General features: G+C 53.8%; 2 protein-coding genes across 5 annotated transcripts in view; one reads left to right on the top strand and one right to left on the bottom strand.

Annotated features, from left to right (window-relative positions):
* Nucleotides 1–15,287: 15,287 nt before the first annotated feature.
* CHRM1 (cholinergic receptor muscarinic 1) lies at nt 15,288–27,442 on the top strand. Of its 3 annotated transcripts, none has more exons than XM_032414699.1 (3): nt 15,288–15,885; nt 16,374–16,430; nt 24,984–27,442. In XM_032414699.1, the coding sequence occupies exon 3, from the start codon at nt 25,066–25,068 to the stop codon at nt 26,446–26,448; it is 1,383 nt and encodes a 460-aa protein (XP_032270590.1). In that variant the 5' UTR covers nt 15,288–15,885; nt 16,374–16,430; nt 24,984–25,065; the 3' UTR covers nt 26,449–27,442. The 3 variants fall into 3 exon arrangements, with proteins under 3 accessions (XP_032270590.1, XP_032270588.1, XP_032270589.1); XM_032414697.1 differs by having other exon boundaries at nt 16,338–16,430; XM_032414698.1 differs by lacking the exon at nt 16,374–16,430.
* A 14,422-nt stretch (nt 27,443–41,864) lies between these two features.
* Nucleotides 41,865–55,523, bottom strand: part of SLC3A2 (solute carrier family 3 member 2) — a 19,603-nt gene continuing 5,944 nt past the window's right edge. For both annotated transcript variants that reach the window (XM_032414690.1, XM_032414689.1), the window contains exons 2-10: nt 47,845–48,282; nt 47,296–47,469; nt 46,530–46,624; nt 44,520–44,588; nt 44,355–44,413; nt 43,584–43,764; nt 43,345–43,488; nt 42,504–42,587; nt 41,865–42,392 (exon numbers count right to left, since the gene is read on the bottom strand). In XM_032414690.1, coding sequence (XP_032270581.1) covers nt 42,030–42,392; nt 42,504–42,587; nt 43,345–43,488; nt 43,584–43,764; nt 44,355–44,413; nt 44,520–44,588; nt 46,530–46,624; nt 47,296–47,469; nt 47,845–48,277 — 1,602 coding nt within the window. In that variant the 5' untranslated portion in view covers nt 48,278–48,282 and the 3' untranslated portion in view covers nt 41,865–42,029. The remainder of the gene's footprint in view (nt 42,393–42,503; nt 42,588–43,344; nt 43,489–43,583; nt 43,765–44,354; nt 44,414–44,519; nt 44,589–46,529; nt 46,625–47,295; nt 47,470–47,844; nt 48,283–55,523) is intronic.

Genomic DNA, 55,523 nt, shown 5'->3' with positions numbered 1-55,523 from the left:
GAACTAAGAGGGGATGACGGAGGGCACTTGTTGTGATGAGCACCGGGCAATGTATGGAAGCGTTCAGTCACTATATTGTATACCCGAAACTAACAGAACACTGTGTGCTGACTGGAATTAAAAATATTTTTAAATAGTTTTAAAAATTAAAGATCACTTTGGCTTCCTCGTGGAGAACAGGCCGGGGACAGAGGGCCAGGGCCAAGAGCACAAATGGGAAGACTAGGCTAGAAGCTACTGCAATGATACCAGCAAAGATGGAAAGAGCCTGGAGTGGTTGTGGAGATGCAGAGAGAGCCTGACTCTGGATGCGTTTCAAAGAGCATCCAAATTCATATTCTGGATGTAGGGAAATAAGGTAACAGGAGGCATTCAGACACTTGAACTGGAGCAACTGGGTAGTTCCAAGCGCCATGTGCCAGGATGGAGAAATCCGGGAGAGGAGCAGACTTGGAGACAGAAATGAAGAGTTCCTTGACCATCTAACATTTGAAGGGCCTTGGGCACCTGGGTGGCTCAGTCGTTAAGCGTCTGCCTTCGGCTCAGGTCATGATCTCAGGGTCCTGGGATCGAGCCCCAGCTCCCAGGCTCCCATTTTGCTCCATGAGCCAAATGATCATATTCTCTCCCTCTGCTGCTTCCCTTACTTGTGCTCTCTCTCTCTGTGTCAAATAAATAAGTAAAATCTAAAAAATAAATAAATAAATGAAATCTGAAGGGCCTTTTAGACAGCCAGATGAAGATTTTGAATAGGAAGCTGGACATGTAGTCTGGTACTCAGGAGAAAGATGGGCTGGGAAGTCGTACAGTCACACAGCAGATGCAAATTGGGACCAGAACCCAGGCTCCCTGGTTCCAAAACCATTTGCTTCCCACTTTCCTTTCAGCCAAGGTCGGAGCAAGCATCTGGCCCTGTAGGGAATGAGAAAAGAGGGAGCACCGCTAGCAGGCAGAGTTAGGGCACCCGAAAGCCCCAGTGGCCCCACCAAGGTGCTCCTTCTCCCCACAGGCAGAGCGGTCTGAGCAGGACATAGGCAGGATCCCGAGCCCGCCGGTGAGCCTGGCTGCTGACTTCTACCCCTCCTTGCCTCTCCTTGTCTACGGAGTGGTCCCTGTGGCTGCCTGCCCCACCACTGTCCTCCTGCCAGAGACTCTGGGCCAGCCACTGCCCTACACAGTACAGGACCTGGGGAGAAGGTGGCTGTACCCTCCCCTAGCCTCCCCACCCTCAGACCCACAGGAGACTCATAGCTCCTTGATCCAGCCCTGTTTGGCCACAAAAAGTCCAGACTCCAGGGTGAGATCACCTGGGATCATTCAACTGGGCTCTTGCCTGTGGAGCCTCCTGGGTCCTGTTCTCACAGACAGAGTCCCCTGGAATCCTTCCTGGGACTCTCGGGTCTTGGAAACAGTGGGTGGTTTGGACATAAGGTGGGATAGCTGAGCACAAACACCTAAAAAGAATCCCCCGGTGCTACTCCTGAACGCTGCTTCTCCTTTCCCCATAGGTAAAAAGGGAAATTGGGGTAGAAGCAGCAGGAGAGGCAAATAGTCTCACTCCAGGCCTCCGGAGGACTGAGAAGGGGCAGAAAGCAGAAGAAGGAGCCCCTGAATCTCATGGATATGGACACCAAGAGGAGGGCTGGAGAAATGACAGCCAGGGGAGGACAGGAGGGACCTCTCCTGGACTTGTGGTTCCAGAGAAACACCTCCCCTGGGATCCGTGCTCCTAACCAGACCCACCTAAGCCCATTTCATTAAAAAGTAACTATGCCCAGGGGTACCTTGGCGGCTCAGTCAGCTAAGCAGTCAACTCTTGGTTTCGGCTCAGGTCATGATCTCAGGGACCTGGGATCCAGCCCTGCAATGGACTCCACGCTCAACAGGGGAGTCTGCTTCTCTCCTTCTCCCTCTCCCTCTGCCTGTCCCCCTGCTCTCATGGACATACAAGCCCTTGCGCATGCTCTCTCTGTCTCTATCGATTAAATAAATAATTTTTTTTTAAGAAACTATGCCCAACTTCTCCCACTGTCCCTCTCTGGTCCACCCACAGTGGCCACTCCACATCAGCCAAACATCGTCGGTTCCAAACAATCATGCAGTGATCATCTATGCAGGAAATCCAATAGAATCTACACAAATGCTACAACTAAAACATGAGCTTAGCAAGGCTGAGGGGTATAAATCAATACAGTTAAAGAATCGCACTTCTGGGGGCGCCTGGGTGGCTCAGTCGTTAAGCGTCTGCCTTCAGCTCAGGTCATGATCCCAGGGTCCTAGGATCAAGCCCAGAGTAGGGCTCCCTGCTCCCACCCGCCTCCCCCCCACCCCACTCATGCTCTCTCTCGCTCTCTCGCTCTCTCTCTCAAATAAATAAAATCTTTAAAAAAAAAAGAAGAAAGAATTACACTTCTATACACTAGCAATAAACAACTGGAAATTGAGATTTAAAAAACAGTATCATTTACAGTGGCATCAAAAAACATGAAATACATGGAGAAAGTTAAAAGATCAGTGGTTGCCAGAGGTTTGGAGGGAGCAAGGAGGGTTGACTAGGTAGAACCCAGGGGATGTGTAGGGCAGGAAAACTATTCTGTATGATACTATAATGTATCAAAATGATCAGTAATCCATAAGGTAAGTATTATTATTATCCTTAGGAAGGATTATTATGATCCTTGAGGAAGGTAAGACACAGCTGAGAAGTAATAGAGCCTACACTTGAACCCAGATAGTTGACTTGTCCCAAGAATTCATGCATGTACACACACACACACACCATGTGCCCACCTTCCTCTCCACTTCTCTCTGCTCCCTGCGAGGCTGTTCTTAGAGTTACAGTGAAAAACCATATGCATCTGGCTCACCCCCCACACACACACACACTTGCACCCCTCCATCAGTCTTCCCTGGAAGTCGAGAAGGGACTACAGTGACGGGAGCCAATCAGGAGGCTCTGAAACTCTTTCCCTCTGAGACAGGTGCAAACATCTGGAAACAAAGGAGAAAAGAGGAAGCGGGAGATGAATGCGGAGGCAAGTCTCTGCTCTCCCGGCCAGGCCCCCGCTGCAGGAGCAGTGCACCACGTCGTACCTGGGCTCTTGTTCAGGAAGTCCAGCTAACCTAAGCTTCACCGCCAGACTCCTCAGCTCTTCTGTGATCTGCCTCCGGCGAGCCCTGAGCTGGCAGGGAGGAGGCCTGGCAAGGCAAAATAGCGCAAGGGGTCACTGAGATCTGGTCTCGTCCTTCCCACCCTGGGGCCCTCTCTCCCGCTCAGCCCCTGCCTGCCTCTCCTGGGCTGGCCAGAACCCCAGCACTGATGGCACTGGGGGACCCGGGGAAAGAGGGAAGGAGGCTGGCCTGATCTGCGGTCCAGACCAGCACTGAGGATTCCCAGTCCTGGTACCAGTTCTGAGCCTGGGGGTTGCGGGCCATGAGGAGCTCTGGCAGCGGCTGCAGAGAGGCGGGAGCAGGTGCATACGAGCTGTAGCAGCCCGGCCCGGAAAGAGCATCTGTCATCCCAAGGCCTGCTCTGGCCCCTTCCTGGGCTAATGGGGCTCTACCCTGGCCCAAGGAGCCCAGCTCCAGGTGCCTCCGAAAACAAGCACACATTGTCCCAGCCCCGAGAAAGGGAGGGAGGAGGGCATGATCCGCACCCAGCTCTGCAGGGGCCCGGAAGATACGCAGGACTCTTAATCCCACTGAGCCAAAGGTCTGTTTCTAGATCCGCCCTATTGCCGGGCCGCGACTTGCCCCTTAGCCTTCGTCCTGCCTTCCGACTTCTGACCCCGCCCCCTGATCCTACCAGCCTCGCCTTCCGAGCCCAGGGCTTCTCCGACCCTGGCTCCGCCTCTCCGCCCTGTACCAGGTTTGAACCTAAGGCCCCATCACCTGGTCCCACCTCTGCTGGGATCGCCCGTACCTACCCGGCCATGTCCTTCAGATTCTCCACTTGCTTCACCCTCCCCTGTTGGTCGGACGACTGGTTCGGGACCATCCTCACCTGGGGGAGCCACGTGAGTGCCCCCTGCCCCAGGCAGTCGGGCCCCCATGCCCCATGCCCCGCCCCTCTCCCGGCTTTCCCGCCTCCCAGCCCAGCCCGCACCACCACCAAGACAGGGTTTCTGTCCATTGTCTCACTAATCTTCCCGAGTTCCTCTAAGACAAGACCCACGACCCCCATTTTACAGGCCGGCAGTGTCCTGTCCAGCCTGCTGCCACTCCCCTGGGGTGGGCTCTGCGCCTGTTGCTCTCCCTGGACCATCCAAGTGGGTCTGTCCCGCCCCACCTCCCACCGCCCAGAAAGATTTTGAGTGGCAGTCCAGGTCTGGGACTAGGGTGAAGGGCAGTTGGACTTGCCTCTCTTGCCTCACCCTAATCCCAGCCCTGTCTGATCCTGTCTTGACTTAAAAGTTTGATATTTTGGGGGTGGCTGGGTGGCTCAGTTGTTAAATGTCTGCCTTTGACTCAGGTCATGATCCCAGGGTCATGGGATCGAGCCCCGCGCCAGGCTCCCTCCTCCGCGGGAAGCCTGCTTCTTCCTCTCCCACTCCCCCTGCTTATGTTCCCTCTCTGTGTCAAATAAATAAAATCTTTTTTAAAAAGTTTGATATTTTGTTCATTGTGGGGTTGGTTGGTTTGTTTTTGCATTATTTTTTATTTTTTTAAATACTGCATTAAAATATGACATATGGTGGGCACCTGGCTGATTCAGTCCATGGAGTGTGCAACTCAGGGTTGATATTGGGGTTGTGAGTTTGAGCCCCATGTTGGGTGCAGAGATTACTCAAAAATAAAATCTTTAATAAAAAATTTAAAAAAATGGCGAAGACTGGGTGGCTCAGTCGGTTAAGCATCTGCTTTTGGCTCAGGTCATGATCTCAGGTTCCTGGGATCCAGCCTCTTGTTGGGCTCCCTGCTAAGTGGGGAGTCTGATTCTCCTTCTCCCTCTGCTGCTCCCCCTGCTTGTGCTCTCTTGCTCTCTCTCTCTCTCTGTCTCTCTCTCACAAATAAATAAATAAAATCTTTTTTAAAAAATAAAATAAAAATAAAAAAATAGGGGCCCCTGGGTGGCTCAGTCAGTTAAAGCATCTGCCTTTGGCTCAGGTCATGATCCCGGGGTCCTGAGATCAAGCCCCACATCGTCGGGCTCCCTGCTCAGCCGGGAGAGTCTGCTTCTCCCTCTCCCCTCTGCTCTTGCTCTCTCTCCCTATGTCTGTCTCTATCTCTCTCTCAAACAAATAAATAAAATATTTAAAAATAATAATAATAAATAAAAATATTACATATTTTTTTAATTTTTTGCCCACTGCCCCAAGCCCCAGGCCTCTGTACAATCATCATCTTTATCTTGTAGAAACCTGATGGTGTGTTTATCATTACCTAGGCCAAGGTAACAGTGGTGCCAAGTCCTTGAGGCAGGAAAGTGCTTGGCATGTTCCAGAGAGAGCAAGGCCAGCGTGGCTGGAGCCGAGGAGCAGGAGGCCGTGGTAGAAAGTGAGGTGGAGCGGGAAGCAGAGGCTGACCAGTGTGGAGGCAGTAATCCAGGTAAGAGATGGCACTGGCCAAGACCACAGTGGCCGCACCCTGGATATAGGTAAGGAAGAGACAACGGGATTGTCTAATAAATTTGGTTGGGATGTGAGAGAAAGAATGGAATCAAGGATGACTACAGGATTTGGGGCCTGAGCTACTCAAAGGACAGAGTTGCCATCAACTGAGATGGGCAAGGCTCCAGAGAGATCAGGTTTGGGGTTTGAGATGAGTCATGTCTGAGATGATTCTAGATTTCCAATGGAGCAATAGTCATAGCTCCAGCCATCACGTTGAAGCTGAGCCCGGCGCCTTCCCGACAGTTCATATAGCTGAACTCATTTAATCTGCATGAGAGCCCGACGAGGTCGAGCTATTGTCATCCCCACTTTACAGATGAGAAAATATTGGGTTTTCAGAAGAGAGGCTGGGCTGGAGACATAAATTTGGGACTCATCAGTGCGTGGGTAGCATCAGTTCACCTGGGAGTGGGTGTGAAGGTCCAAGGACTGAGCCCAGACACTCCAAAGTTTGGAGAGTGGGAAGATGAGGAACATCAGCAAAGGCAATTGAGGAACAACAACCAGGGAGAGAAGAGGAGAACCGGGAGGGGGTGTCCCCAGAGACTAAGCACAGAAAGTATTTCTAGGGAGGCCTGGGTGGTTCAGTTGGTTGAGCATCTGCCTTCAGCTCATGTCATGATCCCAGGGTCCTGGGATCGAGCCTGTATCCAGCTCCCCGCTCAGCAGGGAGTCTGCTTCTCCCTCTCCCTCTGCCCCTCCCCTCCCCCATCTCTCTCTCTCTCAAAAAAAATAAATAAATAAATCTTAAAAAAAAAAGAGTATTTCTAGAAGGAGGGAGTAATGAAGAGAAAGCACTTTGAAAACTGTCAACTGAGATCATAATACAAGGAGACAGTTTGGGTGTCCGTGTAGCCCTCGGCAAGTCACAGAGCCTCAGCTTCTACAACTGTAAAATGGCTCCTTTCACCCTGTGACTGGCCCTTGTCCCCAGCCTCATCCCAGGACCACCTGCTGAGTCAGGTTTATGACTCTACCCACCCCCCACCTTCTCCTGGCCTCTGCCCTTGCCTCTACTTCCCACCTCCAACCACTTACCTGACTAGAATGTTCTAGTTCATAATCTATATTTTTGCCTCCAAAGGGTTCCCTCACCTTGGACCAGGCTTGTGTTGCGGGAGGGCGATTTTAATGTAAACACTGTGCAGTGCACCCCTCATGCTGCCAATATGTGTAATCACTCTCCCACCACCCTGGCTCTCCTTTGACTCTGGCTCAGGCCCAAAGACCAAGTGGGTTGCAGATGCAGCTGGGGACAGGGAAGGTGTGACCTGTTAACCAAATTTCAGAAACAGCTTTGGAGAGGAAGGCTGAGAGCCATGAGTAGGAAGTGGGACCATGGCTTGGAGATGAGGTTCAAGGTGCAGGGTCTGGAGCTGGGAGCCAGGAGACTTGGGGCGAGAGGTCTCCTAGTAGGCTAGGGAATGAGGTCTATTGACTGAGGACTGGAGGCTGGAGGCTGGGCCAGAGAAGCTTGGGGCTTGGGGCTGGGACCTGGGATTAGGAACCAGGAAACCACATCCATCACACTGACCCCTGCCAGAAGAGCCCAGATGGCACCCTTCAGATCCTCTGATCAGAAAGGATCTGGGAAGGGGCAGGCAATGGACTGAGTTTGAGCCCTCTAGGGCTGAGTCAGGGAAATTCACGGGAAGCCAGACACAAAGACACACTAAGGAAAGTAGAGCAAGGGGGCCTGGGGTGAGGAGTGTCCAAAAAAGATTGGAGCCAGGGAAAGGAGCCCTTGATGGAGACAGGGGTCCAGGCCTGAAGGGTGGAGGGAAGGCCTAGAATTATCACATGTGGGAGCTGGAGGGTTTCTACATAAACTAGTGCACTGTGACTCAAGAATCTTCCTCAGATGCCAGTCCTAAGGGAAGCTCATGTAAAAACTAATTTCTGTCAGGGCACCTGGGTGGCTCAGTCGGTTAAGCGTCTGACTTTTGGTTTCAGCTCAGGTCACGATCTCGCGGTCATGGGATTGAGCCCCGCATTCGGCTCTGCGCTCAGTGTGGAGTCTGCTTCAGATTCTTTCTCTTTGCCCCTCTCCACTTGTGCACTCGCTCTCTCTCTCTCAAATAAATAAATAAAATCTTTTAAAAAAAATCTGTAGTGAAATAAGTTTGGGAATCTGCATGTTTTCTCTGCCTCTCAGAGAATCTTAGTGCATATTTGTCATTTAAAGGTTCTAATAGGTTCTTACAGTAAAGAAAGCCTAATTAATTTCCCGTTTTCTCATGGAGGCCTTTTTTCTTATCATTTACACCTACTAATGTCTTGCAAAATAGACTTTGAGGAATACTAGGCTAGCCTAAACTCCTGTTTCACTTCTGGGAAACCAAAGCTCAGAGAAGGGGAGTGATCTGCTGAAGGTCTCAGGGCCAGGAGAGACAGAACTGAGTCAAACCCCAGGTGTCCCATCTGCAAAGAACATCAGAGCTGGGAGAGTCCTTTGGGACCATCTAGTCCATCTTCACCTCTATCCCAATCCCATTTATAGATGGGTAAACTGAGGCTGGGAGAGAGGCCATGACTCCTTCCCTCCCACAAGATTCTAGACTGGGCCCCCAACCTGACTCCAACAGTCCGGTGCCCTGACATCCTACAGAAGCTTGGGAACCAGATCATCCTCCCCAGACTCCCCTATACTGTCCCTGATGGAGCCAGCTCCCACTGACCATTCCTGTACTTTTCTTCACCTTTCTTCCTATTCCCAGGAAGTTCGTGGGCTCTGGTCTGCCCTGGTACCTTCCCCAAGATCATCTTATCTCCTCAGATAGCTCATCAACCCCATGGCTTCTGGGCTTTGATTTCTCCTGTTCACTTCCTCATGTTCAGCACAGTGCTGGGCATAGACTCCAGACTGTTGCCTTAGGATGGGGTTGCATTACCAACCTGGAGAAAGTAGGACATACTATAGGCTGCACTACGTCATTTTTAAACAGTGACTACTGGCTTAAAACTCTGGAAGCCAGGGACGCCTGGGTGGCTCAGTCGGTTAAGCATCTGCCTTAGGCTCAGGTCATGATCCCAGAATCCGGGGAATGAGTCCCGAGTCCCACATGGGGCTCCCTGCTCAGCAGGGAGCCTGCTTCTCTCCCTCTGCCGGCCACTCCCCCCTGCTTGTGCTCTCTCTCTCTCTCTCTCTGACAAATAAATAAATAAAATCTTAAATAAATAACCAAACAAAAAACTCTGGAAGCCTACCCCTGGAATGTAGGGCAAGGGAGCAAAGGATCCCCATGAGAATGGCTGCCCTGGGCCTGGGTTTTTATCCCTGTCTTCCCACACCCCAGGTGGCTTGCAGACTCACCCCCTTGGTGCGTGATGACAGGAAAGTTAGAGCAGGCTAGACCTATGCTCAAGGAAGAGGACCACAGGCCTAGGAGGACAACATACCCACCCCAGAACTAAGCAACTTGAGGCCCGGGCAGGGCTGCTTCCCACGTTCCACAACGCAGAGCCAGCCTGGCTCCCTCCATCCCTCCCTCCCAGTATTGCCGCCATTTTGCTAGAAAGGTTTTCCTTCCTCTAGTAGGCACCCAGCCCCTCCCTTTCCGAGCGTCCCGCCCTCAGTGGATAGGGCAAGAAGGACAAGAAAGGCAGTGAAGGTTTGTCCCCAGCCCCTGAGGGCCACATGCTCCCGGCCTTCTCGGGGCTCCAGCTTCACGCAAACCCCTAATGCGCCCCAAGGAGGGACGGCTCTAGCCGGGAGGCCCCTCCCCCTCCCCAAGCCTCAGCCGCGGAGCTCCGGCCCTAACTCGATTGTGCACTGTTAATCACAGCGTGTGCCGAGCAGCGGAGTAAACAGGCGGCCTCCGAGGTCGCCCAAAGTCATCAATCCCTGCCCTGGTCAGGCCTTCAGCGGCTGAGGCTGGCAGGAGGCGCCGAGGGCCGGCGGGGGGGGGGGGGGGGGGGGGGGGGGGAATAGGCCCCGGGGGGAAAAGGGGGGGGGGCCCCGGTAGGGGGGGGGGGGGGGAGAAGGGGAAGGCGATTCTAGACTGGGCCTAGATGCATTGACATTGACATTTGGGGGACCTTTAGGATAGAGGCAAAGGCAATGATCGGGATGGTCTGCTGGCCTAGCTCTGGCACCTACTAGCCAAGCGACCTTAAACAGGTTACTGAACCTCTCAGTACCTCAGATTCCTTATCTGTGAAATGGGTATAATAATTCTACCTACTTCGTTGGGTTATTTACAAAAATTAAATTGGTTAAAACATGTAAAACATTGGGGGGCGCCTGGGTGACTCAGTCGGTTAAGGGTCAACCTTCGGCTCAGGTCATGATCTCAGGGTCCTGGGATTGAGCCCTACATAGGGCTTCCTGCTCAGCAGGGAGCCTACTTCTCCCTCTGCCTCTCCCCCCTGCTCATGCACTCTCTCGCTCTTGCTCTCTCTCACAAATAAATAAATAAAATCTTTTAAAAAAACATATAGGGGAGCCTGGGTGGCTCAGTCGTTAAGCGTCTGCCTTCGGCTCAGGTCATGATCCCAGGGTCCTGGGATCGAGCCCCACATCGGGCTCCTTGCTCAGCGGGAAGCTTGTTTCTCCCTTTCCCACTCCCCCCGCTTGTGTTCCCTCTTTCCCTATCTCTCTCTGTCAAATAAATAAATAAAATCTTAAAAAAAATAAAAAATAAAAAATAAAAAAACATGTAAAACATTGAGAACAAAGCTATATGTTTGTTAAATAAATGGGGCAGCAGAATGAAGAGCTGGGAGAGGCACCGGCTTAGCAAATTCCTGGGATACCCCTCCTTCTTATAAATGGCCCAGAAGAGTTCTCAACTAGTGAGAAGCTGGGCCCAAGATCTACAAACTGTGAGGGAGTCCAGAGGGCCGACTAAATTAACCTAACCTAACCTCAGTTTTCTATCTGTAAAATGGAAATCATCACAGCACCTACACCACGGGGATGTTATGAGGTTTACATAAGACAAGTGCACGTAAAGCGCTCATGAATGCGTTAGCCAGGGATAAGTGCTGCAGTGAAGGGAACTTCTGAGAGTTGGATCTGCACCATCCCTTACCCACCCCTGCCAACGAAGGGCCTGCGCTATGGGGCAAGAAAGAGGCCTTTGTGCTGTTACTCCTCTCCCCGCGCAGGCACAACCCCGCCCCGCCGGGCCGGGAGCCCGGCCGCTAGAGGGCGCCGCAGAGGTGCGGAGGGCGGTGGGTACCTCCCGAGCGCGCCGGGCAGAGGGCGCCGAGGCGGGGGCTCCAGGGTCACCACGCCGCAGGCCGGGAGAGTGGGCAGCCCCCTGCCCACCGACGTACTTCCTGCGCCCGCGCCCGGGGCGAGGGTCTCGCGGAGAGGTGGGCAGGAGAGAGCGCGGGCTTAGGCTCCACTCGCCCTGCTCCCACTCCTCGCTACCGTGGGCTTCGAGCTTTGGTCTCCGTCTGGGTGGGGTCTCGAGGACAAGGCGTACACGCTCACGGGGGTCGGGGGGAGGGTGCTACGAGGCAAGGAAGCGAACTTAGCCCGGCTGGGGATAGGGGACCCTGAAATCGGTCCTGCCTCACCCGGGTCACTCGCCGGGCGCGTGGACTCAGCTATGGAGGCTGGAGAGAAGCCTTGGGGATCCGGCCCGAAGCGCCCGCCCAAAGTTCTGCACCACTTCTCTCCAAACGTCTCACATCTGGTCAAGTCCAGGGCCAGGGCGCATATACCAGGTGGCGGAAAACTTGGGGACCCGGTGTCCACTGACCAGGCGAAGCAAAATTGACGCCGTTAATCAGATTTCTCAAGCCATTTTTTACCATACAGATTTGAGTGGGAAGCACGGGCCTCCATAGCGCTGGGGAAAGCGCCCCTTCCCTCCGTCTGGGCCACACGTCCACCGTGCGTCCAACTCCTAGGCGGCAGCAAGTGACCTGGGCTCCGAGGTCCTGTCCACATAGGCGGGACAGAGAGCGTTTAGGGACGCCCAACGGGAACCCTGCTCCTCCCCGGAGCCCCGTGCAACCCCGTGCAACCGAGATTCACAGACTCGTCCAAAATGCGTCACCTCTGCTCCCAGCATTCAACGCCCCCGCGCGACCCCTGTCGCTCCAGCCACCGGAAGGACCAGGGGGCGCTCTGCCCAGGTCCAGGCTGTGCAAGGAACCTAGGGTCTGGGCCGCCCGGAACCCATCCATTCTCCGGAAGCCGACCTCGAGGCTTCGGGACAGGTAGAGCTGAGCTGCCCGGGACCCTGCCCCTGCCCCGAGAGTACCTGCACAGAGCCCTGTCCCGGAGGTGAAGCGCCCGGTACGTGGAGGGAGATTGTTTCTCAGAGGCCTTAACTGCGGAACGGGATCGGAAAACCTAGATTTCCTGTCTAGGAAAGACAAGAAGCAAGATAATGCTTTTTGTTGTGGCCACTTTCTACCCGGCCGCCATTGTCAGGGACTCTGGGGGCCCGTTACTAGCCCTGATTTATCTTCGGCCCCGCCCTGGATATTAGTTTCTTCTTTTATCTGGGAATTAGTCTCTCCCGAAGTCCCCGCCGTTGGGGAGGGGAGCGAAGGGGTGTAAAGAGGCTGAGGGCCTAAAGCAGCGGTGGGGGTGGGCAAGGAGGGATGCCGGCAGGACGACCAGCTGCCTTCCCCCCCATCCACCCCCCAGCCCCCAACCCCCCGGCTCAGAATCGAGGTCACCTCCCACAGCGGGTGAGACCTCCAACCCACGCCCATTCCTCAGGGCACTGAGGCCCAACCAGTCCGACTTCATAGGTCCGGTGGGAACGAAAAGGATCGCCCACCCCGGCCTCTTCCCAGGACAGAGAAAGAAGCAACACTGACAAGTGGCAAATGTATCTGGGTTTGAGCTTCTGACGTGGGTCCAAGCCGAGGGGGAGGGTTTAAACGAAGGGGCTAGCAGCTCAGAGCACCAGCACACTCCCAGCGCACGCTCACTTCCTGTCCCCACCCCCTGGCAGCCCTCAGCCAGAACCCCTGCCTTTAAAACATGCGGTCGCACAACAGGTCTCTGTCATTCCTGGAGCTGCAGCCGGCACACCCCCACCCCGACCCCAGCCCCAGGATGGCCCCAGACACGCTGACCGCACCTGCCATGGAGCCCTGGGCTTGCGCGCAGCTTGAAAACCTACTCATCTGTAAAATGGGAATAATAATAGAAACTCCCTCGGGGAGCTGTTGTGAGCAACAAACCAGTTAATGAATGTAGAGCGTTTAGCAGCGCCGGGCACGTAGTAAGTGCTCAATACGGTTATAAATAACGACGATAATGGCTTTCACCGGTAGCGAACTGCAGTGCCACGTTTAACCAGCAACTCAAGGTCAAACTGGCCTGTTGGGGAGGTATCTCTAACCCCACGACGGCGATAAAGAAACAGACCTAGGGAGGGGCACTAACTTGCTCAGAGCGGTTCAGCTGGGAAGAGGCAGAGTTGGATTCGCACCCAGGGCCGCTTCTCTCCTCCTCCCCGTGCGGAGGCTGAGAGAGGGGCCGGGCCCCGCGCGGACAGCCCCGCGTTCCCTCGGTGGCCCGGAGGAGTGACTCTTCAGCCGAGGGACCAAAAATAGCAACCCGCAGGAGCCGAGACCCAGGTGTCCTGCGCCAGCGGTCGACCCAACCGGCCAGAGAGAAGCGAGAAGTGGCTGAGGTCAGGCCGGCGGCTCCCGGGCGGCTGGGAGGGGTCGAGCGGGGGTGGGGCTGGACCCCCACGTGCGCCGCCTGCCGCTGCTTAGCCAAGCCCTTTGTCGCGAGCAGCAGCGTTCGTGCCTCACTCGGCGGCTTAAAATAAAGACAATGTTCCCAGCCTCCCTGCGGCTAAATCCGGCGCGGGTGCGGGGGCGGTGAGAGAGCCGGGTGGGAGAGCTTCTCCTGGTCCTCCCTCCCTGCCTGCCTCAGTTTCCCCATCTGGTAAGGGGAGCTAGCCAAGTCCGGGTGGAGAAGAGTCATACGGGCCGGGGGGTCGGGGGGGGGGGCATCATCCCCCTGCCTCCGCGGCTTCGCGGACTTAAGGAGGAAACCGCCTGGGACGGAGAGGGGCACTCAAGAAGAGGCAAGGGAAAGCTGGACACCCTCCCCTCCCGCCTACAAAATAAGTGTTTTTATTTCTAAAGGGACGTGTGCAGAGGCGGTGGGAGAAGAGAAAAGGGAGACCAAGGAGATTGGGGGGAGGGGGCAAGGAGAGAGCCTGATTCAGACTCGGAAATGGATGTTGAGCGTGGAGGCCTAACACCCCCACACTCAGCCACGTGTACGCGCACAAGTACACGCAGCCCCACCGCGCGCACCAGCCGCAGCCGCAACTCGAGGACCGCCCAGCAGGGGGCAGCCCGAGTCTGAGCCCACGGACAGGGACTGGTGGCGTTCTGACCCCACCCCGGACCCGCTGGTCGGGTCCGGGGTGGGAGGGGGCTGCTCAGATTCCTCTCCAAGCTGCAGTGTCTCCTCGACTTCAGAAGGGAGGTGGCCTGGATGCTTGCTCTACCCTCAGCTGGCTTTGAGAAGCAGAGATCCCCCACATGTACCTGCCACGTGTGCCCACCCCTGGCATCCCATGGCTGCTGGCCAAGCCCCAGGGACACCAGTTTCTGTGCCACCTGGCTCCAGTGGCAACTGGGCTCCAGCCTGAGGAAGCCCTGGGTTACCCTCAGGCGATTGAGAGGGGGTGCTTGGTGGGGAAATGGGCGGGGGGAAAGTGGTGGGGCAGGTCCCGATCCCCTGCCTTAGAGCCAAGGGACCTGAGTCCAAACACTTGTGCCCCACGTATTAATCACGCCTCTGCTCTTCAGTTTTCTCATCTGCATAATGGGACTAATAGATGATCCCTGTCCTTCCTATCTTCCACCCCAGAGCTTCAGCATGGCCCCGTGGGGCAGAGGACACAGCAGCCCAGCAGCCAGCTCCCCAGCTCCCCTCCGTGGTCAGCTCCCTGGGAGGTCTCTAGGGCCAGATGAGGGTGATGCAGAACCCCGGTCTCTATGGCAAAGGGCCCCCAGGGGTTCTATCTCTGAGGAAACTCAACACAGAAATCCAAAAGGGGGGGAGGGAGGGTACTGACCAAGCAGTCGGGCTAAGGGAGGTGGGGAGGAAGGGCAAGGTTGTCACTTCCCAGGTACACACCTGTGAGCCCTGAGTGGGAGTCAGGGGAGACAGAGTTTGACAAGCTGGGAGGAGAGCTGTCTGTCTGCCTGTCTGTCTGTCTTCCAAGTGGAAGCTGGGGGTGGAGCAGGCAGGGAGGTAGAGGCTGCCTCACTTGTCAGAATTAGCAAGTTCCACAGTTGGGCAACACTCAGACACACACCGAATACAGATACACGTGTACACACACGTCCTGGTTCCAGACCAACAGGGTGACACCTGCATTTACACAGGTTGCATGGTATTCGGGGACATTCACGTGGGGGGGGGCACTCAGCAGCACGTGTAGTGGGCACACGCCCCCTCCACTCCTCCCTTCCAACCAGACCCCCATATAGCCTCACACCCGGGCTCTGCAGCATGGACGGACGCAAGAGCACGCAGCCCAGCACGCGGGCACGTCTGCCCAGCCCCTGGGGCGGGTGCGCCAGCCCTCTGGGTCTGTTCCAAGTTGGCGCCTCTCACGTGAGGCCCAATGTGTCATTTCCAAACAGAAGGAATCTAGCTCCTTCGCAGCAGGGAGGAAGAGCAGGGTGTGGGGCTGGGTGGGTGGGTGGGCGCGTGGGCGTGTGCAGGGGGCAGGGCGTGTATGAGGGAAACAGGCATGTGAACGCCGGGGTGCGTGTGTTGGGGCATGGTGCACACAGATTGGGGGCTCTAAGGTTGGGTGGGGGAAGGAGCCCTGGGAAACAGTGTGCCTTTGTGAGGGGGTGTGTGTGTGTGTGTGTGTGTGCCGCTGAGTCTGTGTGCAGTGGGTGTGAGTGTTTGTCTCCCTGTATCCGCCTTCTCTCCCGTTCCGGACTTTTAGCCTTCCTGGGCTCGTTTTCCCCGTGTCCTACCTCCTCCCTCTCGGGGCTCGAATTAGGTGCCCTAGTGGAGGAGGGGGGCACGCTCCAGGACCTAGTCCGACCCCAGCCGCTGCCTGAGGCTTCCCTCCAGCTCCCCCTCCCTTCCTTTTCTCCCTTTCCTCCCTCCCTCTCTTTCCTCTCCTCCCTCCCCCCCCCCAGGCTGGCGTGCCAGGGGGTGGGACATGCCAATCAGTGGTTGTGCCTCTCCGGCTGCCAGCACAGGGCGCAGCTCCCCCCGGGAGCCAGGTGTTTGGGTCCCTGGAGACGGCGCCGGCCCCCGGGGAGGCAGTGGGGCTGAGGACCCTACAGACCCTTCTCCAGTCCCATGGTGAGTACATTTGGGTGGGCTTGGGAGGGGCTCCATCAAGGTGGGGGCGGGAAAAGCAGGGTCCTGGGAGCAAAGCAGAGACCAGGACTAGCAGGAAATGGGGACGAACTCCAGAGAGAGGAGGGGGCCAAGGAGGGGTCTGGAGGCCAGGGGGGCTCTGTAGCATTGGACAGTGGCTGCTCCAAACGCCCAGTCTCGTGGCTTTGAGCAGATACACCTGATGTTTTTCTGGGGTTCAGCTGGCAGAGGAGATGGAGACCCCCCCTCATGAAACTGGACCTGGAGCCCAGAGGGATTAAGCCGCCACGTAGCAGGCAGAGGACCCAGAATCCCAGGGACAGAGTGCAAAGGGTAGGGGGCCAGAGGGCAGCCTTGGCCACCAGCATCCCGTGGGAGGTTGCCCCCCCGACATTGGGGTGCCAGTCCCAGAACTTCCTCCTCTTCTCCCTCAGGGAACCCTGACTCCCACCACCCCCATCCACCTTCAGGCCCCCCAAGATGGACTGAACCAGGTTGCTGGCCAGACGGACAAGCTGGATGCCAAGGTGGGTGTTAGACCAGAAGCCAGCAGGAGACCAGGCCAAGAGCCCCAGGGCTCTCCGGGAACAAATGGGCACATGGGAGGCCACACCAGCCAGGGAATGTGGCCCTGATGTGTGCAAGGGCCCAGAGGGCCCTCCCTATGTCCACAGTGTCTTGGGCTCCCACAGAGCAGGTCTCAGTCCTGTGTCCTGGTAATGCATGGGTACTAATGGGCACCCATGCGGGTACCCATCCCAGTAACCCCCAGACTCCACAATGTAGGTAGGGATGGGCTGGAGGCCACCAGCTCTGATTCCTGCAGACTCGCCAGCTGGGAAGGGGGTGGTCAGCTCTCACTGGGTCATTCAGACAAGTGCTGTTTAGGGGTTATCGGTGCTAGCGAGAGGGGTTCACTGCTTGCCACAAAACATACCTACACAGCTCCATCCAGGCTGGCCCAACCACCACCACCCACCCACCGCCCCTCCCAAGTGGCCGGAAGGAGTCAGACTGTCTCCTACAGCTGGACAGTCTCCTATCCCTGAGTAATCAGCTGCTCACTGAGCTGTCAGATAAGAGTTAGTTCTCTGCCCCCTGACCTCAGCCACTGGGCAAGCCATGATTGCTCCTGTGATACAGAAGGCAGGGGAGGGGATGGCGAAACGGGGCTGCGGAAGATGCGACTCTTGTCTCCCAGGCTGAGGCCTAGAGGTCTGAGAACTGATCCCCAAGTGCAAAGAGGAGTCCAGAGTGCCAAGAAGGGGTTAGGCTGAGGTCACGTCAGCCCATTGACCAGTTGGAGAGACGGAGGCTGAGAAAGGTGAAGGGATGTGCTCGTGGTCCCAGAAGGGACATGGAGGGGTCCTCCTGGGCTGGGACCCCATTCCCCTCAGCCTCAGGGCAGCATTGCACTCCCACCTCCTTGAGCAAGATGTCGGGGTGGGGGAGCAGCAGGGAGCTTGGGCTCTGGAGGGGAGGGGGAGGGCGGGCGGGGAGAGGTGGGTGAATATCTCGCTGGGTTTCTGCTCCGCTGTGATGCCATGGTGATGCCTAGAAGGATGGGGGAGGGAGGGAGGGAGAAGAAAGGAAATGGGGAGGAGAACTCAAGGATGGAAGAACAGGGGGCAAGTGGAGAGGTGGATGAGGGGCAGAGCACTGCTGATACCACCTGGCCGAGTGAGGTCTAGGGCCCAGCCTGCTGACCTCCTGGCTCTGGCATGGTTCGGCTGAACTCGGGCAACTGGTTAAAGTCCATCAGCCGTGAGTGCATTTGGCAGTGGTTCTAGGGCTGACGCTCCTCTTCCGGCTCGGCAGCACATTTATGAGCATTTAACTGAAGGCTGCTGCTCTCCCCAGGGCCACTCGGCTCTCCCCATCGTGACTGTAGGGCCTGAAAATATGATAAATTGCACGTGTTTACCCCCTCATTCCCAAGGCCAGGCATCGGAGGTAGGAGTTTTGTGCACCTTTAATGGGTCAAGAGCTACTTTTAGAGAAAAGTTAACCCGGGGGAGAGAGCCGCCTCTGACAGGCTGGCTTCTGGATTAAGGCTCCAGCAGAAGGGACCAGACAGAAGACCGGGCCAGAGGAACGCCCTCCTCTCTGCACATATGAAGTCCCGGAAGCCCAGCCCCACAGACCCTACCTCGTATCTCCCTCTCCCCAGTATTGCTCCTTCTTTCCAGTCGGGGCTCTGCCAGCTTCCAGGCCCAGAATCACAAGATGGCTTCGCTCCTCCCTCCTGAATCTCTTCCCCTGCACCTCCTCATTCTCTGTCTCCCCTTCTCCACAACTTGGCCAGTGGTAAGATTCAGGAAGCCCAAGTGTTCAGGAATCCCTCTCCCCAGCAATCGCTCCTAGTCTCCCCCTTCCTCTTGCCGGCCAGATCCCCAGCCCCTGGGGATTGGTCCAAGGCTCTGGCGGTCAATAGTCTGGCTTGCTGTTCTAGAGGCTCTGACCTCATCCCTTAACTCTTTAAGCCCAGGCTGACTTTTTCCTCCCCCAGCACTGACAGGCCCCATCCCACACCCGTGCCTGTCCTATCACCTCATTCAGCTTCCCTGAGGCAGGTGAGTCAGGGGCTCCTTGGCCCATTTAACAGGTGAGGATGCCTTGGCCATTTTTCTCCTGTGCTCTCAAGTCAGACAGGGCCTCACCCAGGAGACAGGGACCTGGCAAGTGAGGGGATGCAAGAACTGGAAGGAGTCAGGGCGGGGTGGGGGGGGGGACACATGCTCTGGAGCCTGACCCCTGTGGATCCATCCTCATGCCCCTGAGCCTGAAGTCAAACAGGAGGACCCCATGTACATATTCACGTATTTCTTCCACAAATATTTATTGAGCAACTACGTGTGCCAAGCACTGGGATAAAGCAGCGAATGAGGCAGACACAGCCCCTACCCTGCTTCTCAGAGAGCTGCGGCTAGACCTCCCCCTTCCACAGTGCTGTCATCATACATCACACAGATCAACAGCAGACCCTGTCACACACACATACACACACACACACACACACACACACACACAGGCCAGATTCTAAAGGAAGGACTGATTCCTCACTGACTCAAACCTCAAACTATGGGTTGGCCAAGTCAGTCAAGGTGGGCGAGGAGCCTGTGGGGCCCACCATTCCCACAAGAGGAGTTTAGAGTAGACAGGGGTCCAAGAGGTCTAAATCCTGGCTGCATTAAGGATTTAAGGTCCTTAAGGTCTCAAAACCTCAGTTGCCCCTTTTGCAGATTGAGGATAATAAAACCTGCTTCACAAGGAGTTGTAACAGGTCAATTAAATCATGAATAGAATGCTTAGAGCCGCGTCTGGTATATGGTAAGCAGTCAGTAAATGCCAGTTGCTATGATAATTTTAATAATATTACTAAAAGCTCCCAACAACCTTCATCAGGAGGCCACAGTCCTGAGCAGAAAAGCACCTCCCTGATTCCTTGCCTCCTTCCGGTACCCCAGACATGACGCCCTCAGAGGATGCATCCCACCCCATCTCCACAAAGCTACCGACTCACCCCCACCATTTCTTATTCTCACTCAGCAATGCACATACCCTCACACACAATCATCCTACAGGATTACCAGGTTGGGACAGTGACTTGCCCAAGGTCACACGGCAGGGACCAGCGCAGGCCCCCAGGAACGTTCTCCTGAGCAAATCACTGTCTGAAAGAGGTTTGGGGGAAGACCCCTCCTTCTGATTGGGGAGGAAAGGCAGAGTTATTGACGGCTCTGTTCTTGGACTGCATCCCAAGAGCTCAGATGATCCAGGGAGTGGCAAGAATCGGGGACCAGTTCCCCAGAACCACTACCCTTCTCTTTCCCCCCCCCATTGTCCCAGATAGGAGGCCTTAGCCCCTACAGCTCCTAGGTGGGGTATAGAGGAGTCTGCCAAGTGGAAAGAACACAGGCCTCGGAGCTCGAAGGCCCAGGGCAGAATCCCAGCCCCACCACTTCCCATGATACCATCAGCAAGTTGAACTTCAGTTCAACAGTCTTCATCTGTGAAATAGAGATAAGAACCCCCATTGGGGTGCCCTATGGATTAAAGGAAATGATATCATACATCAAGAGTCTGGCATGCAGGAGGTGATTAATTATGGTGGCTATCAGTGTGGCTATTAAAACGAGTGAGTGGGAGGGATTTCCAGCCATTAAGACTGCCAGCCTCCTCACCTCCAAGGATCACTTCTCATAGGCCCCCCCCATTCTGAAAGCCTTTTTAAAACTCATCAAAGCTGGGGCACCTGGGTGGCTCAGTTGGTTGGTTAAGCGTCTGTATTCGGCTCAGGTCATGATCTTGGGGTCCTGGGATCGAGCCCCACATCAGGCTCCCTGCTCAGTGGGGAGCCTGCTTCTCCCTCTCCCTCTGCTCCTCCCCCCACTTGTTCTCTCTCTCTCTCTCAGGTAAATAAATAATCTTTAAATATATATAATAATAATAATAAATAAAAACACAATTTTTTAAAAGAAAAGAAAAAGAAAGGCACCTGGGTGGCTCAGTTGGTTAAGCGACTGCCTTCGGCTCAGGTCATGATCCCAGGGCGCTGGGATGGAGCCCCGCATCGGACTCCCTGCTTGGCGGGAAGCGTGCTTCTCCCTCTCCCGCCCCCCCTGCTTGTGTTCCCTCTCTCGCTGTCTCTCTCTCTCTCTCTGTCAATTAAATAAATAAATAAAATCTTAAAAAAAAAGAAAAAAACAAATGAGGAATCTGGAACCCAGAGAGGGGCTGTGCTGGGGTCTGGACAGCAAGAGGGGGCTGGGCTATGGATGGGACTGAGGACCCAGAAATAAGTCCAGAGAGGCTCTTTGGATGCTGTGAGCCCCATCAGCTGGCGGATACAGGGTGCCTAGGGAAGGACAAGTTAAATGATTGCTGATGATCACACCGCTAGAAAGAGACAGTTTTGAGGGAGGACACACAAAAAACTCAAGATAAATAATATTGTAAAAAATAATAATAATAATAATAATATTGTAATGTAACATTTTAAAAAATCAACTAGCCAAAAAAAAAAAAAATCAAACAGCAAACTAGACAGCCCACAGGCGGGCCGTCTGTTTTTGTAAATAAAGTTTCATTGGAACCAGGGCCAGGATCAGGGTGAGTCATGGGTGATAGGATTGTTTGTGCAAGTGCAGAGTTGGACCCTGCCTTTGTTTAAAATTTTGTTCATGATGGATGGTTGTGCATCGATTTCCTTTCTTTTTTTTTTAAGTAATCTCTACACCCAACGTGGGGCTCGAACTCATGACCCCAAGATCAAGAGTCATGTGTCCTTCGACTGAGCCAGCCAGGCGCCCCATCAATTTCCACTTTTTAAATATTGCATTAAAATATCCATTTTCTTGAACCCTGAGTTTGGGGGCACCTCCGATTTTACACCCAAGGCAAAACTGTCTCCCTCACCCCGCCCAGCCCCCCTGCCCAGGCCTAGTCCAGCTGTGATGTGGGACCAGATCCGACAGTGGGGACCTTGGCCCAGCGTTGACCGCTGCACCACGCCCAGGCGGACAGGACGCCCCAGCAGCTGCCGAGGGTGCGGCCTCTGAAGTCAGCAAGCTCATCTTGTCTGTCTCTGACTCAGTCTTTTCCCATCTTGGCCCAGGGAACCACTGGGGGCTACAGAGCTGCCCCAAAGCACCAGAAGTTGAGGGGTTGGCAAAGGGAGCCAGCAGCCGAGCGAGGAGCCAGGAGACTTTGGGGGTACACCATGCCTTCTTCCCCCCCTTTTCTCTGGGCCTCAGTTGTTCTGTCTGTGCAATGGGCACTAAACAGCACTGAGCTCAGATCAGAGGGACGGGAGTTGTGCAGGGCAACCCTGTCACGGGAGGCGGCACCCACCAGTGCCTCCCCAGGGAAAGCCCCAGCGGGCCCAGTCCGATGCCAGCCTCCAGCCCAGCACCTGACTTTGGCTATGGGAAGAGGACGCAACAAAACTCAGTAGGCAAGACAAATAATGTTTTAGCATGGTATTTTTAAAATTCAAATTGGCAGGGTGCTGGGCTGGCTTAGTCAGAAGAGCATGCGACTCTTGATCTCGGGGTCGTGAGTTCAAGCCCCACGTTGGGTGTAGAGATTACTAAAAAAATAAATAAAAATAAACAAATACAATTTAAGAAATAAAATTCAAATTGGCCAACTATGGCCTCCAGGCCAGCCATCAGTTTTTATAAATAAAGTTTCATTGGAACAAACTGCTTGTGCTCAGATCTTGGTTCCTACCTTAACCTGGGTGATCTTGTGCCAATTCTCTTGCTCTTCTCAACCTCAGTTTTTCACCTGTGAAATGGAGAGAAGAGCGAACGGGTTTCCCTGTTAAGATTAAATGCAATAGGTGCGCATGAGCACTTTGAGCAGCGACTGTCACTCAGGGAGCCCTGAATAACAATGATCATTATCATCAGTAGTTGCTATTGTCCTAGTATTCGAAATTTCTTTTAAGTATTTATTTAAGTAATCTCTACACCCAACGACTTGAACGCATGACCCCAAGATCAAGAGTCACATGCTCCACCAACTGAGCCAGCCAGGTGCCCCAAGAAATTTTTTTAATCAAAGGAGCAGACACTTGGGGCGCCTGCGTGGCTCAGTCGGTTAAGCGTCCGACTCTTGATTTCAGCTCAGGTCATGACCTCAGGGTCCTGGGATCGAGCCCTGCATTGGGCTCTGCACTTACGGGGGGGGGGGGTCTGCTTGGGATTCTCTCTCTCTCCCTCTGCCCCTTCTCCCCCTCCTCCGCTCTCTCTCTCTCTGTCTCAAATAAACAAATCTTAAAAAAAAAAAAAGAGGGACACCTGGGTGGCTCAGTCAGTTAAGCGTCTGCCTTCAGCTCAGGTCATGATCCCAGGATCTTGGGATCGAGCCCCTCATTGGGCTCCTTGCTCAGCAGGGAGTCTGCTTCTCCCTCTGCCTACCGATCCCCCTGCTTGTGCTCTCTCTCTTGCTCTCTCTCTGGCAAGTAAATAAATAAAATCTTTTAAAAAAAAAGAAGAAAGGAAGGAAGAAAAAGGAGCAGACCCTTGTAGGAGGCAGCCCTCACTGGTACATATGCCAAGAATCAACGGGAACGTAGCGCTCACCGTGTGGTGCCAGGCCTGTCCCAGGCACTCTATATCCATGGACCCATGGATATAGACACAACAATTCCTTGATTTATTCACCAGGGACTAGTGTCATTCCCGTTTTTCAGCTGAGGAAACTGAGGCACATGGCAATTACGCCACCAGCAGGGATCACATAGCCAGTAAAGGGTACAGCCTGGATTCAGATGGAGCCAGTCTGGCCCAGACTATCCAGGTCCTTCCACCGTGATGTTCCCTGTCCCCCTGAGGAGCAAACCGCCCGAGACACACAAGCATGCGCTGACAGCCATGGTCCCTCACTGTCACACTCCAGACTGCCATCCTAAGCGTCCCTCTCACACACCGACACCATGACCGGCAGAGACGACCTCAGCCACACACCCTCGGTCACAGGCTGTCACAGCCACGCACCCCGAGGCCCCCTGTCATGTCAACCTCCTCACAGGCACACAGCACGCTAGTCTCTCTGTCACAGACCGGGTCCTGAGGAACACCAGAGCCTGGTGGGCCCTTGCCCAATGTCTCTCCCTTGGAATTTTTCCAGTGATGCAGCCCCTGAAACCCATAGCAGCAGGTGGGAGGAGACCCCAACTCTTCCAGGGACAGATGGATGCCTGAGGCCCAGAACAGGAAGGGACCGGTTGAAAGGTACAAGAGCAAAGCGGTGGCTTTGAGCAGTGGGGGTCTCCTGCCCAGCCCATAGGGGCTAAGAGACCCGGCTTTTCCCTTTACCCACCTTTAGCGCCTAGGCTGGACTCCAGTTTGGAGAAAAATGTGGGGGAATCTTCCCTGTCCCCATGCTGCCCCCCACTCAGCTTGGACCCAGGAACAGGGTGGGGAGACAGAAGGGGGCCCTCACACCTCATCTGGGGCCAGACCCCTGCTGCCTGCTTTCACTCCAGAATTGTTTTTCTTTTTTAAGATTTTATTTATTTATTTGTCAGAGAGAGAGAGAGAGAGCACGAGTAGGGGGAGTAGCAGGCAGAGGGAGAAGCAGGTTCCCCACTGAGCAGAGAGCCCAATGCTGGACTCGATCCAAGGACCCTGGGATCATGACCTGAGCCGAAGGCAGACGCTCAACCGACTGAGCCACCCAGGCATCAATCACCCAGACTTTCTACCACCAGGCAAGCATTCAGGCCCAGAGCAACTTACCCTGCTGCCCTCCTAGAGGGTCTGATCCAGCTCCAAACACTGCCCACCTCCTCTCTCATTCTCTCTCTCTGTCTTTCTCTCTGTGTCACACTCAAACACACACACACATGCACACGCACTCACGCATACCCCCTCGGGGAAACATGCGGACACACCAACATACACCTCCCCCTTATCTTCTCTAGAGCCCTCCCCAGGCCTTCCCATCTCTGCTTATCTGATGGAAGAATCCTGCTCCACATGCTCCAAGTAAAAGAGAGATGTGGGTTCTAATCATACCCACCTCCTCTGTCGCCGGGTCTTGTGGCTGTTTGGAGTCACGGCTGCCTCACGGAAATGGGGAGCATAAGAGACCTCTCTCTTAGAGATGTACGACAGTTAAATTAGATAACTCAATTAAGGGCTTAGGGCTGTGTCTGGCATGTAGTAACTACCTAGTAAATGAGAGCTTTAATAAAATTGAGTGAAGTGCTTTGAAAATTTGGCAGTAGTGTATACAAAGCGAGTCTCCCGACTCCTGCCACGTGAGTTAAGCAAGACAGGAATTAGTAGCAATTTCCCAATGAGAAAATTGAGGCTCAGAGTCTGAATGGTGGAGCTGGAAGGAGGACTCCATCTCTGGATTCCAAATCCCCTCCCCCCGGTTCTGCTGGCACATCCAGTCACGGCTGGGAGAGTGCCTTCTGGATGACTGTGTGTGGCCACAGGTGAGAAGGGGTGGCGTCTGGCCTAAAGCCCTGAGAAGGCAGAGGCTGTGTCCCCAGCACCTCGCACCCCAAGCTATCAGGGACGACCAGCGGCCCAGCCAAAGCCCATGTCCTCTCTTTTCAGGTGATGACCCCCCCGTGAGGAAGCCCTGTAGTGTGACTAGAGGAAGGGGCTGCCCCCGCCGGCCCCCCCCAACCCCACCACCATGAATACCTCGGCCCCACCCGCCGTCAGCCCCAACATCACCGTCCTGGCCCCGGGAAAGGGGCCCTGGCAAGTGGCCTTCATTGGGATCACCACAGGCCTCCTGTCCCTGGCCACGGTGACAGGCAACCTGCTGGTACTCATCTCCTTCAAGGTCAACACTGAGCTCAAGACAGTCAACAACTACTTCCTGCTCAGCCTGGCCTGCGCTGACCTCATCATCGGCACCTTCTCCATGAACCTCTACACCACGTACCTGCTCATGGGCCACTGGGCTCTGGGCACCCTGGCCTGCGACCTCTGGCTGGCGTTGGACTACGTGGCGAGCAACGCCTCCGTCATGAACCTGCTGCTCATCAGTTTCGACCGCTACTTCTCCGTGACCCGGCCCCTGAGCTATCGAGCCAAGCGCACACCCCGCCGGGCGGCGCTGATGATCGGCCTGGCCTGGCTGGTCTCCTTCATCCTGTGGGCCCCAGCCATCCTCTTCTGGCAGTACCTGGTAGGGAAGCGGACGGTCCCGGCCGGCCAGTGCTACATCCAGTTCCTGTCCCAGCCCATCATCACCTTCGGCACGGCCATGGCCGCCTTCTACCTCCCCGTCACGGTCATGTGCACGCTCTACTGGCGCATCTACCGGGAGACGGAGAACCGGGCCCGGGAGCTGGCGGCCCTGCAGGGCTCCGAGACACCCGGTAAGGGGGGCGGCAGCAGCAGCAGCTCCGAGCGGTCCCAGCGGGGGACTGAGGGCTCCCCGGAGACCCCTCCGGGCCGCTGCTGCCGCTGCTGCCGGGCCCCCAGGCTGCTGCAGGCCTACAGCTGGAAGGAAGACGAGGAAGAGGACGAAGGCTCCATGGAGTCCCTCACGTCCTCGGAGGGTGAGGAGCCTGGCTCCGAGGTGGTGATCAAGATGCCCATGGTGGACCCCGAGGCGCAGGCCCCCGCCAAGCAGCCCCCCCGGAGCTCCCCCAACACGGTCAAGAGGCCAACCCGGAAAGGGCGTGAGCGAGCGGGCAAGGGCCAGAAGCCCCGAGGGAAGGATCAGCTGGCCAAGCGGAAGACCTTCTCGCTGGTCAAGGAGAAGAAGGCGGCGCGGACCCTGAGTGCCATTCTGCTGGCCTTCATCCTCACCTGGACGCCATACAACATCATGGTGCTGGTGTCCACTTTCTGCAAGAACTGTGTCCCCGAGACCCTGTGGGAGCTGGGCTACTGGCTCTGCTACGTCAACAGCACCATCAACCCCATGTGCTACGCGCTCTGCAACAAAGCCTTCCGGGACACCTTCCGCCTGTTACTGCTTTGCCGCTGGGACAAGCGTCGCTGGCGCAAGATCCCCAAGCGCCCCGGCTCTGTGCACCGCACCCCCTCCCGCCAATGCTGATGGCCGCTCACCTGCATCCCGCCGCCCCAGTCCCCGGGAGAGCCGGGTAGGACGCGGGCAGGGGCTGTGACCTCAGACCCAGGGCCCTGCTCTGTCCTCACCAGGCTTCCGGGGGAGGGGGGGAGGGGGGGCCCCTAGGTCACCTTCCTGGACAGCCAAACTTTGCTCTTCCCAGGCAGGGAACGAACCCAACCCGGGGAACTGGTTTTTCCGTTCCCTGCTGGGTGGGAATGGGCTCTTCACCAGGAAGAAGGCCGGGGGAGGAGGATCCAAGCTCTGGATCCCTTGTTTGCCTTCAGGCAGGAAATCTGTGGGGAACCAGCAGCGGGCCGGGCCAGGAGAAAGAAGGTTCACATTTCAGTCATCCCTGGCCCAGGGGCTGGCCCGGATCGCTTGGCTCCAAGGGAGCACCCCCTGACTGGGCATCCCCTCCCTCCGCAGGCACAGCCCCCCCCACCCCCGGGCCGTAGGCACACTCTCCAGGGTTGTCCAGCCTCCCTACAAATGTCCCCAGAGTGTCCCCAAGGCAGATGTCCAAGCATCAGCAGGACAATGCCACCAGAAGAGACCAGCTAGGCCAGTCACACACCAAGTCCCCAAGGCAGCAGCAGGACCAGGCGCCAGGCGTTCTGACTGTCCCACTATGTAGTTTCCCTGGGAATGAGGGGCAGGGCTGCCTGCTCTCCGGCCCCACACCTATACCCTCTGCCCCAGAGAAGCCCTCAGTCCCTCCCTCCGTCCCTGGCTCACGGCCACCACCTGGATAGATCTGCTCCGTGCAGGCCTAGCCAGGCCTCCCGCATGCTGCCTGCCTCCAGCCTGCCCCACACAGGCCTGGCCCAGCCGACGGGTCCTCTCCTGTGAGCTCCCCGTCCAACCCATGCATGGCCTCCCAGCCGCCCTTATGTCCAGGCCCAGCCTGGCCCCAAATGTTCTTTCCTTCTATCCTCAGCAAGTGCTGAGTCTGTGAATAAAACCACATGACTAGCGGGCACTCTGGGGCCTTCTTTCCCTGTGTTGGATCCCGGGCCTGGTCTTAGGCCAGGGCAGAATGGGACGGGAGGGCTCAAGTACTGTGGAACGTGGGCCACTTCCCTGAGCCTGGTCCCGGGAGGGGCAGCACTGAGTGGCTGGATCTCCTGAAACCTGTGGGCCCCAGCACTCCAGGGTCCCCGGCTCAGGTGAGTAGGGCTCTCATGGGCAGGAGGGAGGCCAGATGAAATGAATTGCCCGTGCCCATAGCCCAGCATATTCTCTATCGGCTTTGTCATATGTGGCTGCTCTGGGGCCCTGTTAGACCCGGGGAGAGCAGAACTGCTCCAAGGCCCCATTTACACATGGGGAGACTAAGGCCCAGTGACCCAGGAGGACTATTCAGGGTTACCCTACAAAGCAACACCCAGGGTTCCAGGCAATTCACAACCTCCTGACCCCTGGACTATGGAGAGGGGACACCTAGGGTCCAGGCCAAAGCACTCCATCAAGGGGACCCACAGGCCGGGTTCTAAGGCATCTCATTGGTGAGGGGGCCCTAAAGCCTAAAGCAAAGAAATCTTAGCGAGGTTAGTCCCACAGCATAGAGTAGTGGTTCTCAAAGTGTGGTTCTCACTGGGGGTCCTCAAGACTACACTTAGGTTCAATGATTTGCTAGAGAGACACACAGAACTCAGAAAAGCTGTTACACTCACGGTTTAAATTTATTACAGTAAAAGGATATGAATTAAAATCAGCAAAGGAGGGGCGCCTGGGTGGCTCAGTTGGTTAAGCATCCAACTCTTGATTTCCACTCAGGTCATGATCTCAGGGTTGTTGGATCGAGCTCTGTGTCAGGCTCTGCACTGGGTGTGAAGCCTCCTTAGGATTCTCTCTCTCTTTCACTCCCTTCCTCCCCCCCCCCCCCCCCGCCGTGCTCTCTCTAGGAAAAAAAACAAAAAATCAGCAAAGGCTAATGGCACATAGGGCAGAGTCCAGGAGAGACCAGGTGCAAGTTTCCAGTATCCTCTCCCAGTGGAGTCACGGGGACAACACTTAATTCTTCCATGTGTGACAACATGCACGAAGAACTGCCAACCACAAAGCTTACCTGAGCCTTGGTGTCCAATGTTTCTACTGGAAATTGCTCATGTAAGCCTGGCTGACCCACTTGGCTGGCCTTAGCTACTCAGTCTCCAGCCCCTCCAGAGGCTAATCTGATACCACAAGGCCCACGGCCCCCAGGTAAGCAAAGGCACTCTTATCAGGCAGGATATTCCAAGGGCTTAGGGGTGATCTCCCAGGAGCCGGGCGAGGACCAAAACTTTCTCTGGAATGGGCCAGGTTTGGACCACCCGGACCTCCTGAGTTAATCCTTGAAGGCACCGCCGTCCTGACCAGGAGCATTTAGCATCACCCAGGAACTTGTTAGATCTCTAAGTTCTCAGGGTCACCCCAGATGTACTGAACCAGAAACTCTGGGGGTCGAGCCCAGCCCTGTGCTTCAACAAGCCCTCCAGGTGTGCTGATGCGGGCTAAAGTTTGAGAAACGCTGACCAGAGGAGTGAGGTCCTGGGTGGGCTGAACTTTTACAGAGAGGGCATGGAAGGTCAGGACACAACAGTCAGGACTCCCGGAAGCCTTCGGGAGGGAAGCTTCCCACACTGTCAGCTCTAGGCTCTAGGAGCGCCCCTTCCTCACCACTGCTCCCTTGTAGCCCTGAGCCCCTTTAGGGTTCAATGCCCCGCCCTGTGGCGAAGGCACTGGAACAGAAGTCTTGGTGGCAGAGAGCCCGTCCGAGGAAGCCGAGCAGCGTTGGGAGAGCAGGAGCGCTGGAATCACATCGGCCTGAGCTCCACCGGAGGCCAGGAGAGGGAGGTCAGGGCTGGTGTTCGCATCAGGAATGGGGTTAGCCGTTCACACTTGTCCCTTTTGGCAGGCGCGGGTCCTACCTGCCCGTGGCTCCTCACCACGCAACCCTAGGCAAGTCTCTTATTTTCAGGATCCTCAAGGGGAATGAGTTCCTGGCAGAAACCGCAAGAGGGCGGGACAGATTAGAAAGAAAACACCTCCGTGGCTCTGCGACCGGTGTTAACCACAGGACAAGGCTGTTCCAGACCCACACCTTTCCCTACACCTCCAGCGGTGGCTTTACAGAGTCCAGAGGCCCATCCCCCACCCCCGGGGGGGAAGAAACGGGGCTTGCAGAAAGGAGGATCGGGGGCAAGCCTGGGTGGGGGAGGGCGTGCACCCCATGAAGGCAGCATCCCAGAAATGGGGCCTGTGCCCTGCAAGGCTCTGAAGCAAGATTCCTTCAAACCCAGCTGCCAGAAGATGGAGGAAATGGTTTGAGGCTGACAGGACAGGGTGGCTGGATATGGCATCAGGCCACCCCAAACACCACCACCGCCCCCCCCTCCCCGCCCCCCGGCCCTGAGGGAGTCCTTCTTGGCCCCGGAAACAAGGGCTGTTTCGAACGTGAACAGGAAGTGGGGAAAGAATGAGGTGGCTTTGTGAACGCCACCTCCTCCCTCTACCAAGTTGGAGCAGGCCTAGAGAAGGGGCACCGGGTAGGACTCTGCCGTGCGGGCTGCCCCCTCCCCGCCACCCCGCTGTTCCCACCGTATCACTTGAGCGCCATCTGCTGGCAGCCAAGGGAATTGTGCCGAGAATCGTGGCGCTTAGAACCTGCCCGGGCTGCTTCCCAGAGAACAGGACCCCAGGACAAAACATAGAGTAGATGGTCTTGGCCACCTCAGCAACTGCCCCCCACATCTCGAGGCCCCGGAAGGACCAGTTCATTTGGCTACTAGGCTAAACCCGCCGAGGCAGGCCCGACCTCTCTCCTGTATGCCGGTTTCACCAGACAAGTAGGAGATGGATGGCGGGTGGGGGCGGGGGGGGGGGGGACTTGGCATCCAAGGACAGCACCCCCGCGTTCTCCCAGTGCCTCCCCCAGGCGTTTGGAATCCTGTTTCATTTCTTGGAGCCTAGCTCTGACTGTACAGAACAGATGCTGATCCAACTAGACACTCACCTTTACAACACAAAGCCTTTGGAATGCCAGGTGTCCCACTCCGGGCTCAAGCTCCAAAGATTTTGAGGTGATGTCTTTGTTCTTAGCATCTTTGTAACATACACAAACTGCATAAGTCCAGGAATCAGACTATCACACAAAATAGGCCTGAAAATTACTGTCACTCCCCCACCCCCGTCCCTCTACCTCCTCCCCCCCCCAGTTCTACTCCCACTCCTGGTGTTCCTGGCCTGGCTAGCACCACCATCCACGCAGTGCTCAATCCAGAAATCTGTGAGTCATCTTGGACTCCTTCTCCTTTTCACTCCCTGTACCAGTTGGTCAGTCCACCTCCCGAACAGTTCCTAAATTCGTCCAGCGCTCTCCATCTGTCCCGTCACCATCCTAGTGCAAAAGTGCTTGAAATGCTGAAATTATCCCTTAATTCAGGGGTTAACAAACCTTTTCTATAAAGGGCCAGATAGTAAATATTTTAGGCTCTGTGGATCAAGAGGCAAAATTAAGGATATTATGTAGGTACTTATGTATTATAGTCTCTGTCACAACTATTCAGTTCTGCAATAAACAGCACATAAGTGAATGAACATGGCTGTGTTCCAATAAAACTTTATTTAAACTCCACTGAGCTTTGAATTGCATATAATGTTCATGTGTCACAAAACGTTATTCTTCTTTTGATTTTTTTTTCTGGCCATTTAAAAATGCAAAACCCATTCTTAACTTACAATGGGTACAAAAACAGGCCGACCAGCTGTAGTTTGCCAACCCCTGACTTAATTGATCCCATTCCCATTCATTCTCCATGCTTCAGCCAAAGGGATTTTGCCAAAACTTAGATCCGATGCTGCCAATCGTTTGCTAACAACTAGCCAATAGCTTGAGATAAAAATGCAAGCCCCTCAGCCTACAACAGCCTTCCATCCAGGCTTTTCTGTGACCCCTCAGTCCGTTGACCCTAGACAGCCCCAAAAATTCTCCTGGTCCTCACACAGGCCCCAAGCCCACTCATTCATGCTTTTCACTCCTATCCAGTTCCTCTGCCTAGAATTTTCTTGCCCCACTAAAAATTCTGTTTCCTCTACACTCTACTCACAAAATGTCTGACACCAAATGGAGGGTTGTTGGTTTTGTTTTTGTTTTTTTTCCACACCAGCTAATTTTCCAACATCAGCCAGGTGTCCAGCAATTGATTCTGATGCTATCTATCTAGCGAGGTCCGGAAGGGTCCCGAGCGCAGGAGCTTCTATTCCCGTGGAGTTGGGGTGCACCATCCTCCCAGCACATGAATGTGTTCACTGACTGGGAAGCCCTCTGAACCCCATACTGTAGGGATTTTTTTTTTTTAAGATTTTATTTATTTGACAGAGAGAGACACAGCGAGAGAGGAAACACAAGCAGGGAGAGTGGGAGAGGGAGAAGCAGGCTTCCCGCTGAGCAGGGAGCCCGATGCGGGCTCGATCCCAGGACCCCGGGATCATGACCTGAGCCGAAGACAGACGCTTAACCGACTGAGCCACCCAGGCACCCCTAGTGTAGGGATTTTTATGGAGGCTTCATCATGTAGGTGTGATGGATTATTAACTCAATTTCTATCTCCTCTCTCCTCCCTGGAGGATGAAACGGGCATTCAAAGTTCCAAGCTTCTAAGCCCCCACTCGAAACCATCCAGGAGCCTATCAAGAGCCATCACACACTGTGATACAGTGGACAATGAACGATCGTTATTATATTTTTGCTGCCCCAGACAACTGGGAAGCAGGCAGAAAGCCCAGGGGCCTCTCTGACTCCTATCAGCATTCTCCTTGCTCTGACATGCAGACAGCACTCTCTTCGGATCCTGAAGATCCCTCAAACTGGATGTCATTAATGTCCCTATCTGTGATTTAATAAGAAATATATATTTGGGGGCGCCGGGGTGGCTCAGTCGGTAAGCGTCTGCCTTCAGCTCAGGTCATGGTCCCAGGGTCCTGGGATCGAGCCCCACACCAGGCTCCCTGCTCAGTGGGGAGCCTGCTTCTCCCCCTCCCACTCCCCCTACTTGTGCTCTCTCTCTCTCTCTCTGTGTCTCTCTCTGTCAAATAAATAAATAAAATCTTAAAAAAATATATATATATATATATATTTGGTCTTTGTCCCCCGTTCCCAACACAGAACTTCTAAACACTTTGGAATTTCCTGAGTGAGAGGTGTGAGAGAAGCACCTTTTATGATTTACAAGCCCCTTTCAGGCCACACCTGATTTTATGGTATCAGTCCACCCCAAACACCGCCAATGTAACTCTTGGGGTGGAAGGACCCTACATAGCTTGAGGGGGGTGGGAGTGCTGGTTGCCAGAGGAACCAACCCCTGAATGGAGGGTTGGAACTTTCAGCCCCACTCCTGACCTCAGGGAAGGGAGAAGAGCTAGAGATTTTATTACAATCGCTAATGGCCGAGGACTTGATCCGTCATGCCTACATGATGGCATCTCCATAAAAACTCTTAAATGACAGAGAACAGAGGGTTTCCAGGTCTGTGAACACATCAAGGTGCTGGGGCGGGGGAGGGGGGGTTGTGCCCAGAGGGCATGGACGCTCCATGTGCACCTTCCCTCCCCCGAACCTTGCCCCATACATCTCTTCCACGTAGCCGTTCCTGAGTTGTATCCTTTATAATAAACTGTTAATAGTAAGGAAAGCAAAAAAAATAGTAAGGAAAGCACTTTCCTGAGTTCGGTACATTGTCCTAGAGAATTATCAAACCTGAGGAGGATGTTATGGGAGCCCTTTGAATTGTTAGCCCGTTGGTCAGAATTTCCAGTGACAACCTGACATTTGCAACTGGTATCTCAAATGAGGGCAGTCTTGGGGGAATGAGCCCTTAACATGTGGGATTCGATATGGACTCCAGTAGATAGTGCCAGAATTGAACTGAATTGAACTGAAGGAGAATTGAATTGAATTGAATTGAATTGAACTGAATTGTAGGAGAAGTGGTTGGTGTGAGCAAACACACACACACACAAACATTTGGTGTCATAAGTGTTGTGAGTGAAGAGTTCAGATCACCTCCTACGTGGAGAAACTGAAGCTAATAGGTTTAGACAGGGTAAAGAGTCCATCCCCAAGTGATCTCTGAGCCCAAGTTCTCCTCCCCTTCACCCTGGCTGCCTCCCCAGCTGGGCGGCTCATTCAACTTAGCAGGGCCAGTATCATGATCTCCTCAGCCCCAGGGACCTCACCTCTATCCCAGAGTCCTCAACCGCTGCTTTGTGGGAGCTTACACTCCCGAGTCGCTGCCTCCCCACTCCCCTGCCATCGACCTTCCTCCCCTGAGAAGCCTGAACCATGCAATCTTTCATCCACACCACAACTATCCACGGCCCCCCGGCCCCTGGCTTCCACTGCAAATGTACCCCCCGGATCAACCCCACCATCCAGCTTCCCTAATCCTACACATGGACAGCCAAGCACGGCTAGGGAAACGTCCCACTACCTTCGTAGACTGGCACCAGACCAAACACAGGGCTCCTGACCTCAGCCAATGGGCCTCGTGGTGTCATCCACGTCTCCTCGTACTTGTCCTCAGTCAGCTCCCTGGCCTTCTCCCCAAAGGTGTCCTCGACTTTTACCTCTCCTCCTGCCCCCTGCCTCCACCCTCACAATGTGTGCCCTTGCCTCCCGTGTGTCCACTTGAATGAGACCAGACTCTCAAACTCTTTGTTGAAGAACCCAGTCACGGGGATTACTTTACCTCCTGCACGTGAGAGGAGAGGGAGGTGCCAATGCTCCCCGACTCTGGCTTAACAAAAAAACGCACAGGTATTTATACCTTCGAGAAAACAGAGATGTGAATTTAAATATTATTGCCAGGGCAACCCATTATTAAGGAAGACAAGCAATCAGAATCACAAGCTTTGTAAAAGTTAAAGGTTACTTTCACAGGACAAAGCAACTGCCTCTTAAATGTGATTGTCTGACAAGATTCTCTTGTTAGAAATAACATTTGCAAGGATGGTTTTAGGCTGCAGGAAAGAAGCTGCTTTCATTTCCGTGACTTCAGAAAAAGAGGGAACATTTTCTCCTTATGCTGAGGTGGGGTTTTTTTCATCACCACCAGTTAGAGGGACCTGGAATTTTTTTCTTTTAAGATTTTTATTTATTTATTTGTCAGAGAGAGAGAGTTCACAAGCAGGGGGAGCGGCAGAGGGAGAGGGAGAGGGAGAAGCAGGCTCCCTGTTGAGCAAGGAGCCCGATGTGGGACTCGATCCCAGGACCCCGGGATCACGACCTGAGGTGAAGGCAGACGCTTAACTGACTGAGCCCCCCAGGTGTCGCAGGACCTGGAATTTTTAAGGCCAAGTGCTGGCATTCCATTAGTTAGCACTAAGAGAAACAAGGGCGGTTCCAAATTGGATTGTCTACATTGCCTGGCAGTCCATCAACATTTCCCTCAAACAGTGGCTTTCCCATTCTACATCAGGGCTTGTCCAACAGGAGCTCACATGCGTCACCTGGGATCTAACGTGCGGATTCAGATGCTGACTCCAAAGGCCTGGGGTGCACCTGAGATTCTGCATATCTAACACGCAGGTGATGTGCTTGCTATTAGTCTCCCTCCAGACACTGTGAGTGGGAAGATCCTGGATGTTTATTCATACTTGTCCCCTCTCCTCAAAGCTCCAACCCTGGGGAGGCCCCAATCCTCACTCTCAGCAGATGACCTCGTTTCCTAGTTCACTGAGAAAATAAAAAGCAGTCTGGGCGTGGAATTCCACAAACTCCCACCACGTCTACCCAGCAACTCTGTCCTTGCCTCTGTGCCTCCCGTTTGAAAGCACAATACCGCTGGCCCGCCTGCCCCCCATCCTCACCCTAGATCCTGCCCCCTTTCCCTCCCACAAAGGCATCCACCCAGCAAGTATCCTCCCTCTGGCATTTCCCCCTCTCGACTTAAGCAAATGTGTGTCACTGCTCCCATCTTAAAGAAACCAAAGACTTCTGGCCCCTTCTTCCTCCTGCTACCCCTCTTGTCCCTCTCTTCCTTAATAGCTCCCCTGTCTATAAGCACTGACTCCAAACTCTCTCCTCGGACCCTCCAGAGCCCCTTCCAGTTGGCTTTTGCCCCAGCTTCAATCAAAGCTGCTCTCGTCAAGGCCACCAAAGACCATGCTGAGAAACCTAACAGCCAAGCCTCTGTGCTCCCACTTGGCCCCCCAGGAGCGTTGGACCCAGCATTTCCCCACCGCCTGGTCTCCAGGGCGCCCCTCCCACCCACCTCACTGCCCCTCGCTCTCGGCGTCTGTTGCTGGCCCCTCGTCTCTGACCTGCTCTGGCCCCTTGCTCCTCTCCTGCCCTCTCTACGCTTACCCTGCTGGTCCCCTCCTGTCATTCTGGGGCTCTCCGTGCTAACTGTACCCACGACTCCCAGATTCGAATCTCCAGCCCGGGTCGTGCGCCAACGCTGGAGGGGTACGCCCTGCTGGCATCCTGACATTTCCACCTACACGTCTGTCAGGTCTCAGGGGCAGCAAGGCCCAAGCTGAGCTGCTCATTTCCCCTTTTACGCCTGTTCCTCCAGCAGTCGTCCCCACCTCGGCAAAGGCACGTCCCGTCTTCCCGCTGCTCCGGCCAAAACCTCGAAACCCTCCTGACTCTTCTACACCCAGGGCTCCCCCTCGGCTAAGCGGCTCCCCCGGTGTGAGCTGGGAAAGGGCGCCCCGCGGCTCAGGCGTGGGACCTGGGGTCTGAATGTCAGTGCCCCCCACGCCCCAACCCCACAGCCCACCGCACACACATTGGCAGTGTGTCTCCTGGTGGCGGCCTCCCAGGCTGTTCCAGTTAAAGGACAGTTGTCTTTCCTGCTGCTTGGCGCTTGCTTCCTGCCCATTTCCCAAGTCTGGGCACTTGCTTCCTGCCCATTTCCCAAGTCTGGCCCTGCCTCGTCCTGACGGCCTCTCAGTGAACTCTTTTGCTGCTGAAGAAAACCAGGAACACCCACTGAGACTATCCAGAAACTTGTGCAAATCGCTCCTACCCTTCAGATCAGAAAACTCCATTTCTCCACCGTCCCCAGGAATCGCTCTGGAAGACGCTGCCAGAAGACCACCATGATGTCACCGAACTGAAGACCACCTGGGACAGCTCTGCTCTAGCTGACGCCAGCCTGGTCTCTTCTTCCTGCCTTCCCATCCCCACCCCACCCCCAGGGCTCTGTTCTCTTCTGGGGGATCCCTCCTCCATGTCTGCCCTATAAGTGGTGCCAGTCCTCAGGGCTCCAACCTCTCGGCCCTTTTCACCCCCCATGCTCCCCAGGGCGTCCTTCACACTCACGGTATGCAAACCCACCTCTACCCCTCTGCTGAACTGCAGACCCTCCCCCTGCTGGGAGCCTCCACCTGCAAGTCCAAGGGCACCTGCACCCAGCACTTCTATGCGGAGCTGATCACCTTCCCGCCCACAGCTGCTTCTCTTCCTGCCTCCCCCACCCAGCCTGAGGGCCCCAGCCTGTGCCCCAACCACCTGAGCCAGAAACTCAGGCGTCACCGCACAGCTCCCTTCCCCCTCCACATCAAGTCCATCCCTCCTAGGCACTCATGAAATCCTGGAGCTTCTTCTCTTGAAACATCTCTCCAAACCATCCCCTCCTCTGCAACCCCACAGCCTTTGCCTCCTTCACTTCCGAATCTTCCTGGGCTGTTCCAACAGCCTCCCAGAGGGCTCCTGGCCACCCTCCACTTCTTCCCCAACAGCAGAGCCTGAGTGAGCTTTCTGGAACTCAAACCTGACCCTGTCACCCCTACCCCATGCTTCCCTACCAGCGAGAGCAGTGTTCCTTTCTCATTCTTATCTCAGCTTCGTACAAAGATTCTGGGGTCCTCTCCCACACCTGCTGAAACAGGACATCCAGGAGAAAAACCGGGACTTCTTTGCCCTAATCTTTAGTCCTCAGACATAATTCAGCATGTTCGCAAAACACTGATCTAGTGATTCCCAAAGTGCTGTGGGAATCATTTCAAAAAGCTGGTTAAAGGGGCGCCTGGGTGGCTCGTCGTTAAGCGTCTGCCTTCGGCTCAGGTCATGGTCCCAGGGTCCTGGGATCGAGCCCCACATTGGGCTCCCCGCTCAGCTGGAAGCCTGCTTCTCTCTCTCCCACTCCCCCTGATTGTGTTCCCTCTCTTGCTGTGTCTCTATCAAATAAATAAATAAAATCTTTAAAAAAAAAAAAAAGCTGGTTAAAAATCAAAGCCCAGGGGCGCCTGGGTGGCTCAGTCGTTAAACGTCTGCCTTCGGCTCAGGTCATGGTCCCGGGGTCCTGGGATCGAGCCCCGCATCGGGCTCCTTGCTCTGCGGGAAGCCTGCTTCTCCCTCTCCCACTCCCCCTGCTTGTGTTCCCTCTCTCGCTGTCTCTCTCTCTGTCAAATAAATAAATAAAAATCTTAAAAAAAAAAAAAAAATCAAAGCCCAGGCTCACCCCTTGGGGATTCCAATTCAGTGGATGTTGAATGTGAGAGATTTGTCCAGAGGACCCTGCATTCTGGCCACCTGCCTCAACTATGATAACAGGGGCTGAGAATTCCTCCTTCACAGGGTAGCTGGGGGGCTAATGAGACAGCTTCTATGTCTACATCTGCTTCTCTGCTTCCTTCCTCCTTTGACGTGGGCAGTGAATGTGAGGCCGTCCGGGGCAGACTCTTGCAGACTCGGAGCCCGTCTCGTTCATCTTCCCATCTGTTCCCCACGGCACAGAGGTCTGCACATGACCAGGACTTCCCCCAGTATCTTTGGGAGTTTCTGTGTCTTCGTTTAATTTTTGGTTTCTTCATTTTCTATTTTAAAAACAAATATGGGGGCGGCGCTTGTGTGGCTCAGTTAGTTAAGCATCTGCCTTCGGCTCAGGTCATGATCCCGGGGTCCTGGGGGAGAGCCCCATATAGGGCTCCCTGCTCAGTGGGGACTCTGCTTCTCCTTCTCCCTCTGCCTCTCCCCTGCTTGTGCTTTCGCTCACTCTCTCTCCCAAATAAATAAAATCTCTAAAAAGAAATGTTTTTTTAAATATGGAGAGATGCGGGGCGCCTGGGTGGCTCAGTCGTTAAGCGTCTGCCTTTGGCTCAGGTCATGATCCAGGGTCCTGGGATCAAGCCCCACATTGGGCTCCCTGCTCAGCGGGAAGCCTGCTTCTCCCTCTCTCACTCCCCCTGCTTGTGTTCCTTCTCTCGCTGTGCCTCTCTCTGTCAAATAAATAAATAAAATCTTTAAAAATAAAAATAAAAAAATAAATATGGAGAGATAGAGTTATGTTTAATGGGTACAGTCTCAGTTCAGCACGATGGCGTCCTGGAGGTGGATGGTGCTGCTGGTCAGACCACAGTGTGAATATACTTAATGACAGTAAAGTGCACACCTAAGAACAATTAACATGGTAAATTTTATGATATGTGTAAAAACTAAACCTGTTCCTCCAGCAGTCTTCGCCACCTCAGCAAAGGCACGTCCAGTCTTCCCACTGCTCCGGCCAAAACCTTATAATCTTCCTGAATCTTCCATATCCAGGGCCCCCCCAGGCTACTCAGCACCCCAATGTGAAATGGGAAAGGGCTTTTAAGAAAGTGAAAGTCTGGGGCGCCTGGGTGGCTCAGTCGTTAAGTGTCTGCCTTCGGCTCAGGTCATGATCCCAGGGTCCTGGGATGGAGCCCCATGTCTGGCTCCTGGCTCAGCGGGGAGCCTGCTTCTCCCTCTCCCTCTGCCTCTCCCCCTGCTCATGCTCTCTCTATCTCTGTGTCTCGAATGAATAAATAAAATCTTTAAAAAAAACCAACTTATACGTGAGGAAACAGAATTAACAAAACAATCTGAAAAGGAAACTATCAACAAACCAAAAGGCAACCTATTCTAACTAGAATTTAAATTTAAAAAAATTAAATTAGGGGGCGCCTGGGTGGCTCAGTCGGTTAAGCGGCTGCCTTCGGCTCAGGTCATGATCCAGGGTCCTGGGATCGAGCCCCGCATCGGGCTCCCTGCTCAGCGGGAAGCCTGCTTCTCCCTTTCCCACTCCCCCTGCTTGTGTTCCTGCTCTCGCTGTGTCTCTCTCTGTCAAATAAATAAAATCTTTAGAAAAAAAAAAAGACAGAAAGTGAAAGTCTACAGTGAATTGCAAACACGAAATGAGGATGAGCCTCCATGTGCAGTGACGCCATGCCACCAACCGGTTGGAAGCGGAAGCCAGAGGCAGAGCAAGAGAGAAACGGAGGGCTGGAGTCGGCACCCCGGGAAGGAACCCGAGGGTGCGGGGTCTCAGGAAGAGGAGAGGCCCGGATCAGACAAGGGCCAGGACCCAGAGGTGCTGGTAGGAGGGAGAGGGGCCATGGAAGGCAGAAAGGGCCGAGGCCCAGCTGGCTGGCTGCCAAGTGAGTCTTCACAAGAACTGTGCCTTCGCACCAGATTGCCGAGCACCTGCCCTCACAGCCCTTGGCTCAGGTGCGGGGCAAGGGAAACCAAAGTGAGGAAACGTGGACTGGGCCTTAGCTGGGGCATCTAGTCCCTTGACCTGTCCCCTATACCAGGACCCCTTTAGAGGCCCAGGCCGCATCCTGTAGGAATCAAGTGTTCCCCAAGGGCCATGAGGCCAACGAAAGGATCAAGACTGCAATAGAAAGATCCAGCAGAAAATCCCGTGGGTTGGGCGCCTGGGTGGCTCAGTTGGTTAAGCGACTGCCTTCGGCTCAGGTCATGATCCTGGAGTCCCTGGATCGAGTCCCGCCTGCTTCTCCCTCTCCCACTCCCCGTTTGTGTTCCCTCTCTCGCTGTGTCTTTCTCTGTCAAATAAATAAATAAAATCTTTAAAAAAAAAAAAAAAAAAAGAAAATCCCATGGGTCTACCTGCAAAGTCAGCACACGTAACTCCTCCACAGCGGTCATCCCGGTAGGTCTACTAAGCTGCAGCCGTAACACCCCCCACCACCACCTAGCCTCCCTGCTAGCGGGACAGCCAGTGAGTCAGCAAAACCCAAAGTTAGACCACACTCGCTGCTCAAAACCCTCCAATCGCCATCCCACTCCCTCAGACCCTGTGTGAAGTTAATCTTGGCCAACATCTGGCCTTTGCCCTCAGCTCCTGGGAGGTGATCTCTAAGTCCCTGGAATGTCCTGATAGGAGTGTTTGTCTAGGGCCTTCAGACATCCATCCGTCAGTCTAACAATGTGATTTACAAGAAGTGCTTTGGGACACACAACCTCGGGGGGGGGGGAAGTGGACACTAGAGGTCAGCCACATGGGCCCCAGGGAGAACCCTGGACACCAAGACTCGGGTAAGCTTCCCTGCTTGGCCCCACTGTGTGTTATAAACAAGGAGGTCTTGGGTCCAGGGCTCCCCTGGGAGAGGACAATCCATTGGGAGCTTCACACCTGGAGCCCCCCGATTCCACCCTATGCACCCTGTCCTCTGGTGGAAATGTGTATCCTTCCACTATTAAAACACCATAATCTTAGGACTTTCCTGAGTTCTGTAAGTCATTCTAGCAAATTACCCACTGAGGATGGTTTGGGGCCTGGAATTCACAGCTGGTGTCTGAAATGAGGGCAGTCTTGTGGGGACCATGCCCTCAAACTGTGCCATTGGCCAAATTCTTTGTGACCACCTTACTCTGACCTTCATGTGATCTGCCCAACCCGTCAACCAGACCTCACCCCCACCCCACCTCGAGTAAGTCATGCCCCCACCCGAGGGCACCAGAGAGCCCCCTTTCCCGGCTATCTGGCAAGGGAAGACCCTCCTTCAGGCCTTTCAGTCAGATATCACCTCCTGGGAGAGGACACCTCGAGCCCCTCCTCAAACTCCCTCCACCCCAGGCCCCTCCCTCTCTTCCTGCTTTACTCTTTCCCCATGGCACACTATCATTATATCCACGGCACTCTAAACTGTATTCACCTTCTTTCTTCTCCATCTCCTCACTAAACTGTAAGCCCCAAGGAGAGAGGGATTTTGTACTTTGTTCCCGCCTATAACCCCAGGACCGGAAACAATTCTTGGCACGTGCTCAGTACACAGGAGATTCCTGTTGAACGAATGCCCTCTAGCATCCTTTAGAAGTACCTCTTGGACAAACAGGCCACCCGGCTCCCACTCTTTCCTCCTAAAAGGCCAAGTCTGCAAAAACAAGGAAACCTGACCACACTCGGCTGGAGACCATTGCTGAGGGGGTAAGACCCAAGAGAGGGGTAAGACCCAAAACCTCCAGGAGAGGCCCCTGGCCCAGATGCTAGTCTTAGCCCTGACACCACATCGTTGTGAGCCTGAAAGGCCCCTCCCTCTCTGGGCTAGAGCAGGGGCAGGGAACTCTCTGGCCCTGATCACTGTGATGCAGGTCTGGGGGGAGGGGAGGGCGGAGGGGGAGGGGTGCCCCTGCCCTGACAGAGAGATGGAGGGAGTACAAGACCTCACCAGGCGGGGGTGACTTTTATTTGAAGCCAGAACACACTTTATCTGGGGTTTCATCTGTAATCTGTGGCAGTAAAAAAAAAAAAAAAAAAAAAAAAAAAGGAAAAGAAACCAGGACCCAAAGGGCCTGGGGAGGGGAAGGATGGTGGGTCCTGTCAGGCCACGTAGGGGAAGCGGAGTAACAGGCCCTCGTAGGGCTTTAGGTTGAGGTGTTCCAGCTCCAGAGACACACCCTCCTCGCGGCCTAGATCGGTGCTGAGCAGCAGATCGACGGTGGCCGGCAGACTGGCGGTGGCCGGCACACCGGAGGCCCCCAACCTGGCAGGCTGGCCTGTATCCCCGAAGTTGAGCACTACCAGGAATCGCTCGTTCTGGTCCCAGTGGCGGATGTAGGCGAAGAGGTCAGGCCCCGAGGAGAGCACGTGGAAGTCTCCGTGGAGCAAAGAACGCTCCTTGCCTCGCTGATCGCTCAGCCTCCGGAACAGGGAGAGGAGAGAACCAGTGTCTTCATTCTGGCCCTGCAAAGGATGGAGATAGCAGGAAAAGATAAAGGGCGGCCCCTGGGCGCAAACTCCTACAAGTCACCTGCCCACCCTCGGCTGAGCAGGCCTGGCCCACCCAAAACCCACCTTTACAGTCATGTTGGTACTTCCACGTCCTGAGGTGTTGGGGAAGCTGGATTCGTCCCAGAGCATGAACGGAGCCTTCGCAGGCTGAAAAGCAGAGAAAACAGGACTTGGAAAAGGCCTGGGCCTGCTCTCCCTTCTCCTCCCGTTCCCAGCCCCTCGATGGAAAACATCCCCCCGTCCCTCTGGCCCTGCTCTCTTTTGCACAGGACTGAGCAGCACTGGGTACCTTTATTCTATCATCTAACTTCACCACCTCCAGCTCTTTTGTGCACTGCTGTACCTCTGTGCATGGCATAGAGGAATTACTCCCTAAAACTGTGGAATAACTGAACGACCAGTTCTATGAACATCAGCTGGGGTGCCAACCTCCAACCCGATGGCTAAAGCTGAGCCAGCGCCTCCATGCGCTCACCCCGATCACGGCGGGGGCTGCCGTGCATCTCTCATACTCATCTGGGTCCTCCACTAAACTACAAGTTGCTGGAGGACACAGAGTGCCCTGAATGCGTGCATGAATGAATGAATGAATGAACCCATGAACGGGTGAGTGATGGCTCCCATACTGGATACCTACCAGGGGTCAGCCATCGCATTTTAAAATAGGCCCTCACTGAATCCCGACAAGAAATGCAATACCCCGGAAGAGACGATCAAGGCGATGGCAGGGAAATGACTCGCCGAGGCCACACAGGGACTGATTAGGGGGCTGAGCAGGAATCAAACGCAGTTCCACCCAAGGCTCACGTCTGCTTGCTACCATCCGCACAGTCCCCGGGACAGAGGAACACAACCACCATCCCACTCCACCCCCCGGCGCGTGGGGGAAGACAGCAAGCCATACCAGGCCAGGCAGGGCAGCTACCTCCAGGCCGATCTCATCTCCGTAGCTGAAAACCGGGGTGCCGGGCAGGGAGAAGAGTAACAGCTGGTAGAGGCGGAGGAGATGAGCCGGCACGAGGGCAGTCAGGAACCCCGCCTGAGACAACTGCAGGAATGCATGCACTGAGGTGAACCCCGAAGCCCACCTCTGCCCCCGTCGGCCGACGCCCGGCGCGCTCTCCCCCACACTGCGGTACTCACACTCCAGCCGCACCAGCGATGCTCAGTGGCATTCAAATACTGCGTGACAAGGAGCTCTGTGCGCTCCCCGGTGAAACCAGAGCTTGCCAGGTACGAGCTCGTCAACAACAGGTCCTTGGTGGAGCCAAGTAGGCTCAGGATCTGCTGAAGGTCAGAGAACTCGGTCCCTGCAATCAAGAGCCTGCACAGAGCAGGGTGCGGGGACAAGGTTGGTAAAGAACAAGAAAAGAATGGGGCGCCTGGGTGGCTCAGTCGTTAAGCGTCTGCCTTCGGCTCAGGTCATGATCCCAGGGTCCTGGGATCGAGTCCCACATCGGGCTCCCTCCTCGGGGGGGAAGCCTGCTTCTCCCTCTCCCACTCTCCTGCTTGTGTTCCTGCTCTCGCGATCTCTCTCGCGATTTATTTATAAATAAATAAAATCTTTTAAAAAAAAGAACAAGAAAAGAATGAAGGTTAAGAAAGTTCTCTGGGGGTGCCTGGGTGGCTCAGTTGGTTAAGCGACTGCCTTCGGCTCAGGTCATGATCCTGGAGTCCCTGGATCGAGTCCCGCATCGGGCTCCCTGCTCGGCAGGGAGTCTGCTTCTCCCTCTGACCCTCCCCCCTCTCATGTACTCGCTCTCTCTCATTCTCTCTCTCTCAAATAAAAATAAATAAAAATCTTTAAAAAAAAAAAAAAGAAAGTTCTCTGGGCTAGGAATTCCCCCGTTCCTGGGGCCTAACACTCAGCAGAAGGGAATGAAGCAGAGTTGGCGGGGGAGGTCTGGCACCTACCTATCTTCACTGAAGCTCTTGGTCATGTTCTGCCAATCAGCCAAGAACAAAGGTGCATTCTAGAAGAGAAAAAAAGCAAAGTTGAGGAGCAAGGAATACTACCAAGCCCTGGAGAGTCCCTCTGCTCTCACCCAGGCTCTGCCTCTCACGTGGAAAGGGACTTACCGTGAGATTCTCTATGTTCCGAACCTGGAACCCATCTACACCGGCCTGCAGCCAAAAACTCAGAGCATCCTACAGGGAAGGGGGTAAAAGAACAGGAGAAAGGTATCAATACTCTGACTCAAAGGCTTACAAAATCCAGCCCATGTCAAATCTTGCCCAGGACGCACTTTCCCATGACCCTGGGAGAGTCACTTGCCTTGACCGGCCTCATTTAACCACCCCTATCATAAACGGCTAGCGTTAGGTTCCCTCCCCTTGTGAACTATCACTGATTTTTAACGATACAGCATTTCACTTCTCTGTTCCTCCCCAGGGCAAATCACACAGCTTCACCTTTGGACACCTATAGGAAAGGCCCAAGAGAAAAAGTATGTTCGTAAACATAACTTCATTTAACCCCTAGCATGTGTGGAATGCTAGTATACTCATGTCAGAAATGAGGAAACCCTCTCAGAGCAGCAAGGAAGCATGCCCAAGACCACCGTCAGCAAGCAGCAGACACGGGACCGAAATGCTAGCCAAGATCCCACCGCAAGTGTCCTTACTCCTCTCCCAGCGTCCTGAGGCCTGGGGAGGGTAGAAGGAAGAGAGCAGGTCAGAGCAAGGCCAATGATGAAAGAGTGAAATTCAAAGTATAGCCCCAGGGCAGTCTAGATGAAGATTTGAAAAGGAGTCAGCTCAGCAGCACAGGCCCAGGCCTGAATTCCAAGCAAGGGGGGTGGGGGGGTGGTGAACGAAAAACATGGGGCCCCACCCCCACAGCCCCAGGCCCTGTGCTCTCTCCTCTCGTCTCCATTTTCATCTGAAGCTACCAGACCTCACGCCACACCATCTGAAAACACGACGCCTTCATCAATAACTTTTAAGAGATTTTTTTTTTTTTTTTTTTTAAGTAAGCTCTACCACCAATATGGGGCTTGAACTCACAACCCTGAGATCAAGAGTCACATGCTCGGGCGCCTGGGTGGCTCAGTTGGTTGAGCGACTGCCTTCGGCTCAGGTCATGATCCTGGAGTCCCGGGATCGAGTCCCGCATCGGGCTCCCTGCTTGGCAGGGAGTCTGCTTCTCCCTCTGACCCTCCCCCCTCTCATGTGCTCTCTCTCAAATAAATAAATAAAAAATCTTTAAAAAAAAAAAAGAGTCACATGCTCTACCGACTGAGCCAGCCAGGTGCGCCTGTCCCCCCATCAATAACTCTTAAAGGGTCTTCCAGCAATTAGCGAGGGCTGAACTGGATGACCCCAAGGGTCCTATGGAAATGCTGGGAGTAAAGAATTCTACCTCAGAATCACGAGGGCCAGCAAAGGGTCAGAGTCTGCTCCATTTTTATTCTACCCCCGCTGAACTCGTCAGGGTCCTAGAGCATTGGCATTAGGAGCCCGGATGACAAAGTCCCATTCTCAGCCTGCTCAGTATAGTCTTTACACCTGTACCTTCGTTCAGGGCAGGCAGATTACAGAAATGAGACTACTTGGGACTTCAAATCCTAAGCACAGCAAACCCCTCTGAACCTTAGCTTCTTCATTTACAGCAGAGAGATGTCAGGGTCCTTGTGTGGCCATAGAGAAGTTTAGAACATACACAAAATACCTGGCATAGCCCCAGACACATAAGATCACAATGCTTACAATTTCAGACTGGGCTCCACTCCAGAACACATCAAACAAGAGCTGGGAAACCATGCAGAACAGGAGTCCCACAGAGAAACGGCTTCCTCTCCCAAAAGGAAGAAAAATCAAACCGAGACTGACATCTGAGAGATTCCTTTCCTGGCCCTGTGACCATCAGAGTCAAGGAAACAATCACTGGCCAGAAAAGGAACAAGCAAAAAGGGGGGGTGCACCGTTGGCCTACCCTCCTGCCTGTGTGGGAGGAGTGCGTCAGTTTGGCTCCAAGGGGCAAGGGTCCCCTCAGCTGGAGCCAGGCTAGGTTTACAGGGCTTGTTGCCAAGAGGATCAACACAGCCCCAACATCCAGCTCCCACTTGCCATCAGCACCAACTCACTCACCTTCATCTTGGCAGCCACAGAGTTAATCTCCGAGGGGAGGAACCACGAGTTCTGGCCCCTGTAGTTGGGAGTGAGGTCCAGAATGACCCGGATGCCTGGAACAATGGAGGAAAACGTAGTGGTGAGAAAGACTCTGGGGTGAGGGAAAAGGGAGAACAACAAATACAAGCCGGTAGACTACTCCCTATGTATTATGTGGCACAAATGCTTAGATTTGAACCCGGCTTAAGATCTTCTAGGGCAGAAGGCACATAGTGTAGTAGACAAGGCTGAGCTATGGGGCCCTGGGCTCCCCACCCCCAAAGTGAACCCTCCGATTTTATTTGGATATTTTTCTCAAAAGGATCCGCTCCTCTACAAGTTAAAAAACCACTGAATTAGGGATGCCTGGCTGGCTGAGTCAGTAAAGCATGCGAGTCTTGATCTCAGGGTGGTGAGTTCAAGTCCCACCTTGGGCAGTGGAGCCTACTTAAATAAATAAATAAAATAAATAAAAATAAACCACTGAATGAGGAAGTCTACATTTTGCAAGTAAGGGCACTGAAGCCCGGAAGTTAAATGGCTGGACACACAGCAAGTAGAAAAGTCTCTGAGCCACTTGACAAATTCATTTTAGGCTGAAGCCTAAGAAACCTCCCCTGTGCCTGCTTTAGGAAAACTCAGAGCCAGTCAGGAGTGAACCAAACAAAAATCCTATCCTGTCTTTCCTGTGGCCAGAAAGCCAAGCCCTTCTCAGCTGCTTCGGAGTCAACTCCAGGACACCCACTCTTTTTCTTGGCCGACTGCAAGAGATTGTCAAAATCTTCCTTGGAGCCAAAAGTGGGGTCGATCTGTTCCAAGTTGGTCCCCGCGAGGTCATCCTTCTGGTTCTTGTGAATTGGGCCCAGCACAAAGCCCTTCACCTTCAGGGAGCTCAGGTAATCGAGGTGCCCCTTTAGGCCTGAAACCGGGAAGCAGGGTTAAAGCGGTTAAAGCGAAGCCCCTCTGAGAGGCCCCTGAACTGCCCTAGTCTCCCCTCTCCCCGGAACTAAGTGTGGGGCCGGGGGTGAGCCTGGATCACGACGCTCAGAGTTGCTGATGTAAGGTGCCCGGCACATTACTTCAGAAACGTCAGCGACCGGCTTCCTGCGCCGCAGGGGGAAGGGAAGACGCTGAGTCAGCTACCCTCGCGCAAGAGAGAGTGGGGGCGGTTTTCTTCAAAGAAAGGAAGAAGCTACGTTCCCTGGGTGCGGGGACGATTCCGGGCCGGGGACGGGGTGGGGGGACAGGATCGGGGCCGGTGGCCCGTTAAACCAGGGGCGCGCACAGAGCTCACCCGCTAGGTCGCCCCCCCCGGGGCCCTGGAAGGCCTGAAGGTCGCCGATGCGGTAGAGGGCGCCCTTGTGCCACCAGCTCTGCGCCGGCAGCTCGCGGCAGCGCGGGGCCCGCACGATGATGACTACGGCGCCGGCCAGCATGCCGAGCCAGCCGAGCCAGAAGAGCACCAGCAGCGCCCAGCGGGTGCGCACCCAGCCGGGGCTGCCCGCCACCTTCAGCAGCTCCTCTTTGGACAGGCCGGTGAACTTGGCCGCGGCCGCTGCCTCCGCCTCGTCGTCGGCCACCTTGATCTTCACCAGACCGTTCTTCTCGGCGCCGCCCGCCACAACCACGGCCATGGCCGCCCCGGACGGCGCGTTCATCGGCTGCTTCTCGGGCTCCAGCTCGTTCAGCTCCACCTCCTTCAGGTCCACCTCTGTGTCCTGGCTCATGGTGCCTGCGGAACCGGCGACACGATGCAGCCTGCGGTCAAGTGGTGGCTGGGCTCCTGCCCCGACCTCCCGCCTCACCTCGGTCTCGGCACCGCCTCCCGGGACCAGGTAGCCCCGCGCAGCTTCGGCGACTGCGTCCGCGTCTGCGGGGGGACGGGCTCGGCCTCCGGGATGAGGCAGGGGAGCCCCGCCCCCGCCCGCCCCTTAAAGAGGAACGGCCCCGATTGCTCCATCTGGGACGGCTCGCCAACCCGTTTGCCCCTAAAGTTCCTTCCAGTGGGACGCTGAGAGGGCCGAGCCCCGAGCCACCTTTAGGTGGGCGGGGTCTGATTTGTCCCGCCCCCAGAAGGGGACGGGGAGGGGCAGTCCAGCCTCGCGGGGGTCCCGGGGCCCCTCTTCGCGCACTCCGAGGACGGGTGACTACCCCGACGCCGTCCTCCGTCTGCCCCTGGCCCTGGGCTCAGGCCACCGCGTGGTGGTTCCAACTTCGCACGGCCACTGGCGCTCTCAGAGCCAGCCAAACTCAGCTCCCCCTCCTTCTCCGACCTAGCTTGTCTCCTCAAGCCTCTGGGACTTGGCACTAGACCTCCACTTCACCGCCGGGCTTACACGTCCTTCAAGACTCATCTTGAGTCCAATTCAAATAATTCATCATGCAGCAACTATTGAGCACTACAATACTTTGCTTTATTAACTTCACTGAATGAACTCTAACCCGGTGTTCTCCGTGATGTTTTAAGATGAATCTGTTCGGACAGGAGAGTTGAAGCTGACACTGCTCGTCTTACCCCACCCTACCCCCAGTCTCTGGCGCCAGGATGTCGGGCAGCGAGGCATCCGACATCCAGAAGAGCCTCAAGCGCCTGGTGGGCAACCTCGGGCCTGTAGCAAACATTCCAAGGTTGGGCCTCAGTTAGAGGCATCCACCATTTTCCTACAACAGACCAGACTTTTCCCCACTTTGCAGGGCCTCCCACAGAGTAGCCCAATCTCCCCAGGGTGCCAGGGTTCCCTCCCCAACCCCCGCCCCCCATCGCTTCACTGTGCTAAGCCTTGGAGGCCGCTGCAGAGGCTTTAAAGACAACCTAAGGGGCGCCTGGGTGGCTCAGTCATTAAGCATCTGCCTTCAGCTCAGGTCATGATCCCATGGTCCTGGGATCAAGCCCCGCATTGGGCTCCCTGCTCCGTGGGAAGCCTGCTTCTCCCTCTCCCATTCCCCCTGCTTGTGTTCCCCCTCTCGCTGTCTCTCTCTGTCAAATAAATAAATAAGTAAAATCTTAAAAAAAAAAAAAAAAAAGACAACCTAACTTCCCTCCACAGAGATCCTGGGATGGAGGGTAGGTGGGGCAGAGACAAGATTCATAGCAAGAAATAAAGATTCAAGACTGTTGAATCTCAGATCTGTACCTCTGAAACAAATAATGCAATATATGTTAAGAAAGAAAAAAAGAAGAAGAAGAATGTAGCAGGAGGGGAAGAATGAAGGGGGGGAAATCGGAGGGGGAGAAGAACCATGAGAGACGATGGACTCTGAAAAACAAACTGAGGGTTCTAGAGGGGAGGGGGGTGGGAGGATGGGTTAGCCTGGTGATGGGTATTGAGGAGGGCACGTTCTGCATGGAGCACTGGGTGTTATGCACAAACAATGAATCATGGAACACTATATCTAAAACTAATGATGTAATGTATGGGGATTAACATAACAATAAAAAATTAAAAAAAAAAAAAGAAATAAAGATTCATAGCAGGGACTGCTGGACATCAACAGCATGGGGTGCAGACACTCAGGAACTTCTTGTTCCTGACCAGTGCCAGCCGGGTTATTTTCAGAGAGGAGCTGAAGGAAACAAGTTCTTTCTCCCTCTCCCACCTGGGCCTGAAGCCAAGTATTTGGAAGAAAGCAGAGGCCAAGATCTGAAGAAATAGCAGACAGAAAGGGGGGCCAGAGGAGAGCCAAGGGTGTGAAAAGACTCATCTTTTGCCATCCCCTTTCTGCATGCCACAGCCCACTCCCCGCCCCCACCCTGGGAAAGCCAGAACCAATTCCTAGAGGGAGGCAGGCCAAGGGGTAAAGGGTGGAGGTCAGACCGGTGCACAAAGATGATAGTAAGTCCAAGGTGCCCTGGGCATGGCAGATAAGTGCCAGCCAGAGGCTCTGAACAGACTTTATTCCCAGGGTGAAAGCTCGAGGTTGAGAACTGGGGTCAGAAGCTCTCCTTGAGATGGTCCAACATAAGACCCCCGGGAACATACTGTCTCACTCACAGCCCCCCATGATTCCAGACAGATGAAGCCAATTCCTTCTGCGTGCAGTGAAGAAGCTAGCAACTGACCTCCCCAAGTTTATCACCTCCCCACATACCTTCCACGGGAACTACCCACCCAGCGACATCAGCCTTCGAACACCTGCCAGTCTCACGGCACACCCAGCTTTGTCAGGCCTCTGCATCTTTCTACCTGCCATTTCGTGTTCTTCCCTTCCTGTTCTGCCACTCGACCTCGGAAGCTCCTGTCCATTCAAGACCTAGCTCAGATGACGGTTTTTCTCAACTTCTCCAAAAGAATTCTTTGCCATCCACCTCTGCTACAACACATACCCTGTTACATTTCCTTTTCTGGGTGTCTACACTTCCAGATAAGTGGCAGGGGCCTTGTGCTATTTGTCGATGGGCCTGCCTACTTACTGTAGTAGCCTAAGTAGGCACTTCATGAGTGTTTGGAAAACGAGTGGGTGAACTGCACCAGTCAAACCCAACTACTTCCCTTCTTAGAAACAACAAAAGGAACTGAGCGTTTGGAAGTCAAAGAGCTATGGAGATGATCGCAGAGAAGGAGGGGGGATAAAAGCCAGAAAGGGTAAAGGAAATACAACCAAAGCCATCTCTTAGAAGAGAAATAAGTACACCATCTGAAAAGTATCTGGCACTCAAGTAAATTAGACAAATGAACAGCACTGCTGCCAGTCTTTCTCTCTAATGCAACCAAGTATCAAAAGAGAGAAACATCAGAGATCTAGCAGATCAATTTATGGAAGAGACAAAGAAGCATTTTTAACATAATATTCTTGGTAGATGACATCAGATATCTATCTGATCAGAGACAGAATACTGATCTCATGCCAGAGGTTAAATAGTAATAAGAGATTCAATTAGCCTTAAAAGGAAGACTGAAGTCTTCCAACATCAGCTCCTTCTACCATGGTGGTCACACAATACTGGTGGGTAACATCATTTTCCCATCCCCCGTGACCTTCAGAACTATCTATCAGTTTCTTCAGAACTGAGCCTGCGTGGCTCAGTAGGTTAAGCAGCTGCAGGACATTTGTCTCTTCTCCTTCATTTATTTATCTATTCATTTATTTATGTCAGTGTGGACTTATGGATATTTGTTTTATACTTTGGTTTAGAATTCAATACTATATTATTGGGGTTTTCCCTCAAATTGGTCCAGCTTTGGCCACTGTGAGCTGTCAGGTTGGCTCCTTTATTACATTTCTCTTCCCCCGTTCCGCTGCCTCCCCCCCACACACAATTTTTTGAGCGCTTCTTTATGTCCTGGAACGACAAATTGGTCCAGGCTCACCTTGTTTGAACACTAGATCCCCAGCCCTAGAATCAGCCACTTCTCCAAGGAGCCCTGGTTCCTTTTATTGGAGAATGGTGTTAGAAACCAAGATCTGGGCACTCAGGTGTCTTTTGATAAACAAAAGTTATCCATCAAAAATGGTGGGATATCTGGGCTTGTAAAAAAAAAAAATCAATGTTTTCTCTATTTTTTTTTAAAGATTTTATTTATTTATTTGAGAGAGAATGAGATAGAGAGAGAGCATGAGAGGGGGGAGGGTCAGAGGGAGAAGCAGACTCCCTGCTGAGCAGGGAGCCTGATGCGGGACTTGATCCTGGGACTCCAGGATCATGACCTGAGCCGAAGGCAGTCGTTCAACCAACTGAGCCACCCAGGTGCCCCTAATGTTTTCTTTAATAAATACTCCATGTTTTTATTTTTGGTGACTTATTTAAAAAATCTTTCTTGGGGGGTGCCTGGGTGGCTCAGTCGTTAAGCGTCTGCCTTCAGCTCAGGTCATGATCCCAGGGTCCTGGGACCGAGCCCCGCATCCAGCTCCCTGCTCGGCAAGAAGCCTGCTTCTCCCTCTCCCATTCCCCCTGCTTGTGTTCCCTCTCTCGCTGTGTCTCTCTCTGTCAAATAAATAAATAAAATCTTTTAAAAAAAGAAAAATCTTTCTTGGGGCCCCTGGCTGGCTCAGTTGGGAGATCATACAACTCTTGGTCTCAGGGTTGTAAGTTAGATCACCACATTGGGTGTAGAGATTACTAAAAAATAAACTTTTTTTTTTAAGATTTTATTTATTTATTTGACAGGGAAAGACACAGCAAGAGAGGGGACACAAGCAGGGGGAGTGGGAGAGGGAGAAGCAGGCTTTCCACTGAGCAGAGAGCCCGATGCGGGACTCAATCCCAGGACTCTGGGATCATGACCTGAGCCGAAGGCAGATACTTAACGACTGAGCCACCCAGGTGCCCCTAAAAAATAAACTTTAAAAAAATCTCTAAAAAAATCTTTACTTTAAGGCCTGGAAGATATTCATCAACATTTTCTATGCAAAAATGTAAGGTTTTGTTTTTGATATTTAAGTCTTTAATCCATCTTTAATTGATTCTTATTTATGGTATAAGGTAGAAAGCCAATCTTATCTTTTTTATTATAAGTGGCTAATTGTGATATGATAAAAACAGAGAGAGCGAGAGAGAGAGCACGGAAACACAGCCTTTGACCCTAGTTCCTAACACTGAGTTCCTAAATCCCTTGGAATTCCTGGGTGACAAGAAAGTCTTCTCTTTCAAGGAGGCCACTCTTGGTGGTAGCTTTGGGGTGGGGGCTGGCCATCAGAAAAACCGAGGCATGACTAGAGGGTTGTAACTTCCAGTCCCATCCCCCAACTTCCAGCAAGGGAAGAGGAGGTAGAGATTGGGTAATCACCAATGGCCAATGATCATGCCTGCGTAATGGAACCTCTGTAAAAACCCTAATCGATGGGGTTTGGAGATCTTCCGGGTTGATGAACATGTACCAAGAAGGTGATACACCCCAAGTCCACAGGGTCAGAAGATCCTGTGCGTGGAACCCTTCCAGACATCACCCTATGTACCTCTTCATCTGGCTGTTCATTTGTACCCTTTATAACATCCTTTATAATAAATTGGTAATAGTAAGTGAAGTGTTTCCCTGAGTTCTATGAGCTGTTACAGCAAATTCAGACCTGAGGAGGGGATTGTGAGAACCCCGATTTATAGCCAACTCAGAATTGTGGGTAACCTGGGACCCACGACTTGAGATTGGTGTCTGATGCAGTGGGCAGTCTTGTGGGACTGAGCCCTTAACCTGTGGGGTCTATGCAAACCCAGGATACTTAGTGTCAAGTCAGATTCAGTGGAAAGCCTTCCAGTTTGTTGCAGGGAATTAGAAAATTGCTTGGTGTGGAAACCCACACCTGTGGTGTCAGTATTCTGAGCAGAAAACAGATCGTAGTGGTGTCAACCAAGAAAAGGAGGTGAAGCTGGGGTCTCAGAATTGCAACTTGGGGAGCACGGATTCCAGAGTAACCAGAAAAAGCATCCCACTCATGTGGGGAAAGCAAGAGGTTTTTATGAGAAAGTAGAAGGGGGTAATAACATGATTTAGACAAAGAAGAAAAAAAACTGTCAATTTGGTGTTGACTGGTTGCACCACTTTTGATTACTATCTGATTATTCTATCGGTGCTATCAGATGAAACTGTTCCTCGTATGCAGTAGTTAACATTTCTCTCCTCATAAAATACCAACAGTTTTATGGTTCGAATACCAGTTGTTCTGTTGGGATTTTATGAGCAAGTACTTGTAAAACAGTGACTGCTTCTGGCCCAGTTAAAGACTGCATTAGTTAGGGGCGCCTGGGTGGCTCAGTTGTTAAGCATCTGCCTTCGGCTCAGGTCATGATCCCAGGGTCCTGGGATCGAGCCCCGCATCAGGCTCCCTGCTCAGCGGGAAGCCTGCTTCTCCCTCTCCCACTCCCCCTGCTTGTATTCCCTCTCTTGCTATGTCTCTCTCTGTCAAATAAATAAATAAAATCTTAAAAAAAAAAAAAAGGCTGCATTAGTAAGGAAAAAAAAAAAAATGGAGGGGTGCCTGGGTGGCTCAGTCAGTTAAGTGTCTGACTCTTGGTTTCTGCTCAGGTCATGATCTCAGGGTCATGATATCAGGTCATGAGACGGAGTCCGGAATCGAGCCCCAAGTTGGGCTCCCCATTCAACAGGGAGTCTGCTTGAGATTCTCTCTCTCTCTCCCTTTACCCAAGTAAATAAATAAAATCTTTAAAATAAAAAAAATAAAAGAAATAATGGAACATCCATATGATGAAATCCTATGCCTCTGAAAACAAATGTTCTGTAAAATGCTATGGAATGTACACAGTGTGCTACCTTTTGTGTAAGGAAGGGAGTGTGTGTGTGTGTGTGTGTGTGTGTGTGTGTGTATTATTTTCTTGAGTGACAAAAGAAAGATAAACCAAAAGCCAATATAAAATGGTCACCTATAGTGGAAGGAAAAAACAAGAAGGAAGCAGGGGATGTCAAATAAGCATATGAAAATATGCTCAACATCATACGTCTTTAGGGAATTGCAATTTAAACAACAATGATGGGACGCCTGGGTGGCTCAGTCGTTAAGCGTCTGCCTTCGGCTCAGATCATCGTCCCAGGGTCCTGGGACCGAGCCCCGCATCCAGCTCCCTGCTCGGCAAGAAGCCTGCTTCTCCCTCTCCCACTCCCCCTGCTTGTGTTCCCTCTCTCGCTGTGTCTCTCTCTCTGTCAAATAAATAAATAATTTTTTAAAATCTTTAAAAAAAAAATTGAAACAAAAGTGGGCCTTGTTGGCTCTGTCGGTAGGTACAGACTTGAACCTAAGAGCAAAGGAGGAGCACTGAGGATTTTTAGCTGAGATCAGATTTTTCATTTAGAAAAATCACTCTGGGCACCTGGGTGGCTCAGTGGGTTGAGCGTCTGACTTCAGCTCAGGTCATGATCCCAGAGTCCTGAGATGGAGCCCCACAGCGGGCTCCCTGCTCAGGGGGGAGTCTGCTTCTCCCTCTCTCTCTCTCTCTCTCTCTGTGCTCTCTCTCTCTCTTTTTGAATAAAAATCTTAAAAGAAAGAAAGAAAGGAAGGAAGGAAGGAAGGAAGGAAGGAAGGAAG

Source organism: Phoca vitulina, unplaced genomic scaffold, assembly GCF_004348235.1.
Source record: "Phoca vitulina isolate PV1807 unplaced genomic scaffold, GSC_HSeal_1.0 scaffold16, whole genome shotgun sequence".
Lineage (NCBI taxonomy): Eukaryota > Metazoa > Chordata > Mammalia > Carnivora > Phocidae > Phoca > Phoca vitulina.
Note: the sequence above shows the minus strand (reverse complement) of the source record. Positions and strands in the feature narration are given on the sequence as shown.

Coding starts and splice junctions, on each gene's coding strand:
- CHRM1 (XM_032414698.1), top strand. CDS start 25,066: ATGAATACCTCGGCCCCACCCGCCGTCAGCCCCAACATCACCGTCCTG.